The sequence below is a fragment of the Lactuca sativa genome, chromosome 5, assembly GCF_002870075.4.
Source record: "Lactuca sativa cultivar Salinas chromosome 5, Lsat_Salinas_v11, whole genome shotgun sequence".
In the NCBI taxonomy this organism is placed as follows: domain Eukaryota; kingdom Viridiplantae; phylum Streptophyta; class Magnoliopsida; order Asterales; family Asteraceae; genus Lactuca; species Lactuca sativa.
This window is the reverse complement of record NC_056627.2, coordinates 222,836,731-222,908,819: the sequence shown is the minus strand read 5'-3', so window position 1 is coordinate 222,908,819 and position 72,089 is coordinate 222,836,731. Positions and strand designations below refer to the sequence as shown.

Below are 72,089 nucleotides of genomic sequence, written 5' to 3'. Positions count from 1 at the left end.
GTTTCAGACTAAAATTGACTATAATATTTCTATTTATTAATGTTATTTGTTGTTGGGTTATTTCTGCATATTTCTGGAAAGTTTTGGACTTGTAGGTAACTTTTATTCCCTAACGTGCAGGTTGTAATTTGGATCCAGATGGATCATGGGTTCTAGTTTGGATCATATATATTCAGGTCATACTGATAGCTGTACAGATATCAACAAACACAAAATATCTCAGTCTAGTTTTCTTCTCTAGATCAAAGTGTTTCTGTATTCTGTTGTTCATCGGTTCTTATTTATAGAAGCAATTTTGATCTTGTTCATAAGATTGAGAGTAGATTAGTTGAGAGTAGATTAGGATTGATGTAGTGAGGTTTTTTGTGTAATTTTTTTGTGAAAATGAACTGATCTATTAATAATATAGATTGTTCATGTTGGGAAATTACGTGTGTTAATTTGTTCATGGTATCAGAGCGAGGTTCTCTCGCATATGCTGCTTCCACTACAAGAAAAACACGATTTTGCTAGGGAAGGTCGCTATGGAGCGTATTTTTGTTGTTAATCTGCAATGGATCATGCTATGGAATGTCGTTCCATAGCAATGTTGCTACCACATTGTCTACGGATTTTATTTCTGGTAGCGAGAATAGGACTTGCTAGGAAAAATGCTACCGACTCCATATCTATTGGTATTATGCTACCGATAGTTCCGTGGAACAAAAATTCGTAGCAGTTTTCCAACGACATTTGTTACGAAATCACTTTCCGTTGTACTGTTGTTATGGAATTCGTTATCGTGGTTACTATGCAACGGAGTTTGTGACGGAAATCATTTCCATAGTTGAATTGCTATGGAAGTACCATTCGTAGGTATTTGCAAGGGAATTCTGCTATGGAATATGATTCTGTTTGGTTGTTTTGCTATGGAACAAAATGCATAGCTAATTTGTGACGACATTTGTTGGGATGTTGTATGCTTAATTAATCTTCTTATACTATGGATGAATTATTATTATGATCAATGGAATTTGTAAGATATGGTTTGAATGAAATGTTTTTGAATTGGTAATATGTGTCATAAACTAATGGCTAAAAAATGTAAAAATGAATTATAAAGTTAATATTGCTAGCAAGCGGACTCGAACTTAAGTTTATGCTAGAAAAGGGCGCGGTTAAGCCAGTTGTGCTAATTAAGTTGTGTATAGTTTCTTGAAAACATAGTATATAATGAATAATTAACAACAAATTCATTACAAACTTATTTTTAATTACATTAACCGAGCATGTTAAAGTATATAATCTATGTAAATTATTTTCCTTAATAGCGAATTCATTACAAACTAATTTTTAATTATATTAACTACACTTCATCACAAAAATAACATGGCTTTTACGTATACTTCATCCTACTAAAGCAACATAGCAAGCAAAAATGTCTAAAATGCCCTTTTAACAGAATGATGTAAACACAAAACCAAAATAAAATTATAGTAGTACTATACAACTTCATATAAAAGACAATAAGAACACTAATATTCATTGTCCAATCTATTATCAACCATTGATATTTTTAAGAAATATACAAAACCTACCATACTCTACATACCAATGACAAACCATGCAATATATGTGTTGATCCTCATCCTCTTCACTGCCTATTGCAAATGAACCTTTAACAGAATGACGTGGGTCTTCACATTGGAATGTGATGTTATTCATTGTAAGTCTATGAACAACATCAATAGCTCGCAACAACTCTTTGGAACTATAAACAACACCCATGTACTCCCCATCATCCGGAACTACCCAGCCAAAATAGGCATCAAGTACTTGTAAACCTACACATTAAAATATCCATCAATTAATCCAATGTATCCTTTTCAATACAATAGTAAATAATATACAACACAACACAACTAAATACTAACCCCAAACTACAAACATGCCTTAATTAACTATATACATAATTTAATTTGCATATATACCATATATACATACCTTCATCACAATGATGAGGTTCTCTTGAAATGTAGATCATACCAAGCAAATAAATTGCCTCAAGATGATCTTCATTTGCTGCTTGTCTCAACAAAGACAATCCTAAATCAAAATTGCCATAATAAAAGCACTCATCCTGTTGATAGAATAACAATATCAATATATAACATCAAGGACACAAAACATTAATAAATGGTATAAATTACATATAATTAATGAAAATACACATACAATTCCTTGTTTGAACATGTCTTCAATGTTATTATGGAATGTACATGTGCATATAAATGAATCAACATTCTGATTTTTGGGACCCAATCCTTCAATCATGTCAATGCATGCTATTCTAAACACTTGAGGATCACCCCCCGATTCATACATCTTTTTTGAAATTCAAAAATTGTAACACCCGATTCTTGGTGTGCCTTTAATTCAAGTATTTATTATGTTTTTCTCTGGGACTCGATGAGTTGGAGGCCCAACTCGTCGAGTAGAGTCGTGATCCGCAGGAAGTTTAAGTAGTCTACTCGACGAGTCGGGAGACCGACTCGGTGAGTAGAAGCTATTTGAGTGAAACCCTAAATTGAGGGTTTGCACCCTATTTAAACACATTATAACCCCTCAACTCAGCCCCCATCGTCCAGAGCAAACCCTAACTCGCAACCCTAGCCATTTTTAGTGTGTTCTTGAGCCTTGTGGTGTTACTTTGTGTGATTGAAGCTTGAAGAAGAGTAGGAGGCTTGTGAGATCAAGGGGGAACAAGAAGATCCAAAGTTTTGAGCATATTTCCTGCTTATTAGAAGTATAAAGCTGAAACCTTGTCTATTCATTATCTAGATCTTGATTTTGGGCCTTTTTCTACATCTTTCTAAGCCCTAGAGAGGTTGTATTCGGGATTGAGTATTGGAAGTCAGTTTGTGCTTCAGATCTGGGGTTATTTGGGGTCTTTATGGAATAAAGGTGCCCACCTTGTTTCCATAAACACCCCATGCATCTTGTAGACCATCTTTTATGGATTTTTGAGCCAAAGAACCCATGCATGGACATCAAGTTCGTGACTTTATGTATAAAAGGGGCCCTAGGAGGTCAGATCTATGATTTGGATGCATTAAGTCCCACTGAAATTGACTATATAGTATTGGACAAGGATGGACTCGGCGAGTCGAGACGTTTTTTCCCCAAAAATGTCTTCTGGAAATGGTTTTGGTTGAGTGGAAGGAACGCACAGCCTGCTAGGGGTTTGCCTTGAACCTAGAAATCATGGGACTCAACGAGTGCTAGAACACACTCGGCGAGTCCAAGGCAATCTCCTAGTCTTTGAAGATGGACTCGACGAGTTGTTCTTACAACTCGGCAAGTCATAGACTAGACACATTCATATGTTGAAGATGAACTCGATGAGTTCAAGGAAGAACTCGCCGAGTTGGTTGAAGATTAACTGAAGTGTTGTTGAAGGTGAACTCGTCGAGCTCTTTCTAGACTCGACGAGTGGGTAGAGGTTTGTAGTATTATGTGGACGAAGGGACTCGGCGAGTTGGTGGACCAACTCGGTGAGTCTGGTCAACCAAAGAGTTGACTTGACCAGGGTTTGACTTTAACTTTGACTTTGACTTGGATTTAAGTTGAACCTTGAAGGGATGGTGGGTACAAATTGATAACTTAGAAGGGTTGTCGTGTAGGGATTAAGGAGTCGAGGAGATCCGAGTTTCACACCAAGGACAGTGCAAACACTACACGACTTCGAGGTGAGTTACCTTCCAGTAGGGTGGGTCGAAGGCCACAATGTCGACCCACCAACAAGAGTAATTGTTAGATAATTGTCTTTGTAATAATTATCATGGTATGCTTATGTGATATGTTTATGAGATATGCTTATGTGATATGCTATGTGAGTTAGTGGTAGTAGCAGAGAATTGCTTTTCCCTGACTTGGTCATTAGGACCGAAGGGTAGATCAGTACCCTAGATATGCCTGACCGTATGATTATATTTTGTTATTGTATGATAGAGGTAGGGGTGAAATAGTCCCCGATGTCGGTTGAGATAGATCGGAGGGTAGTCGGCACCCTAGAACGGCCTGACATGGGCAGGTCACCACCCCAGAATGGCTTGACATGGGTAGGTCAGCACCCCAGAATGGATTGACATGGGTAGGTCGGGCACCCCAGAATCGCCCGGCAGTTTGTATGCGATGTGATTATATGGTATGTGGTATGATGAGGGAACTCACTAACCTTTGTGCTTACAGTTTCAGTTTTAGTTTCAGGTACCTCTTCGTCTAAGGGGAACGAGTCGGCGGTGTAGCAGCGCGTCACACACACATATGTTTTTCGCATTGAGTTTCTGGGATTGTACTCTGATTTATATTACTTTTGTTCAGATGGTTTCCGAACACGTTGTTATAGTTTTTATAAAATAACATGACTTGGGTAATGTTTTGGTAAACTATGTTGCGAAGTATTTATTTAAAAATGAAATTTTTGGCCTCGAAAATTGGGATGTTATAAAATTTAAATACACAGTAAATAACAAATAAATAAAGTTGTATTTCATCAAATATACATTCATTAGTTGATGTTTATTGAGAATTACCAAAGTCTTGCAGAGACGATGTCTTTCGCAGATTCTGACCCTAATACTACAAATATCCGACTCAAAATCTCTAATGGTAGATCATCAAACGAACGACGACTTCTAGTATTCGACATTGTACTTACAAAATAGTCATTGGAGTAGTTGATTTCAATTCCTTTTTAAAAAATAAGCGTAACTATGAAAAACAGTGTGACAGAGTATGGAAAAAAAAACTTACTTTATGATGATCTAGTCACGAGGAGTACATGATTGTCTATTATCAGAGAAAACGATTTAAAGAACGATTACACTTTGACGATTTGGGGGTTTTAGTGTTTGTATGGAGATTTATCGTCCGGAAAAATTGAGACGTTCTGAATGGTTGAAGAACTAATAACGCCGGTGTGACGTCAGAGGTATGATGGCGCCTTAACGCTTTAAAGTGCAAACCTTCTGCATTTGCTTATGACTTCATACTTTTGAATACTTAATGGACGAAACCTTAATCAATTTGTGTCTATGATTTTATATATTGTGTCTGATGTTACAGAATCCCTAAATAGTTTGCAACTATAATTCACAAATCAACAAAAGTAATCTATTAAACACTAAATTAAATATGTATTAAGTATAATATTAGTAATGGACATCATACGCACACTAACTGGCACTTAAAAAGCATCGATTGGTGAAGTTCCTCCAACCTTCGTTACTATTTTTTCGATCAAGTGCGATGACAAAGAAGTAATTCTTATTCCTTGTTGTCTTGTTTGCATTCTTTCTGATGAACAACTCGCTGCCATTATGTTGAACTGCGTCGAGTGTGATTCAAATTATATAAAAACAACGGTTTTAGGGTTTATTGGTCAATGTGTCGTTTTAGGGGTTTAGGGTTTATTGATCCACGTGTCGTTTCAGAGAGACAAATTTAATAAAAATAATTGACATAAGTAGGATTCGAACCTGCGAATTTGGGTAGGAAGAAAGACGCGTTTGCGAGCAAAAGTAAATAAACTTCTGTTTCTTCTAATTGAAAAACCATAATATTATGTTCATTAATATTACAGCCCATATATCATCCATATAAACCATCAGCCACTACCATATTGACCAATGACCCATATGTCATCCATGGACACCATAAGCCATTATCATGTTGACCAATCATCCATATGTCATCCATGGACACCATAAGCCACTACCATGTTGACCAATGACCCATATGTCATGCATATGTCATCTATGGACACCATAAACCACTACCATGTTGACCAATGACCCATATGTCATGCATATGTTATCTATGGACACCATAAGCCACTACCATGTTGACCAATCATCCATGTGTTATCCATGGACACCGTAAGCCACTACCATGTTGACCAATGCACCATATGTCATCCATATACACCATAAGCCACTATCATGTTGACCAATGGCCCATATGACATCCATATACACCATAAGCCACTACCATGTTGACCAATGACCCTTATGTCATCCATGGACACCATAAGCCATTACCATGTTGACCAATCATCCATATGTCATCCATGGACACCATAAGCCACTACCATGTTGACCAATGACCCATATTTCATCCATGGACACCATAAGCCACTACCATGTTGACCAATGACCCATATGTCATGCATATGTCATCCATGGACACCATAAGCCACTACCATGTTGACCAATGGCCCATATGTCATCCATATACACCATAAGCCACTACCATGTTGACAAATGACACATATGTCATCCATATGTCATCAATGGACACCATAAGCCACTACTATGTTGAACAATCATTCATATCTCAACCATGGACACCATAAGCCACTACCATGTTGACCAATGACCCATATGTCATGCATGGACACCATAAGACACTACCATGTTGACCAATGACCCAGATGTCATGCATATGTCATCCATAGATACCATAAGCCATTACCATGTCGACCAATCATCCATATGTCATCCATGGACACCATAAGCCACTACCATGTTGACCAATGACCCATATGTCATCCATGGACACCATAAGCCATTACCATGTTGACCAATGGCCCATATGTCATCCATGGACACCGTATGCCACTACCATGTTGAGCAATGGCGCATATGTCATCCATATACACCATAAGCCACTACCATGTTGACCAATGACCCATATGTCATCCATGTACACCATAAGCCACTACCATGTTGACCAATCGCCCATATGACATCCATATACACCATAAGCCACTATCATGTTGACCAATGAACCATATGTCATCCATGGATACCGTAAGCCATTACCATGTTAACCAATCATCCATATGTCATCCATGGAGACCATAAGCCACTACCATGTTGAACAATGACCCATATGTCGTCCATGGACACCGTAAGCCACTACCATGTTGACCAATGCCCTACATGCCATCCATATACACCATAAGCCACTACCATGTTGACCAATGGCCCATATGTCATCCATATACACCATAAGCCACTACCATGTTGACCAATGACACATATGTAATGCATATGTCATCCATGGACACCATAAGCCACTACCTTGTTGACCAATGACCCATATATCATCCATGGACACCATAAGCCATTACCATGTTGACCAATTGCCCATATGTCATCCATGGACACCGTAAGCCACTACCATGTTGACCAATTGTCCATATGTCATTCATATAGAGTTATACACCATAAGCCACTACCATGTTGACCAATGACCCATATATCATCCATGGACACCATAAGCCACTACCATGTTGACCAATGGTCCATATTGATGGGTTTTAGCCATAAGAACATCCTATGTGCTAATGCAACCCTAATGCTTGGATCTAGGTTTCTCTATTGTACATACAATTCATTCAAGACTTTAAACCCTAGTTCTAGCATACAATTAATCATATTAACATGTAAAAGGGTTTTTAGATCTTACCTTGATTGTTATGTAGCAATAACAATCTCAAATCCTCCTTGTAATGACTTTAGAAAGCTTAGAGTCACAAGTGTCACTCCTGTAATGGTTCACAAACACCAAGAGCAAGAAGATGAAGAACAAGGAGAGAGGAGGCTGCCAAAACGTGTAGAAACCCTAGTGGAACTCTTAGCAACGTTTTTGGGGCTTAAGGGTACTATATATACATGTAGGCTATTAGGGTTTTCAACTAGGAAACCCTAATCTGACGGCTTAAGCCCTAAGCAGCCCATGGACCCTTTTAGAATATCCCTTGGACGATTTCTAATGGGTTTCCCCATAGAATTCGTCCAACCTATTATTCCAAGGTAATCCACAGCCCAAATGCAATTATCTCATAATTACAGTTCCAGTCCCTTAAGTTTAATTAATCTCTTTTAGCCACAAAATTAATTATCAATTAATTCTTGACTAATATTAATTAAACAATATGATTTCTCCTTTAATATATTATTCTCATAATATTTAAATAAATCATAATTAATCTTCTCTCTCCATAATTCATCCTATCAAGTTGCTTTGGTGAAGGCAACCCAAAAGGACCATGCACCATCGGGTCAAGTACATACCAAAATAGTTATGGACTTAGACACTAGTCCAACAGTCTCCCACTTGGATAAGTCTAATAACTATTCTGCGTATGACTTCAGATCCTGATCTGCAATCGTCGCTTTCAAAAGCCGTTGTCAACTCTGATCTTATCAGATACGCGTCCTTTAGATAAGGGATCATATATTCCTCCATTCTAGATACCGTACAGATGTGAGACATGGATTGAAATCATTCTCTCAGTCTATATGTTGTTTCCCGATTTCCGATTTATGACGACTGACAACAGACTTCAATGAACACATCAAATTAGTCCCGGCTTGGCCAAGCGCTTAGGGTGTCATCACTAAATCATCGAGGGGCCCACATATATCTCTTTCATCACACTTTGGATAAAAGGAATGGATAAACTTTGATTCAATGCTTGCTTGCACTCACTCACTGAATCGCACACAACAATATGTTTTATGATACCAAGTTACTGGTGCGTTTACATATTATCAATGTGTAACCGACTCGCAAGATACAACTCACACATCTCGGTTTCAAGAATATAAGATATTATCGTCTCACCAATCACTCATGATAAAATCCATGAAGTGATCCAAGTGAGTGTGGGTTTAATCCAATGCTCAAATCATATTCATAAGCACTCATGAACGTTGCAGCAAACATTTGCTTATGTCTAATACACTTTAGACAATCCACACACCAATTCACGACAGTCTTCATTCATACCTACTTCCAACATATGAACGACTGTGGTCCGTTCGAATAATTTAATTGTTCTGAACCAATTTAATTATTCAAGAAGTCAAAACGTGCAAAGTGAAACACAAGAATAATACTAATCCCATATGGCCCCAAACCCTGGGTATAACTAAAACATTTTATTTAATCACCATATTGATTACTCATTATTTGTTGTTTCGGGTAATCAACTTCTTACTTGAATTATAACACAATTGTCCCATGCTCTTAGTATGCACACAATGTTTACCTACGGTCCTTACTTTGTGAAATAGATCAAATGAACACATTTCCAATCATACTCATTTCACAACTCCCAATCCTTATCATAAGTATAAGAATATCAAATTCTTGTTACTTATGCTAGATTCTAACATTTTATGCAATGATTCTTTTGTAAAGTCATAGCTCAAAATCATCAAGACTTGGCCAATCTGTATCAGAAACAATTCTATAGATATGATGTCTCTCACTCAAAGTACATTCCTTTGAACATCCTTCTTGCATAAAAGTTTCTAATCCAGACATAGATTCTCAATATCCAACTCTCAATATGGAAACATTTCCATATTTGCCATACGACAAATCATTCTTAATAAAATTTTATCTCTTCATAATAATGTCGATATGATCCATCCAATAACATACTTCCAACTACTCGCAAGCAAACAATCCTCAGCGAGCTTTGGATCGTCCTTTGATAGTTGCTTAATTATTTTAGTCAAAACTGATTCTAGTCCATTTTCCTTCTATATGCGCTATACATTTGGAAAATTTTAGAATGCTCAAATATAATAGCACTGGAAATTAATCCTATACCCGAAGCGTATGGGAAACGATGCATAATGTCTTACATAAAGATATGATACTCTATCAATCTTCTGTCATAATATTTTATGTGTCTCGTTCTTATAATTCAAACTATGAAGAGGGACACCGTAATCATTATTGAAATTTAAGAACACACTATGTATCCTTTGACTAAATTTATTAAAATTTCTCAATCTAAGCTTTAGATTTTGACACGAAGTACAATATTCTCTCCCTTAATTATAGCAAAACAACTATTCACTCCTTACAACTTTGCAAAGTATAACTCTTGTTTTCTATAATTAATATTGCTAACTTGCAATACTTGCCTTAATAATCATACAAGCACAACTTTTATGATCCCACTATCATGATGATTATTATCATATAAGCATAACACTTATGCTCCCACTAGCTTTGACATGTATTCAGAAAACAACTAAACTTCCAGAAAACAATACTTATTGAATTTCTGAAGTTCATATTTCTAATACCTAATGCTTTGATAATCCTTTATCTAAGCTTCTTAGACTTATACACCTTTGCCTTAGATAGCTCATATGTGTGTCTTAAACAATTCAGACTAATTTCCAAATCTTGCAATTCGAATTATGGAAAGGGATACCGTTACCATAATCAAATTCGAGAATACAATCACTATCTTCTTAAAATCTCTCTTAGTGAAAGCATTTCCTCACAGTCATTTTCATGAAGGAGGGAATCTTATGACACTTAGATTTTATGGTGTATGTGTTCCTATCCATGTGAATTTGTCAAAACCAAAGTCTGCAACAAATCCAAACTCATATGGACTAAACTTTCTCAATCTTGATTTCTTGCCTTATGGTAACACGAGTGCCCACCATGTCTTCCAAGTAGTTAAGCAACTTACCCTTTCCTATCAATGTACTTTTCTTTGATCAAGGTGCCTATCTTTTATGCGTTCAAATGAGAACTCATAGAACTCACATGCATAATTAACTCAATTGGAATGGCACAGAAACAAAATAATGTCAACACGATAGGTCATAAACCTCAAGTCGTGTGCTAGTGATGATTGATAAGGTTTATTCTTGATTTGTTCTTGAAACCTTTCAAGACCATTGTGACTCCCACTGACTCCTTGACATATAAGATTCTCTTGTCAATAAACATTTCTTGACAAACAAATATTCAAGAGTTAGTGTAGCTTTTATCAAGACAAAACACTTCACAAAATTGGTTCTAGTTGGTCTTTGTCTTATCCAAGACATCACAACTTTCCAATTTCAAATGTGCAAGAATAAGAAAACCTTTTCCAAACTCCACATTTTATGAATGTTATAAACCTTGTTGATACTTGTCACTCAATTCACAATCTTAACTCTAAGACTTGTTTTTGGAATGAAGTATAATTGACTTCTTGATTTAACCATTTCTTCAATTTTTTTTTGATTCCTCTTCTTAGACATACAATTGTACTAAGACTCACTTAGAGGATCAATTGAGATATGGTTCTTAATCATTAAGACTTATCATAAAACATAATAAAAGGTACTATCCCTTCTTCTAAGAATAGAGAAACTTTTATCTTTCTGCCTACTTGATTCTTCTTTATTCGTTCTGCTATTTATTGAAACTCTTTCAGTCAACTGAGAATTACACTTAATCTCACAAGTATAATCATATTTACTTAACCTTAGTAAATCATGACGAATATCTTTGTTACTCTTGTGGTGGGCTTGATCAACACACAACCTTGTGCACTCGATCTCCTAGTCCTTCACTTGACACTTTGTCAACGAATTAGTCTAATTTCCAAATATGAAATTTCTTATTCATCATGCAACCAAGTTGTATGATTCCAAGTTTCTGTCCAATTGAAACTATGGTGATGAGAAACTTTCCCTATTTGGTAAATTCTTGACATTTCCACAAATAACATAATTAAGAATCAAATCCATTATTGCTAATAATAGAAACATTCAAACATCAATTTTTCATACACGCCATTGCAAGGATAAATATAAATAATATAAAATCAAAATTTATTTTATTGCGGAAAAATTTGTCCTTACAATGCAATTCAATTGAAAAACTATGTTAATACATATTTCTTAGCAATCTTATTCTAACTCCAAGTACTAGCTCAAGATTCTAATCTTCAAGTAATGCGATCAAAATCCTTTTCTTCACGATTAGATTATGCTCACTTCTTCCCTTAAGTTTCCTTTCCTTTCTTCGATCATACAAAACATCAATCGTAATCTTATTACATCATGTATCAAGAATCTAGAATAGGAACTTAAAAGAGTTAGTTAATGGATTTTACCTAAAGCAAAGCCATACGTTTTGACTCTCCCATCTCTTAGATCTCTTAGGTAAATAGGGCAGCTTCGTCTCCAATGCCCCTTCTCTTGGCAATAAAAGCAAATTGACTCTTTTGGAACAGCGCATGGAACTACTTCATACTTTGCCTTTCTGTTATGATCAAACTTTTTGATCATGGAATGCCTTTCGTTGCCATTGCCTATATCCATAGAGGTCTGGAAGGCAGATCCACCAATCAACTTTGCTTTTCCAGTGTGCCAAATCATTGCTGATTCAACAACAATAAGCATATAGGTGAGATCAATGAGGGTTACGTCGTGGTTCATCATATAGTACTCTCTTACGAACTCACTATATGAATCAGGAAGTGACTAAAGAACCCAGTCAACAGCCAGCTCCTCACAGACAACAGATCCCAACATTCTTAACCTATCAATGTGTGACTTCATCTCTAGGATGTGTGCACACACTGACTTTCCTTCTTCATGTTTACTTACCAAAAAGGCTTGAGTGAGTTTGAACTTTTCAATATTTTGAACTTGTGGGTTAGGGAGAATAATAGGAGGAGGTGGAGGAAGTGAAGCATGATCTCGTGTTCCTCGATCGAATCGTGGAATATCATCTTCATGTGAAAAGCTTGTTCCACAGGATTTGGGAAGACCATAGATGTCATACTTTGACATCTACAAAACGGGAGAAAAATTAAATTCAAGTTAGTTGATTGATTGAGTCCTTAATAAATCATCCAAATGAGATAGTAAGGCTAGGACCCAACACAATACTCTACAACCTAGAAAAGGGATGTCGTAATCTAGTTGAAAAATATTTGAAGGTAAGTGAATGACGATTCAATAATTTCCACCATGAAAAATGAAAAAGAAATTTAAGTTTTAAATCTATTGAAAATTCCTAGATCTTTTGAGATTCATTGAACTTTTCAATGGCATGTTTAAATCTCGATATTCCCCTCTAGTTTGTGACTGGGATACCGAGGATCACAAAGCGGGTGTGAATAACCATGCAAACTTACATGGTGCCCCCACATGTTACAGTCACCTATTTGATGTGCCAGTTAACCACACACGCTCCAACGAAAACCGAACTATGACAAACATTGAGTCACCCTTTTCTACCTTTTCTTAGAACCATTTAGTGTGCCGGTTAACCACACACGCACCACTAACGTCTTCGCAAGGGTACAAAGTGTAATTTCATGGAATTGCATCAATTCACTTTTGCCTAAAGTAACTAAGATTGGGAATTCGTAAAAGCATTTAGTTACTTTTTTACTTCATTATACTTATAATGGAAGGTTTCTGTCTTATCCTACCCGTTCGGCTAACGACCCTCCACTAGTCAAGAGTGCGGTGGGTAAGAGTGGATACCCATTCAATCCCCATTTTATAGGCAATTTCCTTAAACACCCCTTATATACCAGCTTCGTGAATGAGGCCTACTAACGGTAAGACTGACTTTTACTCATACATATATATTAGACTTTTAATGTTATATATAGTATTGGGTGTATTTTACACTTTTAATATACTAGGTGGTCAAAATTAATAATTATACACTTTAATTAATTAATAAAACGATAAGGGTGTGATTTGAACTTTTCAAAACAATACTAGAGTTTTAGAATTTAACATTTCTAAATTAAACTTTTAATCAACTTTTAAATTCCAAAACTTGAGGGAAAGTTTTGAAACATTTCAAAACATTAGGGTTTCAACTATTTAAATTTCAAAACAAAACCTTTAAGTTCAAATTTAAACCATAAAACTTACATGGGCACAAATGAAACTTTTTCACAACACAAGGATCAAATAACAAATAATAGAATTAAACAATTAATTTTGTCATTATCCATATTTGACCTAATTTCAATTTCTTTCAAGATAAGTTACCCAATTAATACAAATAATCAATCTTTAATCATATAAGGAAGTTATTATCTAATCAATTGGTAATTATCTTTTGTTTAATCAAGTATATACTCAAATATTAGATAAAATTCGAATATTAAAGACCCAAAATAATTAAGGCAAGTATCCTCAAGCAAAACAGCAAGAAATCCCGAAATTTGCTCTTACTGACGCTCGAACTCGCCGAGTTCCTCTATGGACTCGCTGAGTTGGAGCAACTCGCCGAGTCCACATTAGAACTCGCCGAGTTCATCAGTCAGGGAGCCAAAAAATCGATTTTAAAGCTTGAACAAATAACCAAGGCATCAATACAATAGAAACCAATCTAGGCTTTGATACCACTGATGGGTTTTAGCCATAAGAACATCCTATGTGCTCATGCAACCCTAATGATTAAATCTAGGTTTCTCTATTGTACATGCAATTCATCCAAGACTTTAAACCCTAGTTCTAGCATACAATTAATCATATTAACATGTGAAAGGGTTTTTAGATCTTACCTTGATTGTTATGTAGCAATAACAATCTCAAATCCTCCTTGTAATGACTTTAGAAAGCTTAGAGTCACAAGTGTCACTCCTCTAATGGTTCACAAACACCAAGAGCAAGAGGATGAAGAACAAGGAGAGAGGAGGCTGCCGAAACGTGTAGAAACCCTAGTGGAACTCTTAGCCACGTTTTTGGGGCTTAAGGGTACTATATATACATGTAGGCTATTAGGGTTTTCAACTACGAAACCCTAATCTGACTGCTTAAGCCCTAAGCAGCCCATGGACCCTTTTAGAATATCCCTTGGATGATTTCTAATGGGTTTCCCCATAGAATTCGTCCAACCTATTATTCCAAGGTAATCCACACCCCAAATGCAATTATCTTATAATTACAGTTCCAGTCCCTTAAGTTTAATTAATCTCTTTTAGCCACAAAATTAATTATCAATTAATTCTTGACTAATATTAATTAAACAATATGATTTCTCCTTTAATATATTATTCTCATAATATATTAATAAATCATAATTAATCTTCTCTCTCCATAATTCATCCTATCAAGTTGCTTTGGTGAAGGCAACCCAAAAGGATGTACTACTAGAAAAATAGCCTTTTATGACGCTCATTGCGCGTCGTAAAACACTCAGACGACGCGCAAATGCGCGTCAAGGAATGCCCTGTCATAAAGAGAGACGACGCGCATTTATGACGCGCATTTACGACGCGCGGTTATGACACGCAATGCGTATCAAAGAAGGCCCTGTCATAAAGAAAGACGACATGCATTTGTGTGTCGTAACCTTACGACGTGCGTATTTATGACACGCAATGCGTATCAAGGAAGCACCTGTCAAGAAAGGCCATGTCATAAACGAAGACGACACACATTTTTGCGTATCGTAATTTTAATTTTTTTTAAGAAAAAAATTATTTATAGATTTACTGGTTTTCAAATTAAATTTGAATTTCATGTCTCATAATAGAAAATAAAATTCCATATACAAAAAATACAATACATTGCACAAAAGTTAATTTCATACAAATAATCATTCCAATAGCATCAAATAATCATTCCAATAGTAGACAAATGTAACATTTCAATATTTTTTATATAATTATTTAAATTATTAGCCAAATTTCCTAAAATACCAACATACTTTTCTATGAAGAGCATTAACATCATTCTTTTCCATGAAAATTTTCAAAACCTGCATAATTAAATTAATGTGTAATCAGCTACAGGTCAATATATAAGGTAGGTTTGAGAGAAAAAGTTACAAAGCCCTACAACATCAAATATTCATCACACACATCAAATTTAAGTTGGATTTCTCAAAAAGTTAAAGAAGATAGTTTAGGAGAAAAAAAATACTAACCTGAACACTTGGGGAGATCCCACACACCTATAGATGTCGGTGTACATTCGGTTTGACAAAGTTGATGATTGTCCTCATGGTTGACATTCATTGCAAGCATCCATGCACCGATAGTAACATCCTCATTATTGAACATCCGGAAACTGATAGATAGAATATTTTAATAAAACAGTAACACAAGGATATCTTATACTACAAATATGAATATGGTAAGTGAAAATGTGAATAAATTGCCTATTGTTTCTAAGAGCAACCAAGCTCGCAACATCTGCAGAGAGAGCATAGATTGGACCATAAGCTTGCAACATATGAAGAAATATTCTGACCCAAGCATATACCCTAGAGGCTCATACCTACAAATATCAATAATTCAGTATCTTTGTCACAACACATATTGCATCGTCTAACATAAAACAAATATAATAAACAAATACTCTTTTAATTAAATTAAACACAATTCAAATGAAATACTTACATCTAATAATTTCATAGTGTGCAACAACACAACTCTGTCATAATGATCAACTGTTAACAATAAAGTTGGAGGGTATTGTCGGGAATTATAGAAGATTGCTCCCATGGTCTTTTCACATTATGCAGTGGCGAATACCTGATGAAAATGTTTTTTTTAAGTTATTATTAGTAAATAACTAATTAATATTTTGAATAAAAATTGAGAATTTAATCAGGATAAGATAATGTTAGTCTCACTTGATCAACCATTGGAACTCTTCTTCTTTGTTTGAACAACCATACTCAGAAGTCCATGCATGACCTACCAAAAAAAGAAAAGAAAAACCATGTCACAAGGGTACAATTGTAATTTTAACTAAATTAGTTAAAAAAAAGATTACTCGCCGATTGTGAACTTGTGAAACTTGAGCATGTCCATTACGCCAATATGAGCAAGTGCACACCCAAATAAATCAGGCCTCTGTCATAACAAAAAAAATCAACTTTTAGGAATAACTTATTAAAGATTTTAATATTATTGAATTAGCATAATACCTGATTAATGCAAGCTCCAACAAGTAGGCCACCATTGCTTCCACCTTCAATTGTCAATATTTTAGGGTTTGTATAACCTGAAGAAACTGTTGAAAATAATAATTATTATTGCTTCTACCTTCAATTGGGTCTGATACAGGATCAGTTGGAGCCTCATCAGTAGATTCCCGAAGAATAGCATTAAATGAGATGGGACAAACTACTCCTATATATCTTTTAATAGAAAGAAATAAGAACTATAATACCCATCTTGTTTGACTTTAGCCACTTAACATCTGCAAAACCTGATTCTCGATAAGGATTACTGAAACATACCATATATACATTGATAAAGAATAATAACCCACACAAAAGAAATAAAGTTATGTTACAGTTTTAGAGAGGAAAGATCATACCTCTACTTTCATTCAACGACTATAATCTCATGACCAGACTCATTTTAGGAGACCAAAGCTTTACACTTTTGGCCTCTTTGTTCAAAAGAGATGTCACATCGTCTTCTGACAAAGATTTTAAAAAAAGCAATACTTGCAAAAATCTTTTAACATGGAAAACTAAACAATAGACGACACCTTTTTTTTGCTGTAAATGATTTTCAATCAGTTTATGACCATTGCAAATGAGTTGTTAGCAAAACAGAAAAAGATTTAAAGTTGGAGGTAAAAGTCAGACTGACTATATGAAGGGCAATCAAGTCATTTTACTTGGGACTACGACAGAGACTAAAATTGTTATGAAAATCAAAAGTACAAACTGATTCCTTTAAGAACTTATTGGATGGAATAATCTTTTTGATTGATCGGTCAATTTCATATGTAATTCGATCATATTAAGTAAGGACCAAACATTGATCTCATCTGAAGTAGCAGCAGCAAGGGACGAGTATACGAGTAGCTTCTACTTTCTAAACTCAGGCATGCGATCTGAAAGGCCAAAAACAAACTTTAGTTGGTTTACTATTTTTTATCTCATAAAGTAACTAGTTAGATACAGATAAAAAGGATTATTTGTTTGTTTAATAAGAGTCTTATATGGAATCATGATTTCTTAATCAAACGATAAATTTGACCAAAAAAAAGAACATTATACCTTCTGATACTGGCCAGTAGTAATAGTTGTCACATGACAGCAATAGAGACCTTGAAAGCAAACTTTTGTTCCTCTAGCATTTGCATGTTAAGTGCTAAACCTTCTATAGTTTCTGAACCCTAACTAAATTAAAAGGAAAAAAAGGATAAATTTTATGAACTAAATGAAATAGAAGGGTTTGAAAGTAATTGTAGGCTTAATTAAACGTACATATAAAAAGCATCTTACACCATGAATTCCCATCCTTGACATCTAAAGCAATAGCTTCCTTTGCATGTTTTATGCTTTCAGCAACAATTTCCTATTGATTATCACTGGCTATGAAAACAGCAACCACACTGGATTTAACTTTTGGCTTTGTCTTCTTCGTGAGCTCGGTTACAAGGGCAACATGTCCCAAACAATCTGTTGTCCCAAACCCTATATCAGATAACTTATCACAATCGATTGTTGAAGCAATATTTTCAGCTTCTTCCGCTAATACCCCTGTTACAATTATTAAAACAGAAAAATGAAAAACTATATTTTAACTCTATGTCTCTATCAACAATTGAAAATGAGAAGGATAACGAACCAGGGGTAAGTACATTGCGAGGTGCATTTACAAGATCTTTTCCCAAAATTACCCCTGAGCAAACATGCTCTGTGTACTTGAGTTTCTTTTCTAACTCGGGTCAACCTCCAAGGTTAAGAAAGCCAATTGACTTGAGAGAAGGTTTCTTTGACTCGGATTTAATTACATACCTCTGTATGTTGAGCCATTGGCTTGTTGAACATTGTGATTTGAGTAGTTAGAAGATGAAGGCATCTCAGGAGAAGACTTATTAACAGAAGCTTGTGCTGTTGTATAAGGATTTGTGGAGGTAAAATCCTTCAAATGGCTATCTTTGTTATTTATAAAGGCATCTTCAAGCCTTATTAACAGAAGCTTGTGCTGCTGTATAAGCAGTGTTGCAACCGAACAATTAAACAAAAGATAACACTATAATTCTCTAGAAAAAAAGATTGGTGCTAACTTCTTTAATAACCTTAATATGACCAAAAAAACTATTTTATATCTCACCATAATCATCTTAGTATAGTATGAATCTGTAAGCAATACTTAGATCAAAATTTGAGCATTCAGGTTGTTATTTCTTGAATGGAATATTGAATGGAATATACCAGTTGCTATTGTTGAGCCAGTTGTAAGCTTCAATTCAAGAGTTAAGTCTTGTGAAGAAGCAAGAGAAACAACGACATTGTTAGCTTGAGAAGTCTTAGCAGATGAAGCAACAGATTCACCAAGACTTCGATAAGCAGAAATGGAAGAAGATGAAGTTATTGGGGCTTTTCCAAGCCCAATTAAGCTGACCCGTTTGGTTCCAAGACCTGAAAGAGATCTTTCGTGTTTCAGAAAGGAGAGAGATTATCATATTAGGATAGGAAATCAGTCAAGTTATGAAATTAGGATAGTGTGTAATTGTGTATGCGTATTGTTTAATTTCTTAGACAGATAGACGCACACAAAATGATAAGCAATATGTCGAACAGTTTAAGGGCATTAATAATTTCTCATCAATCTGGCCACTCAGCCAAGAAGAAATCCGATACTGATAAGAAGAAACGAGGCGTCGCCCACGAAAAGAAACGAGACCCTAGTACTGATAAGAAGAAACGCGACCTCACCGATGATAAGAAGCGAAACCCTAAGGTTTTTCGAATGTTTCTTGATTTTCCAGAACAAGATAAGAACAAGTGTGGTGTGGACTTACATGTAAGGCGAGGGATGAATAGGAGGCTGAGATCGATCCCAAGCGATGACAGAAGTTCAGCTACCTGGGAAGATGCTAAGACCGGAGAAGAACTCTTTTATGAAGTTTAGCATCACGAGCAAACCCGAATATTACCTGATGGAAAACCGAGAAGATGAAGGAAGATGAGACGATCATCGAAGCGAAGAATAAAGAAAGGGCAAAGATAGTTAGAGACAGCGAGGGAGGGCGGCATACGACAACGACAAACTTCATCATCTTCTTCCACTGCCTGGCGGTGTGTGATTCTCGGCGACGACGTGATTAGGGCAAAAGGGAAACAACCATCGAAATCGAAAACGCCATCTCCGAAATTGAACGGAAAGCACCTTCATTCATCATCACCGGCAGATCCATCCTAGTCTCCCTTCTTTTTGTCACTTCTCACATGGAGAAACAAAAGGGGAGAGTCGATTGTGAAGATGAAGAAAAGAAGGTAGAAAAGAATGGCGGGTTTTCAAAATTTTAGGGTTTCGTTTTCCCCCTTTATCTTTTCAAGGCGCGTTTCACTAAAATTATAAAGCGATACCTATAGAAGACGCACGTTTAAGACAAAGCGCCCTTAGTGTTTTTTTCTTGAGACACTAATTTAAGGGCACACAAAAATACGTGTCCACTATCCTTCAAATTTTGGAAGTCTGACATTATTTTTAAGGTCGCCCGACAATGCGTAACGTGAATTAGCGAGTGTCATTGTTTGCGCGTCATTAAAGGCTATTTTTCTTGTATATAGCGACCATGCACCATCGGGTCAAGTACATACCAAAATAGTTATGGACTTAGACACTAATCCAACAAATATGTCATCCATATACACCATTAGCCACTACCATGTTGACCAATGACACATATGTCATGCATATGTCATCCATGGACACCATAACTCACTGCCAAGTTGAATAATCATTCATATGTCATCCATAGACACCATAAGCCACTACCATGTTGACCAATGACCCATATGTCATGCATATGTCATCCATGGACTCCATAAGCCACTACCATGTTGACCAATCATCTATATGTCATCCATGGACACCATAAGCCACTACCATGTTGACCAATGACCCATATGTCTTGCATATGTCATCCATAGACACCATAAGCCATTACCATGTTGACCAATCATCCATATGTCATCCATGGACACTATAAGCCACTACCATATTAACCAATGACCCATATGTCATCCATGGAAACCATAAGCCATTACCATGTTGAGCAATTGACCATACGTCATCCATGGACATTGTAAGCTATTACCATGTTGACCAATGGCCCATACGCCATCCATATACACCATAAGCCACTACCATGTTGACCAATGACCCATATGTCATCCATGGACACCATAAGCCACTACCATGTTGACCAATGGCCCATATGTCATCCATATACACCATACGTCACTACCATGTTGACCACTAACCCATATGTCATGCATATGTCATCCATGGACACCATAAGCCACTACCATGTTGACCAATCATCCATATGTCATCCATGGATACCATAAGCCACTACCATGTTGACCAATGATCCATATGTCATGTATATGTCATCTATAGATACCATAAGTCATTACCATGTTGACCAATTATCCATATGTCATCCATAGACACCATAAGCCACTACCATGTTAACCAATGACCCATATGCCATGCATATGCCATCCATGGACACCATAAGTCACAACCATGTTTACCAATGGCCCATATGTTATCCATATACACCATAAGCCACTACCATGTCGACCAATGACCCATATGTCATCCATGGACACCATAAGCCACTACCATGTTCATATGTCATCCATGGACACCATAAGCCACTACCATGTTGACAAATGACTCATATGTCATGCATATGTCATCCATGGACACTATAAGCCACTACCATGTTGACCAATCATCCATATGTCATCCATGGACACCATAAGCCACTACTATGTTGACCAATGACCCATATGTCATGCATATGTCATCCATAGACACCATAAGCCATTACCATGTTGACCAATCATCCATATGTCGTCCATGGACACCATAAGCCACTACCGTGTTGACCAAGGACCCATATGTCATCCATGGACACCATAAGCCATTACCATGTTGACCAGTGGACCATATGTCATCCATGGAAACCGTAAGCCACTACCATGTTGACCAATGGCCCATCTGTCATCTATATACACCATAAGCCACTACCATGTTGACCAATGACCCATATGCCATCCATGGACACCATAAGCCACTACCATGTTGACCTATGTCCCATATGTCATGCATATGTCATCCATGGACACCATAAGCCACTAGCATGTTGACCAATCATCTATATGTTATCCATGGACACCATAATCCACTACCATGTTGACCAATGACCCATATGTCATGCATATGTCATCCATAGACACCCTAATCCATTAGCTTGTTGACCAATCATCCATATGTCATCCATGGACACCATAAGCCACTACCATGTTGACCAATGGCCGATATGTCATCCATGGACACCATAAGCCATTACAATGTTGACCAATGGTCCATATGTCATCCATGGACACCGTAAGCCACTACCATGTTGACCAATGGCCCATATGTCATCCATATACACCATAAGCCACTACCATGTTGACCAATGACCCATATGTCATGCATATGTCATCCATGGACACAATAAGCCACTACCATGTTGACCAATCATCCATATGTCATCCATGGACACCATAATCCACTACCATTTTGACCAATGACCCATATGTCATGCATATGTCATCCATGGACACCATAAGCCACTACCATGTTGACCAATGGTCCATACGTCATCCATATACACCATAAGCCACTGACATGTTGACCAATGACCCATATGTCATACATGGACACCATAAGCCATTACCATGTTGACCAATGGCCCATATGTCATCCATGGACACCATAAGTCAATACTATGTTGACCAATGACCCATATGTCATCCATGGACACCATAAGCCACTACCATATATATTAACATGACTCGTACATCTTTTGTATATAAATTTCAGTTTAAACATAAAAGCATAAAGATGTATAGTTTATTAATGTTTAGTCCTCGTATATAATTTTAAATTAAAATTATTCTATGAACACATGGTTATTCTATGTTCTTTCCTGACGTTATTTATATGTATATACCCTATCTATCAATCTGTAACTACTTTAATAAATTTGAGTTACTCAATATTTAGCGGTAATTAGCATAGTTCGAATTTTTTATTAGCCGATGTTCAAAATATTTCACAATTCCTTTCCCTCCAACCTACACACGTTTATGATGCATATTAGGGTAAGTTTACTAATTAGAAATAGGGTTTAGATTTTTTGTAGTCATCATCTCCGACGGCTAATTGATCGAAATCTCTGTTCATTATATGTTTGTGGACTGACTTTGGTGATATAGGTTGTCACTCGTCTAAAATTTATTTTTATTTAATTTACTGTTATCGTGATGATCGATCGTTTTTTGTTCTCTGATCATCTTCTTGTATATTATCATCTTAAATTACAAGTAAATTGGTTTTGATTGTATTCAACAGTTTGCATGCAAAATAATGCCTTCATATATAACTTATTTTTATTTTTTGTGTCTCTCTTGTCATCAGTAGTTTATCATCTTTAATACATTAGTATTGACTACAATATTTTGTGAAATTTTAGGTCAGAAAGATGTCGACCTCGAAAGCAAAAGGAGCATCCGGTGTGAAGCAAACTAAATTCATTGCACCACAAGTTGTGAAATGCAACAGGATTTCAGCTGCAAAATTCATAAACAGACAGTTACAAGATGAAGAAATCGACTTCCCAATACCAACAACCACATCCAAAGTACATATAACATCTACCAACAAAATCCCTAAACCTATATCATTAACATCACCCATGACTACCACTTCCTCGGCATCACGTACAACATCCACACCCTCCTTAGAAAAAACATCTAAAACTTCAGAAACTAGAACAATACAATCCTCAACACTTACATCAATAACCAAAACTTCAACAACTGCATCATCTAAACCATCCACAACACCGACACCCACTACCATATCATCAACACCTATATCTACTACCAAAACCTCAAAACCTGCATCTACACTACCATCCTCCACAACTACAGTAATTACCACACCCTCCTTAAGTAAAGGAACTACCAAGTCCTCAACATATACATCTATCCCAACACCTACCCCAGAATATACCCCCATCAACAACACCTATCCCAAAATTTACCCCATCACCAACACAACCAACCATGAATGGATCTGTAGTGGAAAGTATAGAAGGTGAAAACATTTCCTCTGAAGATTGTGGATCAGATGGACATTTAATTATTCATGTTTGGAAAAAACATGAGTTACCAATCAAATCTTAATTACAACTTTTTCTATGTATAAACTTTTGGTTTACATGTACATATCAATTCATAACTTAACACATCACATGATTACTTGCTGGCTAATGCCACCAGACCCTTATGCACACTTTATTAGTCAGTCCTTTAAACAAAGAGTAGATCCAGAAGGGTACGCTTGGGCAAAAGTAAGCAAAGAAATGCGCGAATTATATTGGGAGGAGTTTCAGGTAATTAACTTTATGTGATAAATTGTTGTTTGGTAAACATTTACACTTAAACTTATGTTTATATTGTTAATGTGTAGAAAAAATGTTGTTGGGATGAAACAATAGACTCGGTGGTGAGGCAAGCTTGAGCAAGGAAAGCGGCAGAAACTTATGATCAATATCTCTTCAACTTGAGGAGCCCAAAAAGAAACAAACATGGCTTTAAACCAGCTCATATTCCACAGGAAGTCTGGAACTCCTGACAATTAAAATGGAATAGAGAAGAATACAAGCTAAAATCTGAGCAGAACAAGAAAAATAGGTGTAACAGTGTGGCTGATGGAGTAGCAAAACCTACACATAACGCTCGATCCGCAAGTCATTTGAAAATAGCTTTTGATTTGGTAATTTTTTAAATGTTACATCATATCAATGTTTTTATATGTTTATTTGTATATTTGACATTTTATATGGTATTTATGCAGAAGAGGAAATTAGGACATGAGCCACCCCATAATGAATTGTTCTTGTATACATACACGATGAATCACGATGGAGTTACTTTCACAATTGAAAAAGATAGACAAATTCATGTAATATTCATTTCAGTTTAAACTTTTATATTGTAGCTACTCCATAATATCATTCCTAAATTTGATATCTTTTAACTTATAATATTTTTATTTTGTAGGCAGCCTATACAGAAAAACGGGAAGAGTTGGAAGCTAAAGGTGTTGAATTTGAGGAGGACAAGCTATTTTATGCTGTTTTTGGTGGTCATGATAAAAAAAGACTTTATGGATTAGGCTATTTTGCAAAGGTGGTTCCCAATAGGAATGGTAAAATGGATGTATCTTACATTCCGGAAAAAATGATGAAATATAATAAATGAGGGAGCTTGTTGCTAAACAAAAACAGCAAAACGAAGAGCTTAAAAAAAATGATGAACGCCCAACAAAAACAGCAAAACGAAGAGCTTAAAGAAATGAAAAACAACTTCAAACGACATTGGATCTTATTAATGGCTTTACAAAACAACAAGAGTAGTAGATTGATATATGTTTATTGCAAATTATATATTTTAGAGTAGCAACTTTCTTTTTTCCATGTAATAAATAATTATTTTATTATTTTATGATATAATGGTTATGATTTTTTTGTTTGTTTTTGTTTTTCATATATTACTACAAAATTATTTGGATATAATTTATAAATCAATTATCCTTCGATCCATATGGAATCTGGTATATGATATACACCACTAAAATTTCTAGGGTTTCATGACCACAGAATTTGCTAGGAAGTCATCAAACGGAATTTGCTAGGGATTCAGCACGATAGAATTTGCTACGGAATCACCACCACGAAATTTACTAGGGAATGACCACCATAGAATTTACTAGGGAATGACCACCACAAAATTTACTAGGGAATCACCACCATGTAATTTGCTAGGGAATCATCCCCACAGAATTTGCTAGGGAATCACCACCACAAAATTTACTAGGGAATCACCACCATAGAATTTGCTAGGCAATCACCACCACGGAATTTGTGATGGAATAACTACCACAGATTGTGCGATGGAATCCTACTACGAAATACACGACGGAATACCACCTACCACGGATTTCATTCTGTTGTCACATTTGTGACAAAATTATCTTTTCTGTTGCAAACCCTAGCTACAACGTTTTTAGGGACGGAATTTCAGCTTTTCGCAACGGATTCCTTCCGTAGCAAAAACGTGTTTTTCGTGTAGTGTTCGATCGATCGACTGTACATTCCACTTCGATCATCGTTATAACACGAAGGTTAATTTTCCCTTCTCCATTTGTTTTCATAATTGTCTGATCGTCTGGATTTTGTTTGTTCGACACTTGTTGTGTCGATCTAAGTTTCAGCCCTAACTTCTTGATCTAACATCATCGGTGATGATCTAGGGTTTCAGACGTTGTCCATTTTTTTCTTTCCTTTTAAGATCTCGGTTACTGCGAGTTCTTGTTTCCTTTGCAGGATGTTCGCTTCGGTGCTTCTTGCTTGCGAATACAACAATCTAACGATGTTCTTGGAATCTGATTAACTCTTTTTGAGAACAGAACCTAGAAGTTCTAAAATAACTCAAAAAGAAAGTTTCATCCCTTCATCTCATTGGGGGTACGTGTTTTTTAAATATATGGATTTTTCATTGTTGTTGTTGAAGATTCTACTCGATCAGTGTAACTCTTCAACCTTCTGTTCAGGTTGTTTCTCTGTCTTGGTTATCTGTGGTCTGGTTTTGTTATTGCTCTATTGCATATTGTTTATATTGTTGTTTTTATCGAGGCTTTATTGTTGATCTTAGTTCACCATTTTATTGGCTGAATATTCTGATCTTTGATTTAAGGTTCCTCTGTTTTTTCTATTCTTGTTGTGCTCATTAATTTATTATGATTGGGGAGATTCCTGGTGCATTAGGGACTAAGATTCCCGACTCACCAGATGTTGATGATCCATTGTATATTCATCCTACAAATACTATAACTGGAACTATTATTTCATTTAAATTGCTTGGAACTTAATATTTCAGAATTTGGAAAAGCTCTATGACTAGAGCTTTAAAAGCTAAAAATAAATTAGGTTTTGTTGAAGGAACTATTAATAAAATTGATAATGATCCCATCAAGGCTCTTAAATGGGAAAGAGCCAATGTTGTCGTGTGTTCTTGGCTTCTTGAATCCATCTCTGAGACCATTTATGCAGGACATGTTGGTTCTGAAAAGGATGCTGACATTTGGAATGAATTGAATGAAACTTATTGTAAATCTGATGGATCTGTTATTTTTAACATTCATCAAAAAATTAACTCTTTGAATTAAAATGGCTTATCTGTGTCTGATTACTACAATAAACTTTATTCCTTATGGAAGGAATTTGATGGGTTAACCAACTTAACTGCATGTGTTTGTGTTGCCTCTACTCAATTAAATAATCATTCAAAACTTATGAAACTTATGCAGTTCTTAATTGGTCTTGATGAATTTTACAATCAAGTAAAAAAATCATATTCTCTTAACTGATCCTTTACTTAATGTTAGAAGTGCTTTTGCTAGTATATCAAGAGAAGAATCTTTTCAAAAAAATGGTTATGTGTCTAATAATTCTGGTAAATCTCAAACCACTGTTGTTTTTAAAAGTAAATTCAATGATAATAAAAGGAATAAAGGTCCTAATCAAGGTCTTCAGTGTAGACATTGTGGCATTAAAGGTCACATAATTGAAAAATGTTTTAAACTTGTAGGATATCCTAAAGAGGGACTTTATTATCTCAATAGTACTCCTCCAGGCAAGTCTTTTTGAAGAATATAATTGTATGGTGCAGGACTCACAGTCCATGGAGACTGGTAATGAGGGAGGGGGCTTTATTATCTCATCAGTACTCCTCCATGCAAGTCTTTTTTGTAACTCTAGTGTTGTTAAATGTTTTGTGTCAAAATTAACTTGTCATAGTAGACTTGGTCATCCTTCTGATCAAGCTCTAACTTCCTTAAAAGAAAAACTAAATTTTTGTTATAATTCTTTACCTCCTTATGAGGTTTGTTACAAAGCTAAAAAAACTAGAGAGCCCTTTCATGTTAGTCTTCATTCTTCAAAAGATCTTGCAGATCTTGTTCATTTTGATGTTTAGGGTCCATACAAAACTCCTTCTCTTGGAAATTTCAAGTTTTTTTTTCTAACTATTGTTGATGATTTTACTAGAGGTACTTGGGTTTATCTTCTGAAGTCTAAGGAAGAAGTTTTCTCTTGTGTGTCAAGTTTTTTGAAACTTATAGAAAATCAATTTTCTGTTAAAGTTAAAGTCATTAGATCTGATAATGGAACAAACTCTGTAAATCATAGAATGAAAAGTTTGTTTGTTTTAAAAGGGATTGTTCATCAAACTTCCTGTGTTTACACTCCACAACAAAATGGTGTAGTGGAGAGGAAACACAGACATATCTTAAACATTTCTAGGTCATTACTTTTTGAGTCTGGTCTTCCTGTTAAGTTTTGGGGTGATGCTGTTATGACTGCTGTTTTTTTAAATATTCGTATTCCTACTTCTGTTTTAAATGGTATGTCTCCTTTTGAAAAGATTTCCAACCACTCTCCTAAGTTTGTTAATTTAAGAGTGTTTGGATGTTTATGTTTTGCAACAAAATTAAATGTTTCTGATAAGTTTTCTTCTAGGTTTGAGAAATGCATTATGATTGGTTATTCTAATGAAAAAAGGGTTACAAACTTCTCAGCCTTGACACAAGTCTTGTTTTCTTTTCCATGGATGTTAAATTTTATGAGAATGTTTTTCAATTTAAGATGAAATCATCTCCTTCATCTTCTAATTCAGTTGTTAAAACTAGGTATCATTCTTTCTCTTTTTCGAATCCTTTTTCCAATGATGAGTCTGATTTGAATGAGTCTTTGATTAATAGCTCTAATTTAGATGACTTGGGAGTGACCCAACAAACTGATGGTGCAGTTGTACGTCAATTTCCTGTTGATAGTTATACATATACTATGCCTAAGGATACATCCGTGCCTTGGTTTGATGAGGATGTTCCCATTACATCTGATCAGACTGAGGAAAATAGTCAAAACAATTCCACTCCTAATCTTTCTACTCATTCCTCTAGACCTTTGAGAACTCCTAAAATGCCAACTAAGTTCAATGATTATGTTATTAAAGGTAAATACAAATATGGAGTTGAAAAATCTGTTAACTATTCTAATCTTGATAGTGAAACAAAATGATTTGTTTCTAACTTAAATAAGACTCTTGAACCTCAAACTTATAATGAAGCTTGTAATGATTGTAATTGGATCAAAGAAATAAATGAGGAAATGAAGGCTTTATACAAAAATAACACTTGGGATATAACTAATTTGCCTAAAGATAAGAAACCTATTTGTTGTAGGTGGATATATAAAATTAAATATAAGTCAAATGGTGAAATTGATAGGTACAAAGCAAGACTTGTAGTTAAGAGCTATAATCAAAGAGAAGGTATTGACTATTCTGAGACCTTTTCTCCTATAGCAAAACTGGTTATTGTTAGAATTGTTATTTCTTTAGCTATTAATAAGAATTGGAATTTGTTTCAGATTGACATAAACAATGCTTTTTTGTATGGTAGCTTGGATGAAGATGTCTACATGGCACTCCCTCAAGGTTATCATACAAATGGGGGACAGTCGTGTGTGTAAACTTAAGAGGTCTTTATATGGTTTGAAACAGGTTCCGCATAAGTGGAATGAAAAATTATGTAGTTCTTTAGCTATTTTTGGTTTTTCTCAAAGCATAAATGATTTCTTTATTTGTTAGAAATAAAAATGGATCTGTTGTTGTTCTCTTAGTCTAAGTTGATGATATAATAATCACAGGTGATAGTTTAACTGAAATTGAAAATGTTAAGTCTTTTTTGAAGTCTCTTTTCATAATAAAGGATTTTGGGAAGCTAAAGTATTTTCTTGGAATAGAAGTTATAAATACAAATTCTGGTGTGTGTCTTACACAAAGAAAATATTGTCTTGAGCTCCTTTATGAGTTTGGTCTTCTTGGTTGCAAACCTGTGAAAGTTCCTTTAGATTCTTATTCTAAGATTGACAAAAATGGAATTGATAGTTCTGATAGTCTGTTAACTAACATTATTGGATTTCAAAAACTAATAGGAAAATTGATTTATTTGACAGTTACCAGGCTTGACATTTCTTATACAGTACAGACTTTAAGTCAATTTATGCACAGTCCTAGGAAATCTCACCTGGAAATTGCTATCAGACTTTTGAGATATCTTAAAATGAATCCTGGAAAAGGTGTTAGTATTGTAAAATCTAATTCTTATTCTATTACTGGTTTTGTGGATGCTGACTGGGCAAAATGCTTGTCATCCATAAAGTATGTAACAGAGTATTGTATTTTTTTTATAGTCCTCTGATTTCTTGGAGAAGCAAGAAGCAAAATACTATATCTAGGTCCTCAACAAAATCTGAATATAGAGCTTTAGGTTCTGTAACATGTGAGATTATTTGGATTGTTAAAATTCTTGTTGACCTGGGTTTAAAGTATCTTAATGTTTCTAATATTCAATGTGATAATGATTCAGCTATTAAGCTGGCTCAAAATCCTATGTTTCATGAGCGAACAAAACATTTTGAAGTTGATGTTCATTTTATTCGTGAAAAAAATTTCAAAATATGTTGCTAAACTTCTTAAAATTGATTCTGATAAAAATATTGTTGATATTCTTACGAAAGGGTTACCTTTTCCTCAACACAAGTTGTTTTCTGAGAAATTAGGAATGTTTGATCCGTTTCAAGTTGTTACTTGATATTTTTGTTATGTCATTTTTAGTTTGAGGGGAGGTGTTGAATTAACATTTTGTTTCAAACTAAAATTGACTGTTATATTTCTATTTATTAATGTTATTTGTTGTTGGGTTATTTCTGTACATTTCTGGAAAGTTTTGGACTTGTAGGTAACTTTTGTTCCCTAACGCGCGGGTTGTGATTTGGATCCAGATAGATCATGGGTTCTAGTTTGGATCATATACATTCAGGTCATATTGATAGTTGTACAGATATCGACACACACAAAATATCTCAGTTTAGTTTTCTTCTCTAAATCAAAGGGTTTCTGTATTCTGTTGTTCATCTGTTCTTGTTTATAGAAGCAATTTTGATCTTGTTCATATGATTGAGAGTAGATTAGTTGAGAGTAGATTAGGATTGATGTAGTGAAGGTTTTTATGTAATTTTTTGTGAAAACAAACTGATCTATTAATAATATAGATTGTTCATGTTGGGAAATTACGTGTGTTAATTTGTTCAAGGTTCTACTTTCGAATCCGATAAGGAGAAGAATAGGTCTTCAGGCATCACTGGTAAAACATCTAATGTGGAATCAAATGTTAATATTGGTCTATTTACTAGGAACATTTCTTATTTTGTTCCTACTTCAAATGTTGATGAAGATGTCATTTTTAGGGATGATCCAAAACCTATTGATGATTTTGTTCTTCCATCTTTTACTATGAAAGTTGATAGTGATGCTGATGATGCTCTGATGATGAAGGGTCAGTTCAAAAAGTTGAATCAGAAAGTTGATTCAATCTTGAATCATATAAATACTTTTTCAACATCAAACTGGGAAAATCTTGTGACAACTCATTTGGCTACAATTGAGTTGTTAACTTCTGCAAATGCAAAGGTTCATGAAGATACAAGGAAAATGGATGAAACTTCTACAAAGCAAATTTCTGAAGCAACTGAGAAAGTCAAAAAGCTTTTGAAAGAAGTAAAGGAATTTATGCATGATTTCAGAACTTCTTCGGAGAAAAATGTTGCTAATGTGAACAAAGTGATTGAAGGCTTTTGTATTTTTTTACAATCGGAGAAAGATGCTCTGTCTAGCTTACAATTTGGCGTACATAAGGACAATGCAAATCATCATACGTCTATTTCAAACACAATTCTTCGATTGCGGAATGATCTTGTTTCTGAAAACAAGATTATGGATGAACTTGCTGAACAAACTCAGAAGGTGAAAGTTCTGAAGGAACAACTTAAAAATGCTTCTATTAATCTCAGAAAAATATAGGAAGAGATGTATTTGGTTCAAGGGAGATATTTAGAAATAAGAAAACGATTGTTAACAATTTTTGAATCAAGGCATGCTCCGTTTATTGATTATGTTGGTCAAATAATTGATGGAAAGGTGAAACGGATCATGGAAAAGCTATACAATATTAAAGGTGTTCCGAGAAGCGGGGCTTCTGTGAAACAAGGGAGAGAACCAAAGGTGAATAATAAAGATCCATATCAGACAAGTTTTATGGAGAAAACGGATGATGTTGTTAGGATTGTTCTAGAAAAAGGAAGCTTTTTGAAAAAATGAAGAATATGAAATAAGTTAAGACTGGTCGGAAGGTTAATATAACTTCTGGATCAGGTAAAAGAAATGTAAATATTGTTACAGAGGAGGCATCCGAATTGAATCATGAGCTAACCGAGAAGGAAAAGATTAAGAAATAGGAGAGAGACAATGAGATAGATAAGCTTAATGCTTTAAAAGCAGAATTAGATGCAGAAGATGTTGAGCTCAAGAATGCTGAAGAAATTCTTGCGAGCGAGAAAGCGTTATTTCCTAAATGGATGCTTGATCTGATGCAAGAAGAAGCAATTGATGATCCGAACTTATTTTGGTTGGAACCGAAGACATTCTTTGATACTAACAATGATTTTGAGTGTTAGTTAGATTTCCCGATCACTCCTAGAATTTTTCTCTTCCAGTGCTTTGAAAATATAGAGAAAGTTCCTTTGTCGAACGTTGCAACGAATAAGAAACTATCTTCGTTTTATCTGAAGTACTCCAAGCCACAATACGAATCCTGGAATTTGAAGAGGATCGTAGGACTCAAGGTTGGCCTTCCTGAACAGGCTTAATGGGTTTCTAAATATACACTTTAAATCTTTCAGAGGACACAAGCGCATCATTCATGAGTTTACCTTGGCTGACTTTCCATTTCTAAGCCATTATGATTGGATAACGATGTTCAATATTGTTGCGAAGGATGCGGTGAAGTATGAACCAATTTTTCAACATCTGAGGAAATTGATCAAATGTTATATTCTTTAAATGTCAAAGATGGATGTTGAGATCACATCAGTGCTAATAAGAAACCGATTCTGAAGCCTTTTGATCAACCTAACAACATTGAAAATCTTAAGGTTGGATCAATTAATAAAGAAAAATGGAGTTTCGCTTACAAGACACAGGAGAATAAAGTGATCAAGACTTATTTGTTCTTCTTAAGAGACAAACATTTGTATTCTGCAACAGCTCTGAATCAAATCTTGGCGAGAGCATAGGCGAACAAGACAAATTTAGCTGCAGATAAGAAGTGCGTCTCTGATATGATCAAGTGGTACATAACTATCATAATGACTATTTTGAAGATTATTCCAAATATTTCGAAGTTCAGGAGAAGAAGAAATGAAGACTACAACTGATGCAAATTGACACAAAAAGGGAGATTGTTAGGTTCTAGTATTTGTTGTGTTAATGTTGTAGTGTTTTGAATTGTATTAGTCTTTACTTTGATTCCAAAGTTAGTATGATGTTTTTGGAATCAAAATAAAAACTAATACAATTCAAAACACTACAACATTGGCACAACAAATACCGAAACCTAACAAGCCCAAAAGCCTAATATGACACCTTAGGCATGTTCGAGATCGCAAACCACAGGTGAGGTACCCAAACCATAGTTGGCTTAATCTCAGGTGCGGTTTGGATTGCTAAAATGAGATATCGACTAATTTTTAACTATTTAGTGAAAAATTATTAAGACATTAAGATAGATTATTAATTTTCTCTAATAAATAATCCAGCAGTCTATCAAAGTTGCTAATTTCTTCCTTATTTTAGTAAATGAAAAAGTTCATTTGTGCGAAAAAAAAAATGTGTACCACAAATTCTTTCCCAAAAATATGAGTTTACAATACATTAGTTTTACTTAAATTGAATTGTTTTTTACCTTTTATTCCTATAATTATTCTTACCCATTAAAATTATAACAAATCATCATTCAATTTAATTTTATTTGATATATTCTTAATATAGTCTTAATGAATTATTTAAAAAATATGAAATAATGACACTTATCATAATTTTATTGGGTAGGAATATTTATAGACATAAAAAATAAAAAGCAATTCAATTTTTCTTTACTTATAAAGCTTCTAGAACAATTGTCATCAATTTATTATTTTTATTAGAAAGTTGAATAGTTGATGGCGAGTCCCACTTACAGCGTTTTCCACAATTATTCTCCTTCTTAAAATAAATAAATAACGTATACTTAAAACAAACAAACCCTAGCATTAAAAATCTTTGGTGAATCTTGAATGCATTTTCGACATTTTCTTTAATTTACTTTAAACTCAAATGTTGGAATGTTTTAGGGTCTTAACTAATCCATTTTTATCAAGTTTCAACATGTTTCAATAACTAATGCTAACTCTTTTGATTATATAATTAATCAATAAAATAATTATGTTTCAATGTGTGTAATTAATAAAATCAAACTTCATTATTTGCCTTAACCATTTATTTGTGTGGTCAACATCATAAAATGAGCGTGGAGTCATGATGATCGTTGATTTTTTTTATAATGATTATAGTTTGTCCTTAATATTAGAAAAACATATTAAAAAATAATATGAGGAAACCGTACCTAACCACTCTTTTACTAATGAAACCTTCTAGAAACTTATGTATTTCTGTGAAATTTTTGGGAATACATTATGAATAACATCCTTTTAATACATTATGTGTATAAAGTAATTTTACAATCGCAATTAACAATAATTTAAATATCATAAAATGATTCTGATGAAAGAAAAATCTTCGCTTGAAGATATTCTAGATGAAAATTTCTTTTTTCCTAAATTATTAGTTAATATGAGTAGCTTGAAAACTAGTTGTTAGTTGAAAAGTTAGCTTGATAAAAAAAATATTTTTTTATAAAAACTAGCTGATAAGTTAGATGGGAGATATAAAATAATAGAAAATGATATTTTTAAAAAATATGTTTTTTTATAATTAATTAAAGGTATATTGGAAAATTTTAAAAAAGCTCATAAAAAGCTTCTCTAAGTAGCTTTTTAAAAAACTAGTTTAGTAGCTACTTTTTGGCTTGACAGACATGATAATTTAGAAACACTCAAAAAATAAATTAATTTATCAGCTAGCTATGACACGCCAAACATAAAAAATCTAAAGACGAAGCATACAAATATTACAAAAAGAAAAATTTAATTTTTAGATAATAACTAAGTTAATAAAAATAATTTCGTTAGAAAAAGTGATATCAATATATTTATTTATAATAAAAAGTTTATAATTCAAAAAGTTCTTTCAGTATTTTTTTAACATTTTTTTAGCTTTTAATTTTTAATTTTTATATCATTTTATACTACAACTATTTTTGTTAAGTATTTTTATAAAAGTAGAAGTTTCACTTTCAATTTTTAATTTCTAATTTCTATTTTAAAACTTTCAATTTTCAACTTACATCTATTTCTAACAACGTTCAATTTTGGTATTTTTTTTATAGATTTTCGGTTAATGACAAAAAATTTTATTAAAGAAAGTGAGCGGGAAGCTAAGCAGAAGTTTCCAGTACCATAAACAAAAGAAAGCAACATGACTAGTGGAAAGTAAAAGATTCAAATTAGAGCAACACCAAAGCTAAAACTAAAAAAAAATAAAAAATAAAAATAAAAACAAACAGGGATGAAATCAATCCTAAAGCTAGAGGCACCAAGAAATTTAAGAAAATGAACTCAACACACCAAAGAGTCATCACTTGAGAAGAACCCTTGTCGATATCTTTGAGCAAACAAAACATGTATCTTGCAAAAAGATTTATGTTAAGCTAACAATGACATAACCTATAATGCACATATAAGAAAATCCAAAAGTTAAATATGGATCCTAATCGACTTCATTGTTATCGTGTGATTGTTATTAATGTAGAAACGCGGCAAAACTCAAAGTGAATAATCTTACTCAAAAGAGCTTAAATATAAAAGGAAATTAAGTAATTTAACAACAATTATAAAATGTATTTAAAGAAAAAAAAATGATTTTGGTAAAATAACCACTAAGTCCTAAATAAAGAATTTCGGACCGAGAATATTTCTGACTGACATTTTAGATTTCAAATTGAAATCTTAGAGTTCGAGAAAAAAAAAAAAAAAAAAAAAAAAAAAAAAAAACTCTCAATAACTAGTCTAATAATCCAATGAATAATTCTAGAATTTTAAGAAAAAAACGTTTTTTACTAAAATCTAACAAAAAGTTAAACAAACATAGTAAATTGGAAATGTAGACAATACCATGGCTTAGAATCAAATATTTTATTGTAAAAACGATATTAAGTACTTCGAAATAGATATTTTGGATATAAGTAGAGATGTTTATTTGAAAAAAATACTCCGGAGTTTGAAGAACAGTCCATAACGAAGGAATTTAGAAAAAAAAAATTGTAATTTTTCAAAAACTAAAAATAATGATTATTTTTTTAAAAGCTTGTTTATAATGATTAGTTTACTCAATTTCCCTAAATCCTCCCTACTAAATAAACATAATTTTCTCATATGTCATTCTCCAATACATTATGTCACATGTCATTTTGTTATTATTTTGAGATATATTTATTTTCAACCTGTTATTTATTTCATTTTTCTTTTTCAATACATCATTAATTTTGTTTTCATAAATTAAACATATAATAATGACTATATTAATTTTAAATTTTAATTTTCAAATTTCAAATTGCAATTTCAATTTTAAATAAATTTATAGTTTAAACATTGGTAGTTAATCTTCCTAATAAATGAAAATAATTTTTGTCATATGTCATTCTCCAATGTATTATGTCACATGTCACTTTGTTATAATTTTGAGATATTTATTTTTCACTTATCATTTATTTTATTTTTCATTTTCAATATATTATTAATTTAGTTTTCATAAATTAAACATACCATAATAACTATATTAATTTCAATTTTCAAATTTCAAATTTTAATTTTAATTTTAAATAAATTTATAGTTTAAAGCTTTTTATTTGACATTTTATTATAATTAACATGTTTAGTATACAGGTCTGACAACAAAACATATAATTTTATTTTATCTTTTTGCATTTTTTTTAATATTTTTTCTCATAATTTTTACATATTTTTAATTTCAAATTAAAATAAACTTTTCGTTTTAATCATTTGTATTTAACATTTTGTTTTAATCAACCCGTATAATTTATAGGTCTCACGACTAAGTTAAATTACTATGATCTTATTATCTTATTTTTATAATTTAAATAATAATATTTTAGGAAATATAGACTCATAGGTACAACTTTATGAATTCGTAGAAAACTTTATCAAAATCAGATGGAAACAAAACTTTTCATTCATATATTAGCACTTCGATTTAAAAAAAAAAAAAATCAAATATAAGACTGTCTACCATGTTTTAGTTTGAAATAAAATTCAACAAAATCCAACTTGTAGTTTAATCAAGTTGAAAACTTGTACAACAAGTAGTTGAATTTGGTCATAAAATCAAAGTTAAAGAAGGCCATGATTAGTCTATAAATATTCAAGAATGTGTGGTGGAAAATCTGAATTGGAAATCCAATTCGTAGTTGTGAGTTCCATTTTAATTAGTTGTTTTTTTTTTATCAATAGAAAAGTAGTACAGTATTTTTTATGTTACAACCCTTACAAAATGTAGATACGAGAAACACTACTTACTATAAAAAAAAATGGTAACTAAATGCGTAAATTATTTTTATAATGATTAAATCATTAAATCGAGAATACGCATGAAAAAAATATACCTTATAATCTTATATTTAGGGTAAATTACACGAATGGTCCATGTGATTTAGGATAATCTGCGTGTTTGATCCCTAACAACTTTTTTTAACTCGGATCATCACTATTTTATATTTTTATTGCATGATTGGTCCTTTTCCGTTCTAAAATGACTATTATGTCCTTATATTTTTTTTAACCGTTTTAATATTTTTTATTTACTCATTATTTATAGATAAACGAAATGTAATATAAATATAAAATAAAATAATAAAGAATAAAAACCCTATAGCTTCGTTCCTTCTCCCAGATCTTCATGCTTCACCTTCCTCCATCACTGCCTCTCACCATCTTCGTCTCTTTCCCGTTCCAGATTCCGGTGACCCGATCTTTCTCCTCCTCACACCCTCTCCAATTGTCCGTTCACGCTCAATCGTTCAATTTGATAACCCGATCTGAAACTCAACCCAGTTGAGAACTAAACCCATCTGAAACATAATGAAAGCAGAGGGCAAGACGAAGGCAAAATTATCGATGGTTGGTGGATTTTCTGAAAATTGATTCTCACCACTCGTTCGATTCGATTTCTCAGACATCAGAGGGACATTATAAAGATCGAGATGCACGTGAATCATGATATGTTCACACTCCTTCAATCTCCAAGTTTCCCTAAATTGTTTGGATTTTGATTTATTTGACTAAACTACAGGATATTCAGGTGGCAGAGTTTTTCGATAATATTTTATGTTGTTTTTGAAAGTTTCAGTGACGATAGACGATGTTCAGGTGACATAGGGTGCATTGGTGGAGGTTGCAGTGATGACAGGTTGTGGTGGCGATGATGAGTGGAAGTGGTGTCGGAGATGGAGATGGTGTTGGAATCTATTGGACAGAGAGGATGTGGGATTTACAGGTTTGAAGATCCGATCTCCCAAAGCGATATCTGATTTGCAGGTTTGAGAATAAAGCTTGAAATCCAGTTTTGTTTCAAAGCCTTGTGTTGTGTATGTAATCATCGGAAACACAAAGGGGCAGAGGTGTACGACAGGGGACGGTGGTTGGGGAAGGAGGGGTGCCGATGATGAAGTTCTGAAGCGAAGGAAGAAAAGAACGAGTGGGACCCACACGTATAAAAAAAATCTTATAACCCTTTAGTTAATAATAAGCAATAAGTTAAAATAATGCATAAGGGTATATTGGTCTTTTCATGTTGGTTGGGGACCAAAATCGCAACAAACACAAACATCAGGGATGGTCCGTGTTAAAAATTCTTTCTAGGGACCAACCGTGCAGACTTCCCAAAACCACATGGACCATTTGTGTAATTTACCCTTATATTTATTGTCAGTGAATAAACAAGAAAAAAAAGATTGAGTATATGTATAAATAAAAATGTGATTTACCGAAGAATGATGAAAAATATAAATGTTACACGATTATTATCTCTAATGAAAGACATGTTGCAACTAGTGTCTAAAATTTGAATTGGGGTGTCTATATAGCACGATCCATATGATTGAGATTGAATTGTCTAATTATCAAGGGTTGTCTAATTAGTAAAAGTGAGGTGTCTTTTTAGCCAACCTCTTATGTTTATCCAACTTCAAGGAAATTCGGATAAAAGCTCATGACAAACCTATGCATAACGCATGGCAAACCTATGCATCACCTTTGGGTGCCTAACCAAAGAGGCAGTTTGGCCTTGACACTTCAGAAGAAAGACATGTTGTAACTAGTGTGTAGTTCCCAGAAAAGAGTATGCATGGTGTGAATACCTAGCCAATCTAAGACAAGAAGTATGTGTACAAAGGCATAACGAAATGAGTATAATTCATTTAATGCTTGATGTTTCAGTATGTACTCAAAAACGATGCAGAAACGATATTTCTTGGGAAGGGACATTGTCACCGAAAATGACACTACCTTGTTTTTGTAACTAAATCCAACTTGGATTTGACACGGCATGTCAATCACAATCTACATATAAATATTCTAAATCATCTGCTTAATAATCTTCTCACCTAGTTTCTGTTGGAATAGTGTCTAAGGCTGTAACTATATTAGGCAAGTATTTGATCCGATTGTGCATGGTCCTTTTGGGTTGCCTTCACCATAGCAACTTGATAGGATGATTTATTAAGAGAGAGTAAATATTATTTATATATTATGAGAATAATATAATGAATAATATATTTGTTATTTGATTAATATAAGTCATAGAATTAATTAGAATTAATTTGGTGACTTAAAGAAGTTAATTAAATAAAGGGGTATAAACTGTCAATTGGTTGATAGTTAAACTTTAGACTGTAAATCCTTATTGATATAGGATTGGACGACTTCTAGGGCTATGATAAGCCAAAATCGTCCAAAGGGTTATCAAGGAAAGGATATGGATTAACTTAAAGTCTAAGTTATCCAATTAAGGTTTAAGTTGTAACCCTTAAGGAGTCTACAAGTATAAATAGACCCTATGGCTGATGGAATTCGACACTTGACCTAAAGTAAGGAACCTCTGGTTGAAATTCCTCCCCTCTCCTCTCTCCTAAATCATTCTTCTTGCTATTGGTATTTGTAAGCCATTAGAGGAGTGACATTTGTGACTCTAGAAGCTCCAAGACCTCAAGATCAACAAGGAACTCAAAGGTATGATTCTAGATCTGTTTCAATGTTGTTATTTAACCTAATTAGTCATTAGAAGACTTGGATTCAAAGCATGTTTATTAGAAAGCCTAGATCCAAGCATTAGGGTTTTGCATGCACACATAGGAAAGTTCTTATGGCTAAAAACCCATCAGTTTCATAATTGACATTTTAATATATCATGTTATTCATAATAACTTGTACTTCATAGCGGATTCTTAAGGATCAACCCAAAGATGCAACTAATGGTTTGGTATTGTCCACATGTTTAGGTTGCCATCTTCGTAACCCACCTTCAAAGATTCGACTTCCCAAATTTTGGTAGCAACATTTGGCTCCAGCCATGGGACGCCAAGATAAACAACCATGAACAACCAGGCGGTCACAATTGTTTGGTACATTTAGTGACTGTTAATATTTGTCGTGAATAACCCCATGGGTTACTCTCTCTCTCTCTCTCTCTCTCTCTCTCTCTCTCTCTCTATATATATATATATATATATATATATATATATATATATATATTGTCACACCCCAAAACCGAGAACGGCGGAAACGTTCTGGGGCGGAGGACGCCATGTAAAGTATCACAACAATGCAAAGTAGTAAACAAGCAACAACATCATCCATTGCATTAATAGTATAATTTTAATTAAAAGTGTGTTCTTTCATAGTATAAAACATCATAATGAATAATCAAAATAAAAGATGAGTCTTGACTGCTCCGTCTTCACAAAACTTGGTCGTCATACGTGTCTATTTGTGACCTGAGAATACAAGTTATTTTGAAAGTGAGTATTAGCAATAAAGCTGGTGAATTCATTAGTATTTTAATGTCATTGATTTGTAAGTGAAACTTGTAATAAAAGACTTATAATTGTTTTAAGGAAAAGTTTTTATAAGTATGAAAATGTTTGTAAGTAATCGTAAACGTTTGAAAACCCTAGAAAATCTCATATTTCCTACTAGTATAAAAAGTAGTCTTCTACCAAGACCCGACTGTTTTGAAAGAAGCCTTCTACCAAGACCTGACTGTTTTGAAAGTAGCCTTCTACCAAGACCCGACTGTTTTGAAAGTAGCATTCTACCAAGACCCGACTGATTTGAAAGTATGCATCACTGTAAATGTGACGGTTTTCCCTTGTATAACTATTATTATTATAAAACTATCGGCTACCTCATCATTTATGTGTATGTGTCACAATATAAAGGTAATAAGGAAAATAGTCTAACTATATCAAATATATTCCACCTCGTCATTTATGTGAATGTGTCACAAAGTAAAGGTAAGAAGGAAAATAATATAATAACTAAAATTGTATCCTTTTGTACTAGGATATTCACGGCGTGGTAACTCGCCAAACAGTACAACCGTAGACACCCGTCGATGTACATTTTCCCTACTGTAGCTAACAGCCTTGGGGGTGGAATGGTAAGTCCTGAAACGTATGTAATAGAATCTATGTAATAGTATCTATGTAAACGTATCTATGTAATCGTATCTATGTAAACGTATCTATGTAATAAAGCGAGCTAGCCGTCCTAAGTCCTTTAAACATTACTTCTATAACTATACATATATAGGCATGAATTTGACAATATAAAAGTATAAAAGATGTTTTGTAAAACCTTTAAAAAGTTTAATAACTAAGAAATGATGACTTGATGTCAGTTTGTAAAACGATTTGAAGCAGTTTGTTTGATAAGAACGGTTTTAAGTATAAGGAAACCTTTGTTTGAAACACAATTGTAAGAGAGTTTGAAAGGAAACATACAGTATGTAAGATAGTTTGATAAAGAGTTTTAACATGTAAAAACGTTTGAGAAAAGCCATTCGAAGTAATCTGTTTGGTGAAACAGCTAAAAGCGTAGTAAATCCATTTGTATGCTAGTTATTAATCACATGTGATTATGTACTAACTAGCATGATTCAACTTGTATTCCCCCCCCCCCCCCCCATAAAATCATTTATAAACATTTAAAAACATTTAAAAGGGTTATTTAAGGGGTATGAACTCACCTGCAGTGAGTGGATCGTATGGAAGTGTCGGACAAGTGTTTGGTGTCAAGTGAAGACTTAAACACACACAATGATCCTAATAACATATAAAGACATATGTATATATACAATTAGTGATTATAACACTAATTAGACAAGTAATAACATCCTAATGCGCGAAAAACACTTTGGTCAAAGTGTTAGAAGGCTATTGGGTTGCAACAAAGGAGTACAAGGCTTCGTATTTGAGTTTATGGTCCATAGACCATACTTGTTGGAGTTTACGACCCAGTGTAGTTTACTCCTGGCCGTAAACTATCTAATGGGTCTCCATTTGAGGCTTGAAGGCAAGATGTCTTAAGTGGTTAAGTGTTCCAAGGCTTAAACAAGAGGCTAGGTGAGTTTAAGGTCCAAGAATGACCCTAACTTGTGTTTACGGCCTGGGGACCACTTCCCCATGAGTTTACGGTCGTAAACTCATGGTAGGAAGTACCATATCGTTGCTTGAAGTCCCTAGTTCAATGGTGGTTGGTTCTATGATAAGTTCTAGTCAATTAGAAGGAGGAAAGGGCATCATTGCACCCTTATAGGGAGTTCTATGATAAATCCATTTGTATGCTAGTTATTAATCACATGTGATTGATGTACTAACTAGCATGATTAAACTTGTATTCCCCCCCCCCCCATAAATGCATTTATAAACATTTAAAAACATTTAAAAGGGTTATTTATCCCTAACTTGTGTTTACAGCCCGGGGACCACTTCCCCGTGAGTTTACGCATGGTAGGAAGTACCATATCGTTGCTTGAAGTCCCTAGTTCAATGGTGGTTGGTTCTATGATAAGTTCTAGTCAATTGGAAGGAGGAAAGGGCACCATTTTGCAATTATCTTATAATTACAATATTAGTCCCCTTAATTTAATTAATCTCTTTTGACGACAAAATTAATTCTAAATTAATTCTTGGCCAATATCAATTAAATAATATGATTTCTCTTTTAATAAATTATTCACATAATACATTAATAAATCATAATTAATCTCTTTCTCCATAATTCATCCAGTCAAGTTGCTTTGATGAAGACAACCCAAAAGGACCACGCTACTATCGGGTCAGGTACATACCAATTATAGTTATGGGCTTAGACACCTAATCCAACAATTAACAATATCACTCAATAATGATGCTTGAGCATATAGATCTAACAAATATTTGTCGTCAATAATCCCTTGGGTCACGATATCGTATATATATATATATATATATATATATATATATATATATATATATATATATAATGGATCTCATCCATATCTATACAATAACTCATAACAATCAATTCTTATCACGTTTACACATTCCAATTTGTCAATTATCGACTCCAGAAACTAAAGTGACCGGTAAGGGACCATATTCTTCACTTTGAATCACCATGATACAAAGTGTTGGAGAAGGAACTATGAAAAGTATAGAATAAATGGAAGAACTCAAGGAATTTAGGAAACATCAAACATTGAAGAAAGAACTCAAGACGAGGGAGGAAATTCCATAAAAAGGAAGAGAGGCCATGATGCAGATATTCTTGTACCCTAATGATACATATATTTTGTACACATCCTCTTTAAAAGAATAAGTTGCTTGAAACACTAAATAGAGAAACGAGTTAAAGAAAAAAAGCCTAAACAAAGAAGAAGAAGAAAACACCATCCCCCAATAAGAAGGTTTCGTAGATTTCCATAAAGATTTCGATACATCGTGATTTAAGTCCCTCTTCATCAACGACATCTATTAGGCATACATACCAAAACAACTCAAAGGGCCAACACTTAAGGCATACGACAAGACATGAGATCTGAATTACTATGTATCCAAATTTACATGGCCAATCTAAACTATCTTATGGTTCAAATTTGTGGTGCGTCTTTTTTGTGGGGACCCTTGATGGGTCTACATGATAATAGCCAGAAAGTTTTCCACATTAAAACATCAAAACCTATAAAGAGCTTCATGAAAAATTCATGATTTGTTTCTTCCAAAAAAAGAAGATTCCAACAAAAAGCCCAATCCATATTTGTCTATAGGAAAAGGAAAGAAAGATCATAATCAATTCTCCTACCTATGTTGTGCATTAAGTAATTTTTTTTACATAAGAGGTTTCACTAGCCCCTAGTTCTAATGCTTAGGGGCAAAAGAGGCATAATACGTAATATAAGGGGCCCACCTGAGAATATATATGCAACTGACAATGGATCTTGATCCATGACCCATAAATCTCTATGGATTCTATACTTTTGGTAAAGTTTGGCTAAAGATGCAAAAGAGTTCATAAAAAAGTGTGTTTCCTATGAAAAATATGCAAACATTATGGATAAACCAAATGTCAAGATGATAACTATTTCGAGCCCATAGTCATTTTATCAAAGAGTAATAAATATCATGAGACCATTCCCAAAAGATCCAGGGAAAGTGAAAAAATGTAGATGTTGCCATAGAATGGTTCATAAAGTGGGTAGAAGTAGAACCCATTCCAAAAATCACGTGACAACATGTTAAAAAAATTCATAGAAACAAATCATGTGTTGATTTGAGATTCCTCAAATGATAATTAGTGACAATGGCAATAAATCTTCTAACGAACCATTTAAAAGTTGGTGTGCGAGATTCAATATAAGGCATAACTTTACGTTGGTCGCACCTTCTCTGGTAAAGATACAAACCTAAGTTGCCATTCAAACAATTATGAAAGGACTGAAAACATGTTGGAAATGCAAAAGGAAGATGGTTATATGAATTACAAAGTATAGTAAAGTTAGTAAGGAGTCGAACACGGGGAACAAAATTTCTAACAAAATTAATTGCTACTAATTAAACTAAAAAAAAGTAACTGTGATTTGGGGGTTTTTTATTTGATTATGCAAGTACAAAAAACTTAAATTTCAACCAAATAATTAACTAAAATTACTTTTTAATAAATCAAACAAGCATAAAATGATTTTTGAACCACGATTAAAAAGCACTTCCGTTTAGTTTCGAATCACTTTACCCTATGGTTGATTTCTACTACATTGGATTAATTATGTTGGTTACCAATTATTAATGTTACTAGTACTCTTAGTCTGATTTCCTAGCTTTTACCAATTTATGAACTATTATTACATTAATCATGCAACAAATGGACACCAAATTTATTTAAAGGTAAACCGCACCCTACAGGAAGTGAACCTGATCGAGTATAGTATAGTTTTGATTAGCAAGGGTGTTGAACTCAATAGGAACGGTAGTGAATTAACATTAGAATATTTGATTATAGGTTATACTAAATCCATGGAAGCAATAAAAATAGGGTTTTTTTTAATTAAATCTCAATTAATAAATAAACTAACTAGATAAACTAACTGGAAACGAATCACTTCACGTACTTTGGTTTAGTTTAGATTACTTCACAAAATCATGGTTAACTTTGTTAATAGTGCAATGGATCTATTAGTTGGTTACCGAATTCTAATATGACTAGTTATCTTAATCAAATTTCCTAGTACTAATAATTAATGAACAACTAACACAATGATAATTTAATTAGTGAACACATAATTAATTTAATATATTCGGATTATGAATGATATGATCTAGTGATTTTTCATCAATGGTCATGAAAATCAATCGAATCATAACATGGATATCTAAGCTCTTTAACACAGCCAATGTCATAGATTACCATTACCCAACCCTAGGATTTGGTCAATCTATAGTCCTGACAGTTTAATGATAATAAATGAATTAATATTCAAGTTAATGTAATTAGATTGATCATCTTAACTACACATAACTCATCAATAAGCAATAAAAATCATAATGTTAACATGATAGGTGATGATCAGTCAAACACAATTAATAACCAAACTAATAAAATCCAAAATCATTGAAATCAACACATAAATTTGAGTTTCATCTACGCCAAACGAAAGAAACATGTTTTAACACCCAAATTTAGAAAGTAAAAACAAAAATAGAAACAATTGGAATGATAATCATGGTCAGCACAACAAAACGAATGTTTCCTATCATGAATAAGCTCTTGAATCCTTCATATCTTTGCTCCATATTAGCTAAACAGCCCTCCAGCCACCTTCTAGACCCTCAAAATGGAACTTTTGTGGTTTATTTTCATAGGGAACGAAATAGGGCTCAAGATATGTTATTAGGGATAATTTTTGGCTCTAGTTATAGGTTTCATCTTTTCCACGGCGTGGAGAAAGTCTTGCCATTCCATGGGAGATGGTTTCTTCGCGTCCACATAATTTTGCAATTTACCACGCTGTGGAAACGCTTATCCATGCCGTGGGAACTAGGAATCAGAATTTTTCACAAAAATGGATGTCGTCCAAAAAAAATTTAGTTTCCGAAACATTTTGAATCTCTTCAATCGTAGTTACGAGTCATGAGATATGGTCAACAGACCAATGAGGGGTCAACCTGCTAGCAACATCCTTTTGTATAATTTTTTCAACCCCTTTCTCCTCCTTTTGCATCCCAACTTTCATTTTAATGTAATCGATCATTTCATATCATATTAAGTATCACATGTCTTAAAAATATAACATTTTTACTCAAATATATTAGGATAATGGCCTAAAATACATAGTTGAATAAGCCCATATCAAAATACCCCACTCTAATCATTTGCTTGTCCCCAAGAAAAATAGATTCATTATGAGTTTATTTTAATACCACCACATCAAAACCTTGCTCACCCACAACACACATAATAACCCAATTTGAATTCACCAATTATGTTTCACCTCAATGCATATATTTCTGTCCAAAGCTTAATTACTTCTCAAATCCTAAATACTAACAATCCTCATAAACATTCCCAACTCACTTTGAACAATATTCATTTCGGCATCCCTCTGAATACATCCTCATAAAACTTTCTTAACCTCAAGGTATTTTTTTAGTTCCCAAGCATACATACAATAAAATAATATAGAAACAAAAGTTACAATGTTGACTACTGCTTTTGACAATTTGCCTTATTTATTCACTTCTTCAAGATCATCAAAAATTGATAGTAATTATTTTCTCGAACACTTTTACAATTTTTTTTCTCTTTTTTTCACTACTTTTTTCACTATTTTTTCATACCTCACCTTTTTTCTCTTAACTATAAACCTAAAAGAAAAAGATGTGCTTAAGCTTGGAAACTTAACTTTAACCCTTATTGGTTAAAGACATTAGTCTTAAAGGAAATGACTACATAAATTTTTCTGGATACATTTCAAGTACACGATGCAAAACATATTATGTCCCTCAAACTACACAAGTTCACATTTTTTTCTCATGATTTCACTAGAACTGGGAAGCCACAAATATATTTAACAAATTGGATCAATTAAATTTTTAGAATTCTCTTCAAGTTATCCCACATAACACTAGCAAACTTAGCTCTAACGCAAGAATATTGATATTTGCATAATTAGCTATATTTTTAGTATAGATTTATATCATTATTAGCTAATTATTTACATATTATCGACAAAAGGTACTTAATAATGTTCAAATTGTATTTTCAGTCCAGAAGGGAAGCTCGGAAGCAAAAGGAAGCAGGAGTTACGATCGAAAGCTCGGGAATGGAAGAAGGAAGGAAAATGCTTAAGTCTGAACCTACTCAACGAGTAGGGACGACTGCTCGACGAGTACATATGAAGGTTCACGAAGAAATACGCGAAGTCCTTGCCGCATACGGATTCTTCAAAGGGACTCAACGAGTCGGTAGGCTACTCGACGAGTAGCCCCTGTTTTGAGACATCTATAAATAGAAGCCACAAAATCCGAATGAAGGCCCTCTCTGGCTTTTGGAGAACTTACTTGGTGACTAAGGAACTTGCTGGAGATCAGAAGAACGCGTGAAGAACCCTAATCCTTTAATCTCGAAAGAATAAGGCAATCTAGTTAATTTTCCACTTTACATTTGAATAGAAATGTTTGGTTTATTTAGATTCGTTTTTAGGTTTTCATATACTGAAATCATGAACTAAATTAGTTAGTTTCTGTTTAGGGAAGACGAATTTTCTCCTCTGGTTTGATACTCTCTTTTGATTAATTGTTAATTGGTGATTTTGTTAAATTAAGCTTGTTAAAGACCCTTATGCATTAACCATAACTATTTTCTGTTAATTGCTAAGTAATTAAGCTGCATGAACATCTCTTGATTGCTTATCTCATATAAATTTATGTGAACACATTGCTATATGCCTAGGAATAATGAATATGAAACTAGGATTAACTAGAGAATGGGTAAATTAATGTGTGAGCATGATTGATACACCATCAACAAGAGGTTAATTGAATCACCAATTCAATTAACTAATTACAAGTCTTATTTAATCCGAATAATTGAACTAGGAGGTTTATTAGTTTAATCACTTGATCACTGCTTAAATTAATCTATTTTCTAAGGATTGGTAATAACGAATGTGAATCTAATCACCATAATCGGTAACCAATAACAATTAATCTATTACATTAACATAAAAATTAACCATAGGAGTAAATGAGGTGAACCTAAACAGAAACCCTTTTTGATCATTGACTGTGGTTGTTTTTACGTGTTTTCAGCTATTAGCTGATTAGTTAAGTTTTAGTTAAAGTTTCTAGTCTTGTAAAACTAGAGAAAACCCTATTTTCATTACTTGTCTTTTAGATAATATTAGTTATTAGTTTTAATTTTGCGTTCCCTGAGTTCGATACCCTACTTATTTAGCCATACCACAATTGATAGGTCCACTGCCTTTTGTGTGTTAATTTTATAATTAAAAGTAGGTTTAAAACTAGTTGAGTTCACACACATCAAGTTTTTGGCGCCATTGTCGGGGAACGGTTCAAAAATTAATTCTAATTTCTAGTATTATCGATTATTTGTGTGAGATTTATCTTGCACAAAGTTATTTCTTAGGTAATTTAGTAATTAGGATAAGTTTTAATAGTTTTTTGTTTTTAGAAGTTAGTAAGTAATTTTTCTGTTTCTGCTCTGAACTCGCCGAGTGCAATCGAAGCGACTCGGCGAGTCCATCGCTGTTACACAGTTTCGCATTTTACTTTACTTTATTTTTCATTTTACGCATTTTTCTTGTCTTGTTTGCAGGAATTACATGACCAGAGGATCCAACACACCCCTGGTTCCTCCACTCGAAGACCCAGAATCCGCTTTAAGGAAAAACAAAGGCAAGGAGGTTGAAAGCTCTAATACACCTAAGAAATCACCTTTGAAGAGCTTGAAAACAGTTTTTAGGAAGAAAAAGAACAAGAAGGCAGGAGAGGCTAGCAATCAAAAGAGCGAAGAAAGCAAGTTAGAGAATATTGAAGATAATCCAAAAGAAGTCGAATTTGAATACGACTATGAAACCGAATACGAAGAAGAAAGCGAATTTGAAGGAGAACTAGCTAATCCCATGGCTAAAATCGATGAAGTTCCCATGGGAGAATGGAATAAGAGAATAAGTGACGATACCAGCCCGGGACTTGTGCAACCCGCAATCCCGCTACTGCCACTTTCGAACTAAAGGGCCACATACTTGCTTAACTCAAGGAAATTCCCTTCTACGGAAAAGACCACGAAGATGCATATAAACACTTGGAGAAGGTCAACGATGTGGCTGATTATTTTAATGTTCCAAATGTGCCTCGTAAAACCCAGCTGCTTCGTATGCTTCCAGTTACATTCAAAGGTGTTGCAAAGGATTGGCTCAAGTCACTCCCTCCCAGATCCATCACTACATGGGCTAAGATGAAAGAAGAATTTATTGACCAATTTTGCCCACCTTCGAAAATAGCCAAGTTAAAGAAAGCTATTGCCAACTTTGAACAACAAGCTGGAGAATCCCTTTATAACGCATGGGAGAGATACAAAAGTCTACTAAGGAATTGCCCACATTATGATCTTAATAGCCAACAAGAAGTCTCCATTTTCTATGATGGAGTCAATGTAACAACTAGGCAGCTCCTTGACTCGCAAGGACCCCTCACAAAGAAGGCACCCCCGGTGATCAAAGAACTAATTGAAGAACTGTCACACCCCGAAACCGCAGGCGGAAACGTTCCGGGGCGGAGGACGTCATGAAGTATCGTAACCAATGTACACAGTAAGCATAGTAAACACAAAACATTACATTACATAGATTCATTACATTTGTTTGAAAGTAAAGTAATACAAGTTTTCTAGTTACATAAGTTAATCCAAAATATGACGAGACTTCCATACGCTCCGTCTTCTGCAAAAGAACGCGGGATACCTATCTAAGGAGAACCTGAGAATACAAGCAGTTTAAAAATCGGCATAAAGCTAGTGATTTCATAAGTGTTTTGTTTTCTGAGAATGAATATGTTTCCTTTGGTTTTTCTGAAAAGTTGTTATCCAAGAAAATCTCATATTTTCTTATAAAGACAATTTAGTTAAAGTTCTGAATTTCCGTTAAATACAACAGTGTATAGTTTAATACATAAAACTATATATTGAAACCACTGGGAATACCATCCAGTACAACAGTAGATATTTTTAATACATAAAAATATAGATTGAATACCATGGGAATACCATCACGTACTAGATATAAGATAGTTTTAATACACAAAAACTATAGATTGAAATCCATGGGATTACTATCCCGTACTAGATATAAAAACCATGGGAATACCATCCCGTACTAGATATAAAAACCATGGGAATACCATCCCGAACTAGATATAAAATCATGGGAATACCATCCCGTACTAGATATAAAAAAACCATGGGAATACCATCATGTACTAGATATAAATTCTATAGATCAAAGATAGATATGAAAACCATCCGTGAATAAACTTATATTAATACGTATTGTGAGTCGGGGTAACCATGCTAATACGACAACGAGACCTCCTTGACGTTCTTCAGGCGTCGGACGATTTCCAGAATTTGTCACCCCAGGCGTGCCCGCCTAACTGTAGCTAGCAGTTAAGGTGTGGGATTGTCAGTCCCGAATAGATATATTCACAAATTCCACGCTCTCCCTCCAGGAGACTCTGGTTACACTTCCGAGGAGGATTTACTGATAACCCAAAGGGTTTAATGAAGATACTCTCACAAGCTAGTATTAAATTATGCACGGTGTACTCGGTTGTTATCAAACATACTAATCGTTTTGAAACATAATACAGTAAAAACAGTTTAATACGATGAAATTATCTGGCATAATACTCTAAATTAAACAGAGATAAACTGAATCAGACATAGTTTATCTATTAACTTTACATAAATTTGTGCTCGTAAAACAAGAACTGAAGATCCCAAATTATTCCCATAATAATTTGATTGTTTTGATTGTTTCCTTTACTATAATTGAAATCCATGTATTTATATTCAATAAAACATCCCTTATGCTCCGCATAATACATAAGGGGTAAAGATATCTACAAGTTAGCCAAATATTTATAGAAATACATCAGTTTTAAGTTTCAAAAACATTTATAGTTTTCTTGTATCCCCCCCCCCCTAAAAACATTGAAAAACACTGAAAAATGTGTAGGGGTATGAACTCACCAGACGAGAGATGTCGGTTGGATGCTAATAGTCAGTTCAGGGCTTGAAACACGCGAGGTTCCTATGTAATATGAATAGATACATAATTTGTATCTAATTAGACCTTGGTCTATTAATTAAATAAGAGTAAACAATTCTAGACGCGAAAACACTTCAATTCAAGTGTTTGGAGTGACCCGGGTGCATCTACGGACGTTTAGAGCATAGATATAGAGTTTGCTCTTCAAGAGTAAACTCATTGGAGAGATTACGGCCCTAAGACCATGTCCACATGAGTTCCCGGCCGTGAACTCATGGATGATGGGTTTTAAGGTGCTCAAGGGTTAAATATCACTTGGGGAATGTTGCTAGGATTAAATCTAAGGCATAAGGAAGGGTTAAACCACCAAAGGAATCATCAAAGGGAGTTTACGGCCGTGAACTAGGAGTTTATGGTCGTAAGCTCCTATACACTCCTTCTTTTAATGATTTGGTGGCCTTAGATCAATCATATGTGATTTAAACTTATTTTACAAGCCATAGAATGGATTTAGGGCATCATTGGACTATGTTTTAGGAGTTTACGGCCTAGGAACCTATCTTTGGGGGGTTTACGGCCGTAAGCTCCTATAGGAGTGGTTTTAATCAAGTTTAAGGCCCCTAAATCGATTGTGGTTGCTTCTAGACTTTAATCCAAGGCTTATGATGTGTTTAAGTGGCATCTTAACACTTTAAATTGAGTTTACTGCCCATTATATGGAGTTTATGGCCCAAGCATGTTCTTGGGCAGTAAACTCATGTTTACTCCCCAAATGTTGAGTTCAAGGTGTTCCAAGTCCATTCCAATAAGTCCTTAGGTCGATTCCAAGCTCCAAGAGTGGTTTGAGAGGGTTTTTGGGCTCCAAAACCCATTTCATATGTGTTCACAGCCCATGAGTGTTCCAGGGCCGTAAATACATGTTTATGGTCCTAAATCATAATTACACACGAATTTGAAGGTTGAAGAGATTATACAATGAGTTAGGATGGTTACCTTGATGATTTGAAGCTTGAATTTGGTGATTTTGGACCAAGAATGAGATTGTAGAGAGAGAGAGAGTAGTGAGAGAGGGTGAAAAAGCTTCAAATGGAAGCCTTTTGAACTTTAACTATGAATTAAGTTTGGGACATGGTGGAATTGTACCCGATACTGACGATCGAGGCTTTTGGTTGCACCCGATTAAGTTGTCGTAACCCGATATGGTCGAAACTAAAATTTTTCTAAATAATAACTTGGAATGTTTTCTTGGGTTTCTAACGTGTTTGGATACCAATTAAGTCATAACGGAAGTCTCAAAAATAATGACTTAATTTAAAAACTTAAACGGAACAATTCGAAAAAGATGAATTTTATGGACGGAAACGGGTTACGGCGATGGAGCAATCTTCCGGTTGTCACAAGAATTATCTAAGCACTCTAAAGAATACCATAACCCAAGGAATGACTTGACTTGAAAGGCGGTAAATTCCATTACCGATGACATGGCAGCAATGATGGCAAAGTTGGAAAGCATGGACCGAAGAATGACTAAGATGGACCAATCCATCCATGCTATTAGGGTAGGATGTGAAAACTGTAGAGGACCTCACCTTACAAAAGATTATGATCTTGATGAGAATGGGAACCGGAAGGTACTAGTGTGCTATTCAAGTGGTGATAGGTTTGATGATAATTGGCGAAAACCGAGGAAAGAATGGCTACCATATGATGAGTACTAAAAACAAGGGAAGAAAAGTATAAGCAAAAAGACAGAGGTTTTTACCAAAAGGAGGAACCAGTACATGAAAAGAAATCAGATTTGGAGGACATGCTTACAAGATTCGTAGCCGCATCTGAGAAAAGACACAATGATACCGATGCTACACTTAAAGATCAACAAAATATGTTGAGAGAACACCAACTTATGATAAAAGATCAACAAGCCTTGCTTAGGAATCAACAAGCATCTATTCTCAACATAGAAAAGCAACTGGGGCAACTTGCACAACAAGTGAATGAGAGAAGACCGGGTGGACTTCCGAGCAATACCGAAAGTAACCCGACAGGTGCACATATAAATATTATCACAACTAGGAGTGGGAAGATTATAACCCCTCTGACTCATATTCAGCATGAAGATCCTAAACTGGTGCAAGAGGATAAAGAAGAGCATGCAGAAACACAGAATCCCGACTCGACTCGCCGAGTCGAAGATATGGACTCGACGAGTCCCCCATCTGAACAGAAAAACCAGCCTCCGGTTAAGCCATATCAGCCTCCACTTCCCTTTCCGGCTCGAGCTAGACAAGAAAAAAATGAAGTAGACTACCAGAAGTTTCTGGAACACATAAAAGCTCTTCAGATCCATATGCCATTCATAGAAGCGGTTGCACAAATGCCAAAATATGCAAATTTCCTCAAAGAGCTGCTAACCAATATGAAGAAGATGGAAGAAGTAAAGAAGGTGGTCCTAAACGAGAATTGTTCAGCTGCTATGTTGAACAAACTTCCTAAGAAGAAAGGTGATCCGGGAAGCATAGCATTGCCCTGCCAATTTGGAAACTTAGCTACCATTTATGCATTGGCTGATTTAGGGGCAAGTGTAAATCTCATGCATTACTCGTTTTTCAAAAAGTTAGATCTTCCAGAGCCAAGGCCCATTCGTATGGCAACTCACCTAGCAAACACGACAGATACATTCCCTAGGGGAATATGTGAAGATCTCTTAGTGAAAGTGGGCAAGTTCGTGTTCCCCGCGGACAGGCCCGGCCCAACTACATGGGCAAGTTGGGCTTAGGCCCGAGGCATCAAAAAAAATAGGGCATAAAATTTATGCAGCAAGTAATAATATGTATATGTAAATTAAGCCCAATTACTCCAATCCTAAACAACGATCGACAACATTGGGCATCACCGATTCTTGACTTTAGCGCCAACTTGAGAAAGCAATCATCAAATGAACGCAATCACCAATCGGATAGTGGGGAGATCGAGGAGTCGAGTAGTCGACCAACTTTCAAATCGACTGAAGTATTATTTGTGTGGTTTGATTTGCCAATTCTTATTCCTCCCTCTCAATTTCTTCTTCAATCTTCTCTAAAACCGCAAGTCTATACATTCAATCGATCTTTCTTTCAACATCTCATTTTTTATTTTTAATTACTGAATTCGAAGACAAGATCGATTTCCTTTTCAAAGACAACAAACGAGACCCACGAAATCAAACACAGCAGGGCCGGTCCACTCGATTGCCGATATCTATTCTTCATTCTCATCCTGTAATCCACTCAAATTTTTGGTGAGTTTTCTTCAATTGATTGTGATTTTGCTAAACCAGTAAACTTTTAGCCATCAATCATCGTTTCTTTGTTCTTAATATGGTTTTGATTGTGATTCAAGTCACGGTGGAGGGACTCGTTTTTTCCTTGTTGTCTTATTTGTCCCTTATTAACACACAAACAAGAGTTAGATCATATCATATCATCAATCAGGGTTTAATCAACTAAGATGGAGAAAAAATTGCAGGTACCTCAAGTAATGGTGCCCTTCCAGCTGTAAATTTGGGTAAAAGTTGTATGTCTTGAGGAGAAAGAATATCAGGGCTATTAGCAATGAGAGTGGAAGAAGGAAAGAATTGATTATTGTGATTTGTTGTTTAAGTTGCACACTTGGAATTTTCTATTGTTTTCAAATAGACAACTTCTATCAGTTTTTGAATTCTCTTCTCATCTTCTGCTCTTCAACTGATCAAGTTCTCTACTTTTCTTTAAATGATTTTTTTTATTTCTGTTTGAACACCAAACCTGTTGGTTGCTGCATCAATCTATCACCTATAAATATGGCTTTTACCGTTTGTTTTAGGAGTCAGGAATTTTTTTCTTACCTGTTGGATTTCATCTGTTTGATTACAATTAAAAAAAAAGTAATCTTTTGTTTCTGATACAAATTCGAGCATCAAATTATGTTGTTGATATATGAGATTTATGGTTTACTTCAGGTTGTTTATGATACAAATTTCTGAATTACTTTTCTAAAGTTTTGTTCTTGTTTCTGTGATGTGAATCAGGACTTGGGAATTGGGAGGCTGATTACTGCATTTTTTATATTAGAAATTACTGCATTTGTTTGATTATATGTTTTTGTTATTGTACGGTACACATATAAGGGCATAATTTTTTTATTTCGCCCCGGGTAGTAAAAAACAATGGATCGGCCCTGCCCGCAGACTTTATAGTTTTAGACATGGAAGCGGATCCCCAAGTCCCGATCATACTCGAAATACCTTTTCTTAATACAACAAGTGCTATCGTCGACATGCGAGATTCTAAACTTACCCTTCGGGTAAGAGACGAATCAGTCACTTTTGGAGTTGATCAAGCCATGAAGCATGCAAGGAGTAGTGACGACACAGAATTTTTGATTGACATGTTGGAAGAATTATTGGAAGATTGGAATGAAGATGAGCCAAACAAGTCCACCGTCTCATTTGAAGAAGAATTTGATGCTGAAAGGGGCCTGCTACAAATAGAGAGACTGCTCGAGGAATCCGATTATAACGATCTGATCAGAAGTGCAGAAAACTCGACTCGCCAAGTAACCTCGACCGACTCGGCGAGTCCATTCGAAGAACCCCGAACAGCCGTGAATATTACCCTGGACTCGACAATTCCCCTCACTGGACTCGACGTGTTCTGCATTCAGAACATGCAAACTGAGCTTAAAGCACTCCCAGAGCACTTGGAGTACGCATTTCTTGAATATGGCCAGCAAAAACCTGTAATTATAGTTGCTGATTTGGCCGAACATGAGATGGAAAGCCTTGTGGGTGTACTAAAGAAGAGACAAGGTGCTATAGCATGGAAGATAACCGACATCAAGGGAATTAGTCTGGCCTATTGTTCCCACAAAATCAACTTAGAAGATGGATCAAAAGTTGTAGTACAACACCAAAGAAGACTCAACCCGAACATGCAAGAAGTTGTGAAAAAGGAGGTGCTGAAACTACTAGATGCCGGAATCGTTTATTCGATCTCCGATAACCCATGGGTGAGTCTGGTCCAAGTGGTTCCAAAGAAAGGAGGTATGACGGTAGTGGCTAATGAAAATACCGAGTTAATTCCAACGAGGACAGTAACCTGGTGGCGTGTTTGCATCGACTATAGGAAACAAAATGAGGCCACATGCAAGGATCACTTTCCATTGCCATTTATCGACCAAATGCTCAAGAGGCTTTCCGGTCATCTATATTATTGTTTTCTCGATGGGTTTTCAGGTTACTTTCAAATTCCAATCGACCCACAAGACCAAGAGAAGACCACTTTTACATGCCCGAGTGGAACATTTTCATATAGACGCATGCCTTTTGGGTTATGCAATGCACTGGCTACTTTCCAAAGGTGCATGATGGCAATCTTTCATGATATGATCGAGAAGTTTATGGACGTTTTTATGGATGTCTTCTCGGTTTTCGGGTCCTCTTTTGAAGATTGCTTGTCTAACTTGGATCTAATGCTAGCAAGATGTGAGAAGACCAACCTTGTTCTCAATTGGGAGAAGTGTCATTTTATGGTGAAGGAAGGAATTGTGTTAGGTCACAATGTCTCAAAGATGGGGATAGAGGTGGATAGAGCGAAGGATGATACGATAGCCAAATTACCACCTCCAACAAATGTCAAGGGGGGTAAGAAGCTTTCTAGGCCATGCGGGATTTTATAGGCGCTTCATTAAAGATTTTTCAAAGATTGCTAGTCCCTTGACTCAATTACTCTTGAAGGATACCCCATTTGATTTTTCCAAATAGTGTCATGAGGCTTTCATTTTCTAAAGGAAATATTAACCACTACTCCTATCATGATAGCACCAAATTGGAATCTTCCTTTCGAGCTAATGTGTGATGCTAGTGATTATGTTGTGGGTGTTGTTTTAGGGAAAAGGGTTGATAAACATTTTCAACCAATCTACTACGCAAGCAAGACATTGAATCTGAACCAAGAGAACTACACTACTACTAAGAAGGAGTTGTTAGCAGTGGTATACGCTTTTGACAAGTTCCGTCCATACTTAGTTTTATCCAAGACAATCGTTTTTACCGATCACTCTGTGTTGAAGTATCTATTTGCTAAACAAGATGCGAAGCCCAGATTGATACGATGGGTCCTACTTCTACAAGAGTTTGATATCGAAATACGCGATAAAAAGGGGATGGAAAACGTAGCTGCTGATCACTTATCAAGACTAGAGTTTTGGAGGAGTTAGAAGAAGATAAAATTGGGGATGATTTTCTCGATGAGTATATCTTGGTAATAGTGGGAGAAGTGCCATGGTTTGCGGATATAGCCAATTATTTAGCAACCAAATATATCCCAAAAGATTTGACTCACCGACAAAAGAAGAAATTCTTTTCGGAAATTAAATACCACTTTTGGGACGAGCCATACCTTTTCCGATGCTGCGCGGACGGAATGATAAGAAGATGTGTATTCGGGAAGGAAAGTCAAGAAATTTTGGCACACTGCCATAGCGGACCCGCCGGAGGACATCATGGAGCACATTACACAGCTAAGCAGATTTTTGATATTGGATTTTATTGGCCTACAATTTTTAAGGATGATGCTCAATATGTCAAGGAGTGTGACTCATGCCAAAGAGCGGGGAATATATCATCCTGAAATGAAATGCCCCAACATAGCATCCAAGTGTGTGAAATATTTGATGTGTGGGGGATTGACTTCATGGGACCCTTTCCCATGTCTAATTGGAATAAATATATCTTGGTGGCCGTTGATTACGTGTCTAAGTGGGCGGAGGCACAAGCATTACCCACTAATGATGCTCGGGTGGTGGTACGATTTTTAAAGAAACTATTCTCAAGATTTGGAGTTCCTAAAGCTCTCATTAGTGACCAGGGCACTCATTTTGCAAATGATTAATTGGCCAAAGTATTAAAGAGATATGGGGTGCAACATAGGTTCTCAACATCATATTATCCACAAACAAGTGGCCAAACCGAAGTAACAAATAGGGCGTTAAAAATAATTTTAGAGAGATTGGTTGGAGGAAATCGGAAGGAATGGTCGGATAAATTAGATGATGCACTTTGGGCCTTCCAAACAACTTTTAAGACACCTATTGGTACTACACCATATAGGCTATTCTATGGAAAAATTGCCACTTACCGGTTGAAATAGAGCACAAGGCTTATTGGGCATTAAAGGTGTGCAATTTTGATTTGGCTGAACTTAGAACTAACCGGTTAATACAAATGAATGCCTTGGAAGAGCTTAGGAATCAAGCCTACACCAGCTCCTTGATCTACAAAGAAAAGACCAAGAATTGGCATGAAAAAAGATTGAAGGGTAATAAAGACTTTAAAGAGGGACAAAATGGGTTACTCTTCAATTCAAGGTTCAAACTTTTTTCGGGCAAGTTGAAGACACGATGGGATGGTCCATTTATAGTAAAGCAAGTTTTTCTACATGGGGCGGTTGAGCTTATATCAAGAGAGGGAATTCCTTTCAAGGCTAATGGTCATAGAGTGAAGAAATATGAAGAAGGAGTTCCAAAAGATGAAGGACTTAAAGAAGGGCTGCTTTTGGGATGCACTACAGAACCTTAGAGCGGAACGAAGTCCAGCTAAAGACTCTTTAAAAAGAAGCGCTTCCGGGAGGCAACCCGATTGTAGAGTTTGCTTTTCTTTTTCCTTCATTTCTCATTTTTATTTTCATTTTTCTTAGGATCTGTTTTTATCAATCTTCTTCTTCTGTGCTCATGATGATGGCTTGAGGACAAGCAATGCTCTAGTGTGGGGTGGTGGCATTTTATAATTTTTATGAAGCAAAGTATTGTACTCGTCGAGTCCATACTCTTACGCGGCGAGCCCATTCAATAAATCCTGATTACACGCAAAATCGTGTTGCTACTCGGCGAGTAGGAGTACCTACTCAGCGAGTCCACGTATTTACCCGAAAAAATATTTATTTTTACATTCTGTAAAAGGGGGTTTTACCCTAATTGTAAAAAATTTGCAGCCACTCTTCCAACCACCATCCCTACACGATGAGCGATTCTCTCTCAAGCTTCCATCTTGATTCCCCTTTTCACTTGCAAATCCAACTCAAAGGTAACTATTTTTCACTCTTAATCTGTTAAAAGTTTCAATCTTTGGTAAGTTATGCCCTTAATTTCTGCAAAATCTCCATTTTGACTAAACTTGGGTTTTAAGGTTTTGAGTGTTGTTAAATTAGGACGTTTTAGACAAAATTTCTTGAATGGTTATGTTCCTGGGACATACTGAACCAAACCCTTGGAGTAATTTACACATTTGGTTGGTTTATTCCACCAAACAGGTATGGACTTGCCAAGTTCGTCCTGCTCGCCGAGTCTATTCGTGATATGTTGGAAACATGTCTAGGAGGGGGCAAACTTCAAGAGGGGGCAATCATGGGAACATCCCATGGCTTAATTTTCCTCAAATAACTTCAAAGTCTTCACTTGCACGTGTAAAAAACAAGTTGGAGGCATTGAAGCGCAAGGAGATATACGTTCCTAATGAACTAGATTGGGCATGGATAGGACAAGCTGGGTTGGAGGAAGTGCTGAACCGTTATTTGGTCAAATCTGTTGAAGTTGATGGGGTAACAATAATATGTGACGGGTGGACTCGATTATTCAAGCTTCAAGAACTCGTGTATCAAGAGTTATGTTGGAAGTCCTTGGCCACCATTTCCTTCTGGATGGTAATGACTACTACAGCCCAAATGTTATTTCATTCTACCTTGGAGGAGAGTTGCGTCAGTGCAGCATTGCAGAGTTTGCATGGAGACTTGGTATTTATGATCAACACGTGATAATGTCTGAGACTTTTGAATCTTTCTTGGAACAATGCCATAAAGACTTACCTAAAGAAGTAGTTGCATCAACTTGGTGGACCACAATTGCAAACCGGGTTTACATTCCTTCATCCGCCCAAAGAGGGGAGCATCTGTTCCCCGATTCGTCGCTTGATACATCATCTGATCGCAAGTTCTATTAACATGCGAAAGGATGACGATAAAGTCCCCACTCTAGATATTTTCTACATGTGGAGTATTATCACTCCAAATGTCTCTTGCAATTTGCCATATTGTATGGAAAAATATTTAGCGGAAGGGGCAATTAAGGAGCGGGTCACTTCAAAGAATAACGGGGGCATGTTTGTTACAAGGCTTGCAAGGACTTATGGTATTTTGGACCAACAAGAGGCACAAGCATTAACAATGGTTCCTAGTCCTCCCTTTAGCACAACATTATTCAAGAGAGCTAGGATTATTGAGGACTTTTGGTGGGGGGCATATTTATATCCCAAATGCTGATGAACCATTAGTGTCGGAGGAACTGTGAAGAAGGGTGAGACAAAGAAGAGAGCAAGTCCGGGAAGACCCACCGGTTATTCCAGTGGTTGAAGAGTTACCCATGGATTGGTACAACATTGAGGCTAGGATGCATGCGAGAGTTTCAAGTGTGAAGGCGAGAGTAAGGGTCGAGTCTAGAAGAATATGAGCTATTTTTGAGTTTAAGGTTGAGTCCGTTGTCAAGAGAGGATTTAAAAGTGTTGCTTATTAAAGAAAAAATGAAGGGAAGACACTAAATCATCATACCCAACCACAGCAGAAAAGGACTCAAAAGCAGAAATAAAATTTATCATTCAGCAATGTACTCGCCGAGTGCATATATTGGGCTCGGCGAGTCCTCTTGAAAAGTCACAATTTATCTGCTAAAAAGTCTTCCGCTCGCCGAGCAGCCGTCTTTACTCGGCGAGTCACTCGATATTTCACAATCAACATTTGGGTTTTGACCATATTTGATAAGGGTTTACTCATATTCTTTCAAAGCTATTTTCCAGAAGATTTTTCAAGACTATTTTCCTACATATTTGGAGTTGTACCATACAAGAGTTGACACCCAAGGCATGGATGAGTTGTTCCCATGTCTAAAGTCAGCTAAAGATGGAGCTAAATTGAAGAATATCAACCTCGCGACTACTATCCCAAGAGAGTTTGTTCCAATTCCTTCTTTATTTTATTGTTCTTTATCATGCATAATATGCAATGGGGACATTGCATAAATTAAGTGTGGAGTAGGGGGTTGGTTATATTAGTTAAATTAGTAAGATTAGAATCCTAATTTTAGGTTAAATTTTGAAAATTTTTGCATGAAGTTGCTAGGACTTAATTTACAAAATTTGGTAAAAAGCAATTAGGATTCTATGCTAGTATTATGCTTGATGATTTTATAAAGACTCAAATGTTTAGTTGAGCCTATATACGTTCTAGTGCATTTGTGGCCTCCTTTATTCTAGTGAAATCATGGGACAAAAACACAACCTCACTTAGTTTGAATGATGCAATAAGTTTAGCATTGTGTACTTGAAATGTATCCAGGAAAATTATTATTTTCAACCAATAAAGGTTGAAGTTGAGCGCCCCTGCTTAAGCATGTAGGTTTTTAGTGGAAAAAAAAGAGTGAGTTACATGTGAAAAAAAAAGAGAGAGAATTACAAGAAAATTTATAAAAATTTTGGAGCAATCAAAGTGAAGATCAAAAGATCAAAATTCTAAAGAAGTTAAAAAAAAGTAAAGATACCAAAAATCAAAGAAGGTGGTGAATTCAAAGATATCAAAGACAAATTATCAAAGAAGTGAAGAATTCCAAATAGCTCCATATTGGTATCGAAAAAATTGTAATTTTCTAGATTATGTGTGCTTGGGTTGCTCAACCAAAAATACCTTGAGGTTAGAAGGTTTTCTGCGGATGGATTCGGAGGGATGAGTAAAATGAGCATTGTTCGGAAAAAGTGGGCAAGTGTTTATGAGGATTGTGAGTATTTAGAATTAGGGGGGGTCCTTAGGAAAAAAAATTAGACACAAATGCATGCGTTGCGGTCTTGGCATAATGGCTGGCTTTGATTGGGATTGTCTTATGTGATGCTAGTATGTTTAAAATTCAGTTTTGCTTGGGGGCAAGCAAAAGTCAAGTGTGGGGTATTTTGATATTTGCATACTTAGCTATATTTTTAGTATAGATTTATATCATTCATTAGCTAATTATTTACATATTATGGACAAAAGGTACTTAATAATGTTCAAATTGTATTTTCAGTCCAGAAGGAAAGCTCGGAAGCAAAAGGAAGCAGGAGTTACGATCGAAAGCTTGGGAATGGAAGAAGGAAGGAAAATGCTTAATTTTGAACCTACTCGGCAAGTAGGGACGACTGCTCGACGAGTACATACGAAGGTTCACGAAGAAATACGTGAAGTCTTTGCCGCATACAGATTCTTCAAAGGGACTCGACGAGTCGGTAGGCTACTTGATGAGTAGCCCCTGTTTTGAGACATCTATAAATAGAAGCCACAAATCCAAATAAAGGACCCCTCTGGATTTTAGAGAACTTACTTGGTGACTAAGGAACTTGCTGGAGATCAGAAGAACGTGTGAAGAACCCTAATCCTTTAATCTCGAAAGAATAAGGCAATCTAGTTAATTTTCCACTTTACCTTTGAATAGAATGATGTGTGGTTTATTTAGATTCGTTTTTAGGTTTTCATATTCTTAAATCATGAACTAAATTAGTTAGTTTCTGTTTAGGGAAGACGAATTTGCTCCTTTGGTTTGATACACTCTTTTGATTAATTGTTAATTGGTGATTTTGTTAAATTAAGCTTGTTAAAGACCCTTATGCATTAACCATAACTATTTTCTATTAATTGCTAAGTAATTAAGTTGCATGAACATCTCTTGATTGCTTATCTCATATGAATTTATGTGAACACATTGCTATATGCCTAGGAATAATGAATATGAAACTAGGATTAACTAGAGAATGGGTTAATTAATGTGTGAGCTTGATTGATACACCATCAACAAGAGGTTAATTGAATCACCAATTCAATTAACTAATTACAAGTCTTATTTAATCTGAATAATTGAACTAGGAGGTTTATTAGTTTAATCACTTGATCACTGCTTAAATTAATCTATTTTCTAAGGATTGGTAATAACGAATGTGAATCTAATCACCATAATCGGTAACCAATAACAATTAATCTATTACATTAACATAAAAATTAACCATAGGAGTAAATGAGGTGAACCTAAACAGAAACCCTTTTTGATCATTGACTTTAGTTGTTTTTACGTGTTTTCAGCTATTAGTTGATTAGTTAAGTTTTAGCTAAAGTTTCTAGTCTTGTAAAACTAGAGAAAACCCTATTTTCATTACTTGTCTTTTAGATAATATTAGTTATTAGTTTTAATTTTCCATTAAATGAGTTCGACACCCTACTTATTTAGCCATACCACAATTGATAGGTCCACTGCCTTTTGTGTGTTAATTTTATAATTAAAAGTAGGTTTAAAACTAGTTGAGTTCACACACATCAAATATCAAAACAAAATTTTAAAATTATCTAGATTTCTGAATTTAGACCATTTTCAAGTCTTTATTGTTTCACTTTTTTTAAATCTAGCATATATATATATATATATATATATATATATGTATGTATGTATGTATGTATGTATAAATCTAGCATGCTTGTTGTCCTTTTTCCAATCCTCCTACCCCACACTTAAATTATACAATGCCCTCATTGTATATAATAACAGTTAAAGCACATAAAATAATATAGAGAGAAAAATAACGAACTTGCCTTGGGTATCTAGTCGCGAGAACGAAATCGATTGTAGGGGTTGCTTCAAAATATGAACTGGAATGATGATGCTTTTAATTTTTACGGAAACTGAAAACTGGATCTACTGCTTTTGAATGTGCTAGAAAATAAAACCAAGAACGTTGACTTTTGAAAAGTGGTGCAAAAGATTGCAAAATATGCAATGAACAATGACTAGGATGTGGGAAAGTGTCGACTGCATCATGGCGTCGAGTGATAAAAAATCCAACTTGCGAACAATAGCATGGCCACGACGTGGGATAGTGTCGACCACATCGTGATATCTAGTATGACAATATCCACTCACGATGAAAATCTCCCCCACGATGTGGCAAAGTGTCAACCACTTCATGGCATCTGGGATGAGACTTCAGAATTGTGGATAAAAGTTTCATCACGACGTGGGAAAGTGTCAACCACGTCATGGGAATCGATGAAGTCATAACTGCCAATCTTAGAATTCTAATAAATATCCTTCACGAACTCGACTTACATCACACACTTATTAAAAGTCGTGGCTCTCGATTATCAACTTCAAACCCTCTCATCCTAATTACTAAACTTACTGAAAGCATCCGAAGGGCAATATAATTCTACAAATATCGAAAACATCAAGAGCATCAACATGGAAAACAAACTAAAACAAAACTATAAACACACTAAAATAAATAAATTAGGAAAACAAAATAACTAAAAAGGATATCACGATCACTCGTCTGCATCAAAATCATACTACAATTGTTGACTAAATCCCTTGCATGCAAGAAGTGGTTTGTGAAAACAAAAACCTTCGAGATCCGTTAGGCTATTTCCTTTGATTTCTTTTCACCATTAACTAATAAGTTAAAAAATAATTGACCAAACTAGTTAAGAGTAGCAAGAGTTCAGCCTTCCGCTTAACCACCATAATACGTCTTGTTATACTAGGTCTCGTGGATTGAGTTGGATAAATCACCAAAGTAGTAGACTAAACATGTCAAGAATTCCCTAATCGTTTGCAATCTTTAAACGCATGAAAAAAGATAAACCTAGCAACGCATATGATCATGAATTCCTGCACATAACAAAAAAAAACCTTCCCGACAAGTGACATTTTGTAACAACCCGATATTTCAGGTCAATGTAATGACTAAAAGTCGAATATGATAATCCCTTTGAGAATTAATAAAAATAACATTAAAAATTGAAACGTTCAAAAATCTCAGTTGAGTGTACTAAGTGGTAGATGCCATAATAAGGTTTCAAAAAGTATAAAGAACACTAAAATCCGAGTTATAATGAAGAAGTTGTGGCCAATTTAAGATCCGTAGCAAATCCGGTAAAACACTATTAAGCAGAAAAAGAGAAATTTCAACAAAATACTTTTCAACCTTAGGTGTCTAAATGAAAGTTATAGATATCATTGAACTGTAAGCTTACACAAAAAGAACGCCCAAATCCGACTTCGTATGAGGAAGTTATGACTTTTCAAAGTTTCAATCATAGCAGTAGACAGCTAAAAACTCGAAATAGAGATCGAGTGACTTTTAGCCGACACAACCTAAACGAGAATCGAAGATCTCAACAATAGTAGTGCAATGGTAAAAAGACTGACAAAAACGGACATCAGATGAAGGAGTTATGAATTTCTAACGGACTTTTCCTGTTCCGGCCTGTTAAAAATGTAATATTAAAAATAAAGTCAAAATTAGCCAATGAAGTCTAAATGAGAGTTGTAGAGCATAATCTCACCTATGAGTGCATATAAAGAACGTAAAAATCAGAGCTCGTATGCAAGAGATATGAATTTCTGAAGTTCGAGAAACAAAAAACGAACCTGTCAGACAGCTCACGACATGAGCCAGAAGCTCACGACGTGAGCCTGTGACTGATGGGTTCCAGAGCCGTCACTAGACGTCTCGTCCATGGAAGAGGATAAGGATCAACCTCACGACGTTAGCCAGAAACTCACGACGTGAGACCCTAAAAGTTGGCCTATAAATAGAACGCAAGGGAGTTCCGGGTTTAGTTGCTCACTTCTTCACTTTCCCGTTCTTATGCTCTGCGTTTAACCCCTCGAAGCCATCCCAAAGCCTCGGTTTTCATATCCAAGTTCTGAAGCAAGTTTTGCGCTCCCAAGATTCCCGAGAATCCTGAAAAATCAACTTTCTCCAGTCGAATTTCTACTCGATCTTTGTCTCACATTCTTCAAACTACCAAGTGAGTTCATACCCCCATTTCTATGCTTTTAACTGATTTTAGATGCTTTTGAACACTTTACGGGGGGAATACAAGTAATCACACGGTTAATCCCGTGTGAAAACAACAATCTTTTGTTATACATTTCATGTTGTTTTTATAACTATCACATGGATTTTGTTAACATGCAAACATCTTACACCACTTTACCCTCTCGGGATGAAACATAATTATGAATATTTAAAGTTTTATTTATATGTTTGCATCATATCAAGGGTAACCATTTTTATTGTAACATTCGTAAACATGCAAGAACATACAAATCATTATTATGCCTTGTCAACACTGTAGAAAAGGGTAATTATTTCAGAGACAAACATATTCATTCTAATACGTGACTTAACTGAGAATTCGTGAGTCGTTCATCTTCAATATACCTTTTAAGGTACCGCTAGAAGTCTTGTTTATAACCAGAATCTCCCGTCCGGAGAACGTGACAAGTGTGTATAGATCTATACAGGACTAATGATCCCGCGCCCTGACTGCTAGCTACAATCCCCGGGGTGACAAGTGTCATCTCATTTCGACGTCTGAAGAACATCGCTACAGGCAAATTATGATAGTACGGTTATAAAAACTCACTGGATAGACAATTATTATGTTATTACGTTTTCACGGGAAAAGTAAAAGATACAGTTCTGTTCACATTCAAATACAAATCTTCTTATAGTTTTGTTTTATAATAAGACTATACATCATTATTTTGAGCATGTCATAGTTGCTTATAAGTTACGGTCTTGGACATTTGAGACTGCATTTCACTTTTAGGAAAATATAGGATTTTCCTGGTTCAAATACATATAATTTATACAACAATCACTCATACTCATTTCATACACTCATAAGAAAATATCGGATTTTCTGGAAAACAAACGTGAACTTTCGAATGCCATACATTTTCTCAAAACACTACTTATGGACTCACCAACTTTGTTGTTGACACCTTTTCTTTGAAATAACTTGTATTCTTAGGAAAACGCTAAACCAGGTAGCAACTACTTTTAAAGACTAACACGCTGGCGTTAGTAACATAATTTGGATCACCATATTGTATTTGATATTCAAACATGTAACACATACAATCATGTAAACTTTTCAAATATATTTATATTATGGTGGTGTGTACTTTCTTTACTATTCATTTGTTATGATACTGTACATGACGTCCTCCGCCCCCGAATGTTTCCGCCGTTCTGGTTTGGGGGTGTGACACATTTTATAAAAAAAAAAACTAAAAATGCAATAACAAATAACGAATAATCAAATAAACTAAATCAATTGAAAACCATTCCACGACAACGACGCCAAAAAATTGATGTATATTTTTAATGCAATAGTTTTTTATTTATAATTCATAGTTTATCACATCTAAACCACATTTTACAGGTAGTGAACCTGACCGAGTATAGTATAGTTTTGATAAGCAATGGTGTTGAACTCAAGGGGAACAAAAATGAATTAACATTAGAATATTTGATTATAGGCTATACTTAATTGAAGGAAGAAAAAAATAGGGTTTTATTATTAAATCTGAAGTAATAAATAAACTGACTGGATAAACTGACTGGAAACGAATCACTTCATGTATTTTAGCTTAGTTTGGATTACTTCTAAAAATCATGGTTAACTTCTATAATAGTGGAATAGATCTATTAGTTGGTTATCGAATTCTAATGCGACTAGTTATCTTGATCGGATTTCCAAGTACTCATAATTAATGAACAACTAACACAATGATCATGTAATTAGTGGACACATAACAAATTTAATATATTCAGATTATGGATGATATGATATGGTGATTTCTCATCAATGGTCACGAAAATCAATCGAAGCATAGCCTGAATATCTAAGCTCCCTAACATAGCCAAAGCCGCAGATTAACATTACCTAACCCTAAGATTTGATCAATCTGTACTCTTAACAGTTTAATGATCATAAACGAATTAAGATTCAAGTTAATGTAATTAGATTGATCATCTTAACTACACATAACTCAACAATAGGCAATAAAAATCATAACTTTAATAGGATAGGTGACGATCAATCAAACATTGTTAATAAAAAACTAATAAAATCGAGAATAACTGACATCAACACATAAAATTGAGTTTCATCTACTCCAAACGAAAGCAACATGTTTTAACATCCAAATTCAGTAAGTAAAAACACAAATAGAAACAATTGGAATGTTAATCATGGTCAAAAGAGAAAGTCGAATGATTCATGTCATGAATCAACTCTCGAATCCTTCAGATCTTCACTCTATATCGGCTTAACGGCCCTCTGACACCTTCTAGACCCTCAAAATGGAACTTCTGGGGTTTATTTTCGTAGGGAACTGAAGGGTCTAATTAGTGGTTTGGTCTAGGTTTTCTATGTAATAGGTTCTTTTGAGTCAATATATAGCTTGTGGTAGATTGTGTGTAATTTACGGCCCAACATGAGTTTACGGCCGTAAACCCAAGGCCGGCCCAAGTCCAGTATATATAGAGGTGTGCGAGGTCTTTTGTCAGTTGTTGATGCCTCAGAGTTCACGGATGTTGTAACCGCAAGTTGTACCAGACGTTATTCCTAATAGAAAAGCATGTGCAAGCTTGTTCATTCTCGATTCTACTTGTTCTTTATTTTTAATTGATTGTGTTTGCTATTTGATCACTGGTAAGATCTGTTTCAGGACCTTACAATTGGTATCAGAGCAAAACCAGTGTCAAGGCATCCTACAATTGAATTTTTAACCGTGTTCTTATCTGTTTGCGACCGAAGTTAGTGTTTGCTGCAAAATGGTTTCAAGCTTCATTCAAAACCGCGTTTTTCTCGAGTTTCTAGGAGATTACGGCCATAGCTTACGACCGTAAACTTAGATTACGGCCGCAAACTCCAGTCAGTTCTTGAACCGTGAATAAGGGTTTTTTTATCAACCGGAAATTTGGATTCTTGGACCGTGAACTTAGACCGTAAACACCTTACGACCGTAAACTTCGGACCGTGAACAAATTTTATGGTCGCAAACTCTTTTCTGACCGTGAACATAGTTTACGATCGCAAACCATTATTTGACTGTGAACTTGTGTCTGACTGGAAACTTAATTTATTTTCAAATAATTTAATTTTTATTTAATATTAATGGATTCACAAAGTCAAACACACCACCACGAGCAGGATTCTGCAATGGGCACAACCACTCGAATTCTAAGACTGTTGTCCGCTGAAGGTTTCCCTGAATGGAAGTACAGGATTGAGAAGTACATCAAGATGAAGGACTTCAAAATTTGGAGAAGCGTCATAAAAGACCCTGTCAGAATAACCACCACTGTTGCAGGGCAGGTGGTTGACAAAAAGATTGAAAATTACACAGATGATGACTTTGAGAAGGTCAAAGAGCAAGAAAGGGCTTTGGCCACTTTAACCATGGCCCTATCTCCAGACATAGCTCAAGGTTTTAGGGAGTACACTTCTGCTAAGGATTTGTGGGAAGCCTTAATCGAGGTTTATGAAGGGAATGAAGATATGAAGAAGAGCCGCCAAGATATGTTGCGACAACGGTTCAACATGTTCAACTATGTTCCTGGAGAAACTCTTGAAGCACAACTGCAATGATTCACATCTCTTACCACTGAAATGACTGTAGTCGGGATCTTTTACACCAAGTCTGAGATAAACAAGAAGCTACTGAATGCTCTCCCAAAGTCTTGGGACATGAATGTAGTTGTTATAAAGAAGACTAAGGATCTAAGTCGGCTCTCTCTTGCTGAAGTGATGGCAGTCATCAAGGCATGTGATATTGATGACAAGCAGCGAGAGATAAACCATGTGAATTCATACTCAGCTACAAACCTTGGGATCTCTTCTAACAATGCTCTTTCATCTCTCACTTTTTCTTCTGTAGGTCAGCCCTTTGCTGCTCAGCAAGCTCAGGTTCAGTCCTTTTCCACTCCATCGGCTTCTTCTCTTCCTGCTGCATCAGCCATGCTTCTCTCTCAGAACCAATCGTTCGTGGCTACTCAAGCTGCTTCTTCCTCCAATGTGGCTTCCTCTTCAAAAGGAAAGGAGGGTGATGAAAATCTCGCTCTTGCTACAGGGCTTGTCAACTGCTACAATGCACTTGTAGCTAGAGATCTTCCGCCCCAACTGTCATTTGCCGATCTCGATTAGATTCACCCTGAAGATGTAGAAGAGATGGATATCACATGGCAAATTGCCATGGCAGTTTTCAGGGCGAAACAGTTTTCCAAGAAGACCAGAAAGAACAACTGGGGTATGAGTGCTGACAAGAAGGTTGGGTTCAGCAAGGGAAAGATGTGGTGTTTCAACTGCCACGAGCCAGGGCATTTTGCTCGTGAGTGTCTACAGCCAGATAGAAGACTGAATAATGACCGGACAATGGTTGTAGTTGGAAACAATCAAAGCGGTGCTCTGGTCAACAGCAAGAAGGCCATGGTTACACAATCTTTTGACTGGGAGGATCAGATGCAGGCCCTGAACATATTTAGACCTGAAAATGCCCATTTGGAACAGGTTGGTGATGATGCTCCGGAAGAGATTGTTGCAGCTGAAGATCAAATTATGGAGCTGCAATTTGCGTTGATGGTATCTTCTTCTCATGAACCAAATAAAAACGAGGTAAGTCTACCCTCATGCTCTCAAGCTTGTATTGGTTATGTTAAAATTCTTCATGAGGAAATTGAGACACTAAGTAGAGAAGTAGAGAACCTTACAATCTTTCGTGAACATAATGACTTACTCAAAAGGGAAGTAGAGGATCTTAGGTATGAAGGTTACCAACTTAGAAAAGGACAAAAACCTCTTAAGGCCCAGTTAGAATCTAAAATAAAGGACTTTACGAGACTTCAGGAAGACTATAGTAATAAATGCGAAAATTATGACTACATAAAGAAACAGAACACTGAACTAGTGGCTGAAATTGAATCATTAAAGGGCAAATTTGAAACTACTGATTTTGATTTTAGAAAATTTGATGTATCAAGTGAGGTAGTTGCCAATATGATAGACCATTGCATGCAATTTAAATGAAATCAGTCAAAGGGTCTAGGATATAATCAAGTGCCTCCTCATTTCAATCATTCATATCAGTTTCAACCCTTGTCCAAAGAAGAGATTGCCAATGAACCATTCATGGTTTATGGCAAGCCATCTGGTTTTGTTTCGGGAGGATTTATTAATGTTGAAAGTATTAACATTTCTACTTCTCCTGCAAATCAATCCTTGAATCAGTCAACGCACGAAAATTGAAGGATCTGTTTCTGA

General features: G+C 35.0%; 1 long non-coding RNA gene and 1 other non-coding gene across 2 annotated transcripts; one reads left to right on the top strand and one right to left on the bottom strand.

The window, feature by feature from the left end:
• Window positions 1-37,504: 37,504 nt before the first annotated feature.
• LOC122198074 (uncharacterized) lies at window positions 37,505-39,127 on the top strand. Its single transcript, XR_006191907.2, has 2 exons — window positions 37,505-38,376; window positions 38,445-39,127. It is a non-coding gene; the product is annotated as an uncharacterized LOC122198074 (long non-coding RNA).
• Window positions 39,128-50,135: 11,008 nt separating this feature from the next.
• Window positions 50,136-50,242, bottom strand: LOC111878197 (small nucleolar RNA R71). Its single transcript, XR_002845653.1, has one exon. It is a non-coding gene; the product is annotated as a small nucleolar RNA R71 (small nucleolar RNA).
• Between the last annotated feature and the right edge of the window lie 21,847 nt (window positions 50,243-72,089).